The 72,089-nt window shown below is 34.8% G+C and overlaps 2 protein-coding genes across 2 annotated transcripts; one reads left to right on the forward strand and one right to left on the reverse strand.

Annotated features, from left to right (window-relative positions):
* Positions 1-10,713: 10,713 nt before the first annotated feature.
* LOC104889145 (uncharacterized) lies at positions 10,714-24,735 on the forward strand. Its single transcript, XM_010674297.4, has 14 exons — positions 10,714-11,057; positions 11,144-11,256; positions 11,359-11,455; positions 11,659-11,783; positions 12,996-13,536; positions 13,711-13,896; positions 16,450-16,743; positions 17,080-17,232; positions 17,315-17,469; positions 18,485-18,590; positions 18,689-19,585; positions 20,948-21,035; positions 23,303-23,662; positions 24,415-24,735. Exons 1-14 carry the CDS (start codon positions 10,953-10,955, stop codon positions 24,609-24,611), a joined length of 3,417 nt encoding a protein of 1,138 aa, XP_010672599.2. The 5' UTR covers positions 10,714-10,952; the 3' UTR covers positions 24,612-24,735.
* A 1,094-nt stretch (positions 24,736-25,829) lies between these two features.
* LOC104889146 (30S ribosomal protein S1, chloroplastic) lies at positions 25,830-32,376 on the reverse strand. Its single transcript, XM_010674298.4, has 7 exons — positions 31,948-32,376; positions 28,807-29,082; positions 28,438-28,518; positions 27,817-28,098; positions 27,628-27,738; positions 26,471-26,557; positions 25,830-26,281 (listed from the first exon to the last, which is right to left on the reverse strand). The coding sequence occupies exons 1-7, from the start codon at positions 32,245-32,247 to the stop codon at positions 26,177-26,179; spliced, it is 1,242 nt and encodes a 413-aa protein (XP_010672600.1). The 5' UTR covers positions 32,248-32,376; the 3' UTR covers positions 25,830-26,176.
* Positions 32,377-72,089: the final 39,713 nt, after the last annotated feature.

The raw sequence follows: 72,089 nt of genomic DNA on the forward strand, positions 1-72,089 counted from the left end.
CCTCAATCGGATCCCATTCAGCAGGCTCACGTTCATTAGGATCTCCCTCTTCCTCATTTCCTACGTCCAGTATAGGTGCAACTTGATTTTCCTCAATCACTATGATAAAGGTCCTATTATGCCCTTCATCATCGGAAATGTAGGTAACACTCCTACAATTTGACGCTACGTGGTAGTCATCAGGTATAAACTCATCCTCAAACGTTTGGTACCTTGCTCTTTTTACAGCTCTAGGTGGCGTTTGTGGCTTAGGCTTAACTCCTGGGTTCTCAAATCTTCCATCTAGAGCCCTAGCTCCCGAGCTTTCCCCCACATGATAGCTTCCTCAAACTAAAGGTGATGAGGTAGAAGGTTCACAACCTCTTTTCTAACGGACTTTCCACTCATTTTCACATTATGTGAGGTGGGTATTTAAATGCTCTACAATAGGAAGGTATTGGTTCCAGCAGGTATGTTTCTCCCAATTAAAGTTTTCTTCTTCTGACCACAAATCCCCATATCTACGATGTATGAAACGTAGGGTTCTATGTTAGGGACATAACGAAGAATGAAATGTATTTTCTCCAGTTAAGTCCTTAGCCTCGTATCTCCCTGCATAATCCTATAGTCCATAGCAGCTTTCATTTTATAAGCCCAAATGTCCCAATCTTCCGCTATTCGGTGTTTCATCAGGTATTCCTTAGAAACAATGTCGTACACCATCTGCGGAATTAAAGAAAGGAAATAGTCTAAGTTTTTGTGAATTAAAGGTTTTAAAACATATATTATATATATACATATATAAGAGATAAAACGATTGTTTTAAACTTTTGAACTCCTTGACCATGTTCAAAATAATTTCAACAATTAAATGATTATGTCCTAAAATATTTAAAATAAGGTTTTAATTCAACACCTTTTTGAAACATCTTTTGTACCAATTCGGAGTTAACTTAGTGATCCTAACCACTATACATGTACCTATCCTTGTACATCCTCCTAATATATTTATACTTCGAAGATTTCAAGAACCTTTCACAAATTTAATCAAGAAACACAAAAATTTCATTTCACAATACTTGCATACTTCCTACAAACATATCAGACATGCAACGCAAGAAAAGAGATCACAAATAAAATCATCCCTATGATTTAATGCACGTAAAAGTAAGCTATATGCTCTTATCCTATACTACCCATTTTAAATTTTTTTTAAGACATCTTTGAAAATAGGAACTTCTGGCTCTGCCAACCAATTTTGTAATACCCTCAAAATTCATGCACGTTTGAACTACGTCGCATCGATTTTGGGAGTTTTACCGCCACGGTGAAATGCAAGGCTTATTGAAATGAAAATATTAATCAACTAATTAAAACATTATTATGAAAACTAAACTGCAGCAGGAATAAAATGTTAACTACAACTCGGGAATCATCATTGGCCCTTTTTTATTCAAACCACTAACTAAGTAAATTATAATAATTCTATAAATTCAACCAAAACATTTAAAAGTTTATACCAGATAATATCCCCCATATTTCCATTCTCATGCAGCATCACCAGCATACATAATCTGCTCCCCATTGAAACATTAATGGTTCATCATAGGTCAACAAACAACACAAATAACAAACAATTAGCTATGCTGAGTACGTACATAAACAGTGAAATAATATACTAAGCATAATTAAACAATAAGAAGCATTCCTAGACATGATACTACGAGAGTATTAAATTTATTACTTTTATAATTTAATTGGCAACGAACGGGCACTGTCATCTTACTAGAATCATACGGGCTACTTAATCCTTAATAGACAATTTGGTCTATTAGATAGAATGTAAATACGATTTCGTTCCGTCCCACATCCATCACCTTAGTATGCATACCCCAAGATCGTATGGAACCTTCCACCTACTTGAGTTATCAAAATTTATAAGGACAATACTGTCATCACAATAGACCTGAGTAGGTGTGTAGAACAAGTCCCACACTCCCCCCATTGTTCATTACTTGTAGGGATTCCAACTACAAGTTTATCGCCAAATATCCTTCTTAGTGTTAATCCATTCATATAACATTAAACATGTAATCATTTAGTGTTCTGTCTTAGATACATACATTGCTTAAATCCTTAGTTTAGGCAATCTCTTGTAACATCCTTGCTACAACAATAAATCATAGGATTCCAATCCAATACGTTTTATGATTGTGATACGATAGAATTACGCATTCCAATAATAATGCAATCCAATTCACAAGTCATACAACTAGGAAATACATACATATTTCCAATTAATTTCATGCTACCAAGCAATCTCATCAATCATTATCATACAATTGTTCCCTATCATGATTCTAGGTTCCAATGAAAGAATTCATAACCTAAAATGATACTAACATATGTAACTGAACTAGTACGCGTAAGTACCTTGTAACGAAGAATCTTTGCTGATGACTACTTAAACACTTCGCTTAAGAAATTGGGACCTATTCGAATAATAAAACATTTCAGTGCTATGTCCTTGATATTATTAAAATAAAAATCAGCTTAACCTAACTATGTAAAACTTAGTGTTTCGAAATATAAAAATAACCAATCTTGATGTTTAAACTTCCTTTTCATAAACATTATTGAAACTAACATCTTTATGAACTAATAATAATATGTTTGCAAATCTGATTTTTGGTAGCTTATCGTATACATGGGTGTAATTAAAATCAGAATTGTGAATTAAAATCATTCAAAGAACTATTATTATAATCAAGAATTTGATTTGTTTAACTTTTACTATACTTCATTTACAAAATCACTTACCATTATTGATGAGTTTTAAAATATACCGCAAGTGCACGGTGTCCGTTTAGCAGAAACTGGCAAATACAGGTCGATCCACAGGGAGAGGAGTTCTATAGATTTATGTTCAATTATCTAACTACTTCCAGAGAGGAAATGATTGACTAATTAATAACTAAACTAGGCTAAACTAGAACGCTGAAAAATGGGAATTTATCAAATAATAAAAGTCTAGGGCAATCGATCGGTCCGCCATGCTTATACCAGTTTAATAATATAATGTAGTTCAACAACACTTGGATTGAGGTTCGAATAACTAAAGTATTTCGTTAATCCTTGGTCAGGCATTAACAACTCTTAGATTAACATATGCCAGTACGGTCGCTCAACATAATCAAATCTACCTATTGTAACAAGCCTCTAATGAATACGATATTTCGATTCTAATTCTTATTAGCTACATATAACTCATGATATTGCGCAATTACACGAATTAAACAAGCATAACAAATCAACAGGAATTATTCTAATTCAATCCAATTATTGAAGAACATCAAACCACAATAAAAAAGGTATAAACATGGCTTCCCTCTCTAAACCCTAGAAATAGACTACTCACTCATTATAATAAAGAACTCAATAAGCATGATCAAAGTAAAAAAATTCATTAAATTAAAGAAAGTAAAGAAGAATACCGAATGATTGAAGAACAATGAAAAAGGAAATCGACGATCTATATAATCTTCCAATGTAAAAGTTCAACAAAACTAGAGAGAATAAACTAAGTGTTTTGGCCCTAAAAACGTATATAATGAGATGGGTCTCTCGAAAATATAAAAAATTTATTTATACTTCTTTCAAAACCGGCTAAAAAAACCCGAAAAAACGCGTCCCGAGCAACCGCCCGGTCAGGCGACGGTGATCAGAAATCTACGACAAAGAACCAAATCCACCCGGTCGGGCGCGTAAGCAGAATTCTTCGTTTGGTCGCTCGGTTGACCGGGCGAAATGAAGGGTGGAAAACTGGAGTTTCTTGGTTCGCCCCGTCGGGCGCGTGAGCATTCCTTTGTTTGTTTTCTGCAGCAGCTAAGTCTGGGGGTTCACCCGGTCGGGCCACACCGCCCGGTCGACCGGGCGAATGTAGTTCCTTGCCTTTTCTTCGTGAAATCCAACCGAAATGCTCGTGCGGTCTTCCGGATACTCCTTGTACCTTGTGTGACTGCTGTACTTTCATGTCGTGACTTAGATAGAGGCAAAAAGTGCCTAATCCGCATCAAAACCTGCAAAACAGGACAGGAGCTCCAAACACATCAAATCCACAAGAAACGAGCTCAAAAGAGCCCAAATCGGCCATCAAAACTAAGGGGAATTGGAGTAAATAATCGATTAATAATGAACACATCAATTATGTACAAGACTTATAAAAATTCGATTTGAATAATAAAATTACGGTTATTTCACCAAATACCCCCGACAAATCAAGAAATTCACAATATACCCTCAATGTTTCAACAATTCACCATATACTCCTGACTTTTCATTTTTGTGCACCAAATACCCTTTTTTTAACTGTCGTTAACTCCCCGTTAACTTTATTTACCATTTTGCCACAACTAACTCCTAACCCTAAAATCTAAACCTAATCCCTAACCCTAATCTAATTACTAACCCTAAAATCTAAACCCTAACCCTTAATCCTAAGCCCAACCCAGCCCAACCCAGCCCCTCCCCCTCCACCATCCCTCCACTACCCCCCACCCACCCTCCCTCTGCCGCAACCTCCACCCCTCCCCCCGCCGCAGCCCCCAACCCCTCCCCTCCCTCCATTGCAATTCCCACCCCCTCCCCCTCCTCCCGTCGCAACCTCCCACCCCCTCCCCCTCCCTCTGCCGCAACCCCCACCCCCTCCCCCTCCCTCTGCCGCAACCCCCACCCTCCCCCTCCTTCTCCCGCAGCCCGCGAAGTGTTTTCGAACACCAAATCCCCACCCCTCCCCTCCCTCTCCTCCTCCCTCTGTCCTCTGTTTTCGAACACCAAACGCGACGAATTTCCAACGAAGTTTTCTCTCTCCTCTGCTTGCCGGAGCTGGCGTCGCAGTCGCGTTTTTCTCTCCCTCCTTCGTCGTGTTTTTCTCTCTGTCTCTCCGGTGTTCGAAGGGGAGGGGTGGGGGTTTGGTGTTCGAAAGGGAGGGTGAGGGGTGGTCGCTGTTCGAAGAGGAAGGGTGGGGGTTTGGTGTTCGAAAGGGAAGGTGAGGGGTGGTCGGCGAACGGACGAGTACGGGGTGGGGAGGCCGGCGGTGACGGAGGCGTAGGGAGTGGGGAAGGCCGACGGTGGGGGAGGGGGGGAAGGGTAGGGGCTGGGGAAGGCCGGCGGTGGGGGAGGGGGAAGGGTAGGGGTTGGGGTGGGGTGGGGTGGAAGGGAGGGGGTGGGGCTGCCAAAGAGTTAGGGTTAGGGTATGGGTTTAGAGGAAGGATTAGAGTAAGGATTAGGGTTGGATTAGGATTATGATTAGGTTAGATTAGGGTTAGGATTTAATGATGGCAAAATCGTAAATAAAGTTAATTGTGACTTAACGGAAGTTAGGAAAAGGGTATCTAGTGCACGTTTTCGAAAACTCAAGGGTATACGGTGCATTTCTGAAACATTGAGGGTATATAGTGAATTTCTTAATTTGTCGGGGGAATTTGGTGAAAAAATCGATAAAATTATCATAGGAACTACAGATATAATTATAAATATGATTTTCTTTACTTATTTTATAAGTTACTTATAATTACAAACTTAATCAAATTACAACATTAACAAAATTACAAACTTAATCAAATTATAACATTAACCAAATTACAAACTTAATCAAATTACATCAGAAATACAAAATCAGATAACATACATTAATTTAAAGAAGAAAAGAAGAATTTTATTTTCTTTATACCAAAGTGACTCATCTGAGACAATTACCGCGATGGAATTCCAGCAGCACACTAGCCACGCACCACCGTGCCACTCTCGCAAATTATAATGTTTTTTTAAAATTGCTTCTTTGGATGAACATAATACTATTTTAAAAAGAACATTTTTTAAGAAGTTAAAAGAACATTAAAGTTAGATCCCATAATTAAAAAATATATTGCTTTTAATATTATTTTGCGAAAATAATCTATTTACTGGATGAAGTAACATTATATTGAAATAATTTTTTTGAAAAACTAAAAAGAAACATTAGAATTGGGTAGAGTTGGCAAACGAGTCGGGTCATAATCAGGTCAACTTTGTGTTCGGGTTAAGGTCGGGCCGGTATCGTTCGGGTACATGTTCATATCAGGTCCATGAGGTTTCAGGTCATGTCGGGATAGATCGGGTCGGGTTAAACCGAGTCGGGTCAGATCGGGTCGGGTTAAACCGAGTCGGGTCAGCTCGGCTTTACAATCTCTCAAATAAATAAAACACATATAAGACAAATGAGAGCAAATTAAATAATTAATGGACAGTGGCTAAATCATATATTAGTATTTCATGATATATGTTCCTTAAATTTGTTTAAAAAATAACTAATATAATAACTTCTCGGGTTCGGGATGTGGTCATAATTATCGGGTCAATTCGGGTCGGGCAGATTCGGGTCATATTAATGTCTATTTTTATTCGGGTCGGGTTATTTCAGATTTTGGTTCTATTTCGGGTCGTTATTATCGGGTGAAAAAGGGTTTCAGGTGGGGTCAACAGGTACGTGTCTATTTTGCCAGCTATAGAATTGGGTCCCATTAGTAAAATTGAAGGCGCTCTTTTGATTTGACTCAATGTTCATTCTTATTGAACTAATAGTTTGTTTACTGTCAATCTTATAGCAGTGGTTTTATTCAACCCAATTACAACCCAAAACACAAACATGCACCATCTCCGCGTTGGTAACTTATTATTTTAATTCATCTGATCCTCTCCTCCCCCAGCTCTTCCTCATCCGCCTTCAGAAGCCTTTCTAGATTTTGTGTGTCTATGGAAGCTGACCTTAGAAAAGTTTCGATGGTGGATCCAATATCCTTCTTCATAGAGATAATTGGCTCACGATCAACCCATACCATCCATCTACTCTCTAAACACCCATCCTTTATGATTCTTAGAATGCCCTTCTCATTGTGAGAGAGCTTCTCTAAAACTGTCTTAGTATTGATCCTAGCAACTCACATCCCCTTTGTCCCTTTTAAGGACTATCTCTCTTGGAAACTCACTAAATTTGATTACTTCTTGTAGCTATTGGTACTTGTTGAACTCTCATATCGACCTAGTTATCCCATACCCTTTTGGAAACAAGTGATGGAAGATAAATTTGTTTCAAAAACAATAATTGTTGGAAACTTTTCAACAAAGACGTCCTTGCCTCAGACAACCTCATAAAGAGAAAGAAGTCCCCAATATCTGCTGGCTTTGCAACTCTTCTCCTAAAACTTTCAACCGTCTTTTTAGAGACTATCTAATCTCAAATAAAGTTTGGAGATCAAGCAATATTGGTCTTCGTGCTGGAACAACCTCTCATATTGATGTAAGCTCTTGGGCCAAGAACTTCATATCATACCTTCTCACCTAAGGAGAAAGCAACCTCTAAATTGATATTAGCTCTTGGGCCAAGTACAATTACCTTTGTTTCTAATCTCTAGGCTTTATAGCTACACAACAACAAAATCCTTTTCCAAAATGTCACTCCCAATCTCTGTTGTTTTCTCAAGTTAATTACAACAATTTCCTTTAAAATATGGACTAGTTCTCTTAAGACTAACCATTAATTGAGTTTTCCACCACTATCTACTTCCATCCAAAAGCCAACCCTATGGCATCATGTCCCCCTTCTACCCCCTTCGTGCACTTATAGCCTTATTAGATGGTGCTTGGAAACAACCCCCCCCCATCCCATATAAGAAAACATAATAAATAGGGTGTTGCTTAAGAATGTAGCACAAACTCTTTTAATGGCTCTCTGTTACAAACTGGTGCTCGACACATTCACCTCTTCCACTCTACAAAAAAAAGGTCACGGTCTCCTTAAACCTTTAACAGGAGCAGTTGATTTCTCACGACTTATCCTTTAGAATACAGACAACTTATGTACAATTCAATCGCTACTAAACCTCCACCTTTGTTAATCTTCTATCCATATATTTAAAACCAAAGAAAAACAAATGCCATGGTGCCACGTATACTCTCCCCTCCTACACACAATCAAATGAGACATCTATACAAATATATTAAAAGGCGTGCGTAACAACGTCGATACGCCACGTGGCACCCTCCTCCTGCCACCAGAATTTTGCCACGTGTCTGTTAACCAACAAAGTCAAGTGGTCATCATTTAAAAAATAAATATGCTGAAGGGTGGACTCGAACCCCTGATCTTATGTAAGGATTTTCAAAGAATCATCATCTCATCTAACACCTCTTAGTGATCTATGTTTCCACAAAATTACAGATATGTGTTGTAATTAGTTAATATTATTAAACATATCCCTTGCATCCTTAAAAATAAATAAATTTGCATGTTCATTAAAATTTATTATGTATGCATGATACCATTTGAAGAGCAGTGTTGACCATTACAGTACTACCCCTAGGGAGTTTTAGTTCATGTAATCTATGTACAATAATTTTTTTTTAGAAATTGCGTAGTATAGGGTTTGATCCCAAGACCTCAAGTACATATACTAAAGTCTTAACCACTAGGCTAAGTTGTATTTACTGTTATTATCATAAAGTATTATATTAATAAATGAAATTTTTTAGTTAAACCATAAAAATATGTGTTTCAAGACTCAAACACATGACCTCATTTGATATACTAATGCACTAACCAACTACACTACAATGCTCATATTTGTCTTTCTGTGGGAAAAAAATCATTTAAAGACGTATGTTTCTATTATTGAAGACTTCAAATGGACGTCATTAAATAACTCGGGCGTATACGCCCGGGAAATGCGTGCGTTGTGCTCCCGGGATCACAATGAGAATTGTGTTCCCACAATACAAAATAGAACATTCACTAGGGGAAAAAAAAGGAAGGACTGCGGAGGAAGGGCTGCGCTTTTTCTAAAAGCGCAGCCCTACTAGTGAAGGGCTGCGCTTTTGTACAAAAGCGCAGCCCTACACAACAGAAGGGCTGCTTTTTTTATAAAAGCGCAGCCCTTCACTCAGTAGGGCTGCGCTTTTAGAAAAAGCGCAGCCCTTCACTCAGTAGGGCTGCGCTTTTAGAAAAAGCGCAACCCTTCTTACTTCAGAAGGGCTGCGCTTTTATAAAAGGCGCAGCCCTTCTGACTAAGTAGGGCTGCGCTTTTGAAGAAAAGCGCAGCCCTTCTTTAAAAAATTTGAAAAATTCAAGTTCGCGGGCTTCAAATATTAAGCGGGATTCGTCAAATATATCCCTTATTCTTCTCTCTCCTCTCTCACGTCCCTCATTATTCCTTTTCCTCCTTCTCTCACATCCCTCCTCCCTCTCTCTAATCCTCTCAAAAACTCCCAGAAATGTTGCGACAAAAACGCTGAAATGATTTGCACGAATCATGCCGACGGAGTCCGATTGCCTATTGTGATACCTTTTCGGAAGCGGAACGAGCCAACGAGTCAAACTCACCGCTATGCTGTGACGTTTAGGCTTTTTAAGCCATCCAAGTTCGTTTAAGCCTCCAAATAGGCATTTTAAGTTTTTCCGATTTTTTTTTTCCCTTAAATTATGTATTAGGGTTTTGTTTTATGTATTTAAACATTATTAGGTTAATGTTTGGAGGTATTTCTTGTATTTTCAGATCTATAATGTTCTTGTATACTTCTCTTTGTTATATATTTTGATTAATGTTCTTGTATACTTCTCTTTGTTTTGATTAATGTTCTTGTATACTTCTCTTTGTTTTGATTAATGTTCTTGTATACTTCTCTTTGTTTATTTTGATTAATGTTCTTGTATACTTCTCTTTGTATATAATTTCTTGTATTTTCATCTTTGTTTTGATTAATGTTCTTGTATACTTCTTGTATACTTCTCTTTGTATATTAGTTTTTGTTCCTTTTTTTCATTTTCGTTTCATTCTTTTTTTTTTTTTGGGTTTAGTATTTTCGTTTCGTTTCTCTTCTCTTCTGTTTAATTTCAGAAAATGTGAGATTATGAGTAAAAAAATGTCAAAAATTTTTTTTTTTTCTTTTTTTTTTTTGGTAGGAAGGGCTGCAGTAGTTAGGAAAAAGCGCAGCCCTTCTAGGTCAGAAGGGCTGCACTTTTTCCTATCTAGCGCAGCCCTTCTAGCTTAGCGCAGCCCTACTTAAAAAGTGAAGGGCTGCTACTGAAAGGGCTGCTGTCAAAAAGCGCAGCCCTACAGGCCTTTTTCAGTGCAACCCTTCTTCATTTTTCCACTAGTGATTTGTGAATACGAAAACGAATATTTTACTATTGAAGTGGAACATTACAAAATTCACTTACGAAAACGAACATTTTATTGTTGAAATGGAACATTACAAGAATTCATTTAGGAAAAAAGAACATTTTATTGTTGAAGTGAAACATTACCAGAATCCAAAAAATGAACATTTTATTGTTGAAGTGGAACATTAATAGAATTCAATTACTTAAATAGAACATATGCTTATCAAATATAGAACATATAAGGGAAAATAGAATATATTATTTGGTGGAAAATAAGTTTTAAAAGAACATTTTTAAAATAGAACATACGCTTATCGAAAATAAAACAGACTCACGAAATATAGAATATAAATTTCCGCTGAAAAATAAGCTTAAAACGAACATTTGTTGAAATAGAACATTTGCTTATTGAAAATAGAACACTTTTTTACGAAAAATAGATTATACTTTTTTTGCTGAAAAATATGCTTATAATGAATTATTTACCAATCGAAAATCGAATAAATTTACTGAATGCATAGAATTTTCATTCTCGAAGTGTGAATATTAGTCAAGATTTGAAAAACTTTTTGTGCTCTCACCCCCACTAAAGAAAGAAAACCTATGCATACTCGCCGGTAAAAAGTTGGAAGAAAAGACCAGCTAGTGTAACAAACGACGCCATCAATATCATATTCATCACTAACTATTCCTTCCTTCCTTCATTTCTTCCATTGCCAATTTCGCAACACCAACCTAAAATCCAAGAATCAAAGACACCCAAAAACACAGCAAAATCATGGTGAAAGTACGAATGAACACGGCCGATGTGGCCGCAGAAGTGAAATGCCTTCGAAATTTGATCGGCATGCGATGCTCCAACGTCTACGACCTCTCTCCTAAGGTAACTATACTTCTCTCTCTCTCCCCTCCTTTTCTATCCAATTATGGTTAGTATTTTATCAATGATTGTTTGATTTTTGAGTGCAGACTTATATGTTCAAGCTAATGAATAGTAGTGGAGTTACAGAATCTGGGGAAAGTGAGAAGGTGTTGCTGTTGATGGAAAGTGGTGTTAGGTTGCATACAACCGCCTATGTAAGGTAGGAGAGAGAGAGAGAGAGAGAGAGAGAGAGGAGAGGTTCAATGAGGGTTTAATTTTCGTTTTTGATTGATGATATTTTGACCCAATTGAATTTTTGTAGAGACAAGAGTAATACGCCATCTGGGTTTACTCTAAAATTGCGGAAGCATATTCGTACGAAAAGGCTTGAAGATGTAAGGCAGCTCGGGTATGATAGGGTAAGGAGATTTTGAGTTTGAATATGTAGTTAATGTTGTTGAATTTGTAATTGGAAGTAGTTTAATGTGTCTTTCGTTTGTATTTGTTTATCGGATGATTATGAGACACTTAATTTTATGTGCAATCAAAGGGATTCAATATATTGTCGAAATTGTTGAGTATAGGTGGATGATGGTGTAACTTTTTTCTTTTGTGATTCCAGATTGTTCTTTTCCAGTTTGGGTTGGGTCCTCATGCACATTATGTCATATTGGAGCTCTATGCTCAAGGAAACATTATACTTACTGATTCTGAGTTTACTGTTTTAACTCTTCTTCGGTCTCATAGGTATGTCACTCTTGCTTTTCTGGTCTTGCATACTTTAGGAGCTTCTTTTGGAAAATAGAGATACGTTATCTATTAAAACAAATGGAGCACTTTCAGATGGATTTATATAGCAAAGCAAGCAAGCAATTTTGTCTAAGTTATCTGATTTAGCTAGATGCATATGTGTATGCTGTTTGTATGTTCTCAAATGCAGGACTTTTTCTTATTACCAAAGAATTACTATATTTGTTAGTATGTGTACGAATGATGAAGGAATATACTCATGTTTGAGGTGCCATATTAGGATCAGAAGGGTAAATCTGTTAGGTTTCTTATAACCTTCCATTGAGACAATGAGAGTACTATTTTCTATAATCTGTATCCTCAAGGAATTGTGTCAATTGCCTTAGTTGATGAAATGTTATGCTATTTCAGTTCCTTTACTTTTCCGCTCTTATTGTCCTCATGAATTGGTTTATTGAAGAAAAACATTGGTCTATTGAAGAAAGATGACTCCAGTCTACTAGGCACCAGTGTCTTAGCTGTAATGCGAAAACTATAGATCATGATATATGCATGGACTGACAGTGATAAGTAGCCTGCATGATGAACTTATTGGTTTAGTTATAACCGTATTGGTGATGCAATAACTTAAGTGGCTACCATAGAACTATTCTGAAATCAAACTATACACTTTTGTGCGGTTTTGCCGATTTTTGGTCTATGGTCATCATCCAATTGAAAAAGTTGAGGGAATACAAGAAAACTGCTTTCTAATCATGAGTTAGCTTGTTGGTTGAAATGATGTTCTTGTCTTGTTAGTGTCTTTTGCTCTCCTTTTCTTCTTCTTAATTATTTTGGGATATTTATGGTTAAAGATGGGACTGGGCTGGCCAGAGGCCTGACCAAGGCACCTCTTGGCAGAACATGCTGTTCATGCCCATCCCATGCCTGACTGCCAGACCTAAAACTAAAACCCATGGGGCCGCTGAGCCTTGCATAGGCTTAAAATTATTACGTTACTATGCTCTTTTGTGCTGAAATTGCCTTGCCTTCGCATCCAAAAGTGCGATCTTGCCTTCTCCCATTCTTCGGGCCAGTCTGTCCAGAGCCATCTTTATCTATGGTCCCTTTTCCCCTTCAAGATTGGCTGTGTTGTAATATGAGAGGAAGATATTTTGAACACTTCAATTTGCTCTCTGTTCGGCTACTGAGCTACTACTTATGTAACAGAGATGATGATAAAGGTTTTGCAATTATGTCCCGGCACCGTTACCCAATCGAATTTTGTCGAGTTTTTAAGCGTAGCACCAGCTCCAAGCTCAAGGAAGCTATTGCAGCTTCATACGAACAGGGAGAAGATGAGGAAGTTGAAGCTAAAGAAGATGGAAGCAATGTTTTGGACACATCAAAAACTAAGAAAAATGCTAAAAAGGGTGGAAAAATTCCCGATGCGAACAAGACAGGAAATGATGGTACTCGTTCAAAAAAATGCACATTAAAGATGGTCATTGGGGAGGGCTTAGGTTATGGTCCGCAGCTGTCTGAGCATATGATATTGGATGCGGGTTTGACACCAAGCATGAAAATTTCAAAAGATAACAAGCTGGATGAGGGTAAAGTTGAAGTTTTGGGCCAAGCTGTGGGCCGGTTTGAGGATTGGCTAGAGGATGTTATTCTTGGAAGTAAAGTTCCTGAAGGTTACATTTTAATGCAGACAAAGAAACCAGGAGGAAAGGACTCTGGTACCACAGTGCCAGACCATTCCAGCAAGGTTGTTATCCTTTAGTTTCTTCCATTTGAATGGTTTGCTGATGTCTTGGATTCTAGTATAGATATGAATAACTTATTAATCTTTATCTGTCATGTTAAGGATATCTATCATCTTGTTAGCTGTACAAACTATTTGGATGCTTCATTTACCTCCCTTTTGGTCTTATATTTGCAGATTTATGATGAATATTGTCCTATCTTACTGTATCAATTCAAATCAAGGGATTTGTTGAAGTTTGAAACATTTGATGCAGCTTTAGACGAATTCTACAGTAAGATTGAGAGTCAGAGAGTTGAGCAGCAGCAAAAAGCAAAAGAAGGATCTGCTATGCAAAAGCTTGACAAAATACGCATGGATCAGGTGTGTATCACTTTTGCTAAAAATGCTCTTTAATGTCTTAAGCTGGTAATCTTGGTTTCTGATATTTGGAGAGCCTTATTCTCTAGAAGCTTTTTCATGTCATGTGAAGGATATATTATTGCTGATATCACATGCTGAATTTCCAAGGAAAGTAAGCATAGGGGAGCATGTCCCTCTTTTTTTAATTTATTTTTTTTTGGGGGGGGGGGGGTTGTGGTAGTGATGGTGTTTGACTCTAGCATGTGAGAGGCAGAGGAAGGAGGGCTATTTTCAAGGTAATCATGTTGTTGAAAAATTTTGAATTGGAGGGAAGGTTCATTAAGACGGATATAATCAAATTATTAAAATAAATTTTTGGAAGTAAATATAGATGTAATTCTATGTTTAGTACCTTCATACACAAGAAATATGGTGCTATCATGGTCATGGATTTTGGGCCTATAAATCTACAAGTCTTGATACCAAAGTCGAAGTTTTGACCAAGTTCTCCGCTACTCGTTAAGGTCCTTATAGCAGATGGAGTAGTTGAACAAGAAGAGAGGTGAAAAGAGTGATCAAGGTTTAGAGTAATCTGTCATAGATTATGTTGCAGTTAAAATATTGACCATATTAATGGAGTGTGAGAAATTTTGTCTGAAAGGAGAAGGTGGATCAAAGGTTAGCATACTTAGCAATAGGCTGAAAGCTTTTGTTCGCACTAGTTTCGGAGAAATTCAGTTCAGGTAATGAACTTTTCCGGAGTAGATGAAGCCCTTTCTCTTTATATGACAATGGTGAGATTGAAAGTCATTCATATTGCGTTTTCTGTTTTCTACTTTTGATGAAACAAGTTTTATGGCAGTAAATGCAGTGGACGTATATGTCTATTATGATGATCCTACAAGTTTCATGAAACGGTTTTGTTAGACACTGAGGACACAGATTATGTTTGCTAAAGAGAGGTTGGCTAACAAAATAGATGATTTGAGTGGTTACAATATCAATTATGTCAATCGAAGTACTTATTTCAATCCTGAAAAGTCACAACACTTCCCTTTCAGTCTCCGTCGAACTCCTTTGACCATTCATATCTCGTACTGTGTATTGGTAGAAAATATGAAAGATTGATATTTTTAGATTTTGCAATGACACCAATCGAAGAAGGCCGCGACAATAGTTTTTCTTATGCATTGTAAAATTTTACGATCAAGTTTGTAAAGTTTGACCTTCAATTTTAAGTGTTACAATTATATAAGAATAGAGAAAGAATTAAAATTCTAGTACATGTTTGGAGTCAAGTCTCCTATTTCTTGAAATCAAAGATAATCTAGTAGCATATTACTTATGTAACAGAGATGGGTCAAGTTCTTTGCTTTTAATTACTTCCTCCGTTTTTTATTAGATGTTACACTTTTCAAATCACGGACTCCTAGGTAATTTTTAGAGAGGAAAGAGATAGAGAGAATGAAAAACAAAAGGGTCCCATACTCCCATGTGAACATGTGATAGGAGAGAGATAGAGAGAAGTTATTACCCAAAATAAAAGTGTAACATCTATTTTAAAACTTCCTAAAATAGAAAGTGTAACATCTAAAAAAAAAACAGAGGAAGTATATAAAATTTTCTCAGTTCGTTGTGCGAAGAATTTATAGGACTTCTCATGGTAGGGCTTAAAGCTTCTCACTCATTTAATGTATCGATGCTATTTTATGTGAGTAGAAGATGTATGGGTGGGGTCTTATGGTTTATGCTTTCTCTGAAGCCTAATAGACTATGTTACTCATACTCGAGTACTTTTGTTGGACACCGACATGCGTCCAAGTATCTCACTTGGCTATATTATGAAAATTTACATTTTTGTAGCCTAAGATAAAATGTTGAAGTTTCCAACTGTCCATATCCATGTTGGAGTCTTGAGATCCAACACGAATACTTAGAGGTTCTCAAACTCCTGATTTCATACTTGATCTTTTCAATCTTTGATGAATTAATATAATTTATTAAGGTGATGTGAAGTACCTTAAGATAAATAGAGATAATAGTCCCTGAATACCTCATATTCCCTCTGATTTTTATGAGTTTACTCATTTCTTTGAGCATAGAGTTTTAGGAGAAATAGATTTGTGGGTCATAGAAGGAAAGAGAAAGTATAAATTTATTGACATATTATATTGAAGTTAATGTTGTGGGTCATAGAAGGAAAGAGAAAGTATAAATTTATTGACATATTATATCGAAGTTAATGTTGTGGGCCAAGAAAAGTGTAAATATAATAATAAACAATTGGTGCGACCAATCCAAAAAAAAGGAAAAAAAAGAATGGGATAAACTAATAAGGAACAACCCAAAATGGAAAATGGGTAAACTAATAAAAATCAGAGGGAGTATTAGATACTTAATGGTGTTTGCATGTTTGTCGTCACAAGTCTTCATCAAAACTGTAAAATACTTTCTCCTTGCATTAATATGGTTCTTCTGTCTCATCAAAACTGATGTTTCACTCCTTCAGATTATGTTCCCCTTATTTTTCAATGGGTTTTGCTGGAGCTAAGAGCTGTTGGCTTACTTCTGTAGGAAAATCGTGTAGTTACTTTGAGAAAAGAAGTTGAGTATTCTGTCAAGATGGCAGAACTGATTGAATATAACTTGGAAGATGTTGATGCTGCTATATTGGCTGTACGTGTTGCTTTGGCAAATGGTATGAATTGGGAGGATCTTGCACGCATGGTGAAGCAAGAAAAAAAATCCGGAAATCCAGTGGCTGGTCTAATTGATAAGCTCTATTTGGAAAAGAACTGCATGACACTGCTATTGAGCAATAATCTTGATGACATGGATGATGATGAAAAGACACTTCCAGCAGATAAGGTTGTACAAGTTACTATGTGATTTAAGATTGTTTGCATAAAAGTTGTCTTAAACCTTGCCCCTACTACATCGCTTGATTTTAAGTCATCAACTCTATATCAGGCAAGATTGAATTGCTGTTTTCAAATGCTTGGATGATGGTTTTAATTCTTAAGATACCTAGAATAAATCCATGTCTTGTTTTGACATCTTTTCTGCTTCAACATAACTTTTAACCTTTGCTTCTGTCAGTATTTATCCTCCCATGTTTGTTAAGGTCAAGTTCGGGATACTTATACTGTTTGTAGTCTGAGTCTCTTCTTATTTTCTTTTATCTTTTATCCTTCTATTATGTAGGTAGAAGTTGATTTATCCCTCTCAGCGCATGGTAATGCTCGGCGGTGGTACGAAATGAAGAAAAAACAAGAGAGTAAACAGGAAAAGACTATTACAGCTCACGAGAAGGCTTTTAAAGCTGCTGAGAGAAAGACGCGTCTCCAGCTCTCACAGGTATCTGAGAAGTGTTTATTGTTGCAGTCCTACCTTGTCATATTGTTTATCAAGTATCTAATTTTTAATTCTTGATTTTCAGGAAAAAGCAGTCGCCACAATCTCTCATATGCGTAAAGTCCATTGGTTTGAGAAGTTTAATTGGTTCATCAGCAGTGAGAACTATTTGGTTATCAGTGGACGTGATGCTCAACAAAATGAGATAATTGTCAAGCGTTATATGTCAAAAGGGGATCTGTAAGTAGTCAATAATTAGTTGGTTGTGCTCCCAAGAAATAAACACATCTTTGGCTGTTGTTTCACTTTCTGGTTCCCTGAATGGTTGTTTTGGCTCTTATGCAGTTACATCAATGCTGTGAGTCTGTGACCATAAGAATCTTTGCTTCATTTTTCTGTCTTGCCTGTTTCGGGTAACAGGTGTAATTTGCTGTGGCCATTATTCTCACCTAAAATAGTGCTTCTGCAATTTACGAAGCTTATAATTAGTATTTGGGCCTGAATGCCTGACCTTGTTGCATGGAAAATTGTTTTTGGCCTGACAGGTTAAATGGTAAATCATAGCAATTATCTCCGGATCCTTACTTTATATTTATTTTGTTATCATAATTACGTTGCCATATAAGATTTTGAGAAGAGAATCACAAGATCTAATTAGATTGATGGACAAGTCTTTATGTTGATATTGAGGTCGTCAGATCAAGGCTTGCAATGACAATGACAGTATTTCTTTTCTTTAAAATGTATGAGAATGATTTTAGTAAGACTCACTGGATGAGGGAGAACACTACATGGTGGATAGATTCGTTTGACAACGCCTTAATGTATATGTGTAGATAGCATCATAAAATAATTATTGCATCTTATTGTGTCTGAATTCTCCCTTTATAAGCATGACGTTTGTGGCTTTTCTATCACTCTCTTTCGCATATTCTTTTCATGTCTTATGAAGTTCAATGATATACTTAACTTTCTTTGCTTGTGGTTCTCTCTACTCTCTCCTCATAACATTTATTTGTTTCCTCTCTCTCCCTCTTATCTCTCTCCTCATATTGGGTTTTATAATATCTGACTCTTCGTGCCTCCTGCCCATGTTGCATGTATTTGAGAAAGGAGGAAGTATTAACTTGTATCTTTTCTATTCCTAATCTCTCATTTTCTTGGTCTGGTTATGTGTGAGAAGGAAAAGTCGAAATTGTGTATTACTTTGCTGCATTGATACTTCTATTTAATTTGGCATTACATGTTGAAACAGGTATGTGCACGCTGAGCTGCATGGAGCTTCGAGTACTGTGATAAAGAACCACAAGCCTGAGCAGCCAGTCCCCCCTTTGACATTGAACCAAGCTGGATGTTATACTGTAAGTTGATTAGGCAGCTAAGCTTTTTCTTTTGCTTTTAGCCAATCATAATAGTATACTTGGATGTTGGATATCTTCTCATCTTTTTTTTTCCACAGGTTTGCCTTAGTAAAGCATGGGACTCAAAGATTGTTACTAGTGCTTGGTGGGTCTACCCTCACCAAGTAAGTAAATCGGCTCCAACAGGAGAATATCTTACAGTTGGAAGCTTCATGATACGTGGGAAGAAGAATTTTCTTCCTCCTCATCCTCTTATAATGGGGTTCGGTCTGTTATTTCGTGTGGACGAGAGTTCCTTGGGATTGCATCTTAATGAAAGACGAGTTAGAGGTGAAGATGAGGCATTAAATGTTCCAGAAAATGGGAACATGGAAATATCTGATTCTGATTCAGATAGTGAAGCCACAAAACAAACTATTGAAAAAGATAATTGTAGTGTACTTGCATCAACAGAAAATAATTCGGCACTGTTAGGAGGATCTTTGGTCCATGGTTCTGCTCAAGATGACTATATTTCCTATCCCAAAGCGAAAGACTTAGTAGGAACTGAAACTGAGAGTAACTTGGCTTCTAAAGTACATGATTCTGAAGGAAAGAACAGCACTTCTGCTTCAGTTGAACTGGAAGATCTCATTGATAAAGCTCTTGAACTTGGATCTGGAGCTGTTTCTGGTAGAAAATTTGAACAGACATCTAAACTCACTAAGTCTGAGGAATGTAAAACTCAAGAAAAAGTCTCTGTTAAAGATAAACCCCATGTCTCCAAAGCTGAGAGAAAGAAACTGAAAAAAGGCCAGAAAGCTGGTGATGGACAGCTTATTGATGAACAGGGAGAAGTAGATGGCCATTCTTCAACCATCCAATCTGACACAAAAACTTCATCCATGGGTGGTGGTAAAGTTGCTCGGGGTAAGAGGGGTAAGCTGAAAAAGATGAAGGAAAAATATGCTGATCAGGATGAGGAAGAAAGGAGCATTCGCATGGCTTTACTTGCGGTGAGTATTTTTTTGTGTGTGCTAAAGTGTGTGAAGTTGGAGCCATCATCTAAAAGAAGCTTGCCTGTTGAATAGCTTTTTGCTGAAGATGGTTTTTCTTTAATGGGAAAGCATTACATTGTATGAACATGTTAGTCATCTAATAGAAATTTTTTGCAGACCTGTGTGCGAGCTTATTGAGTTGTTGTCTATTCATGCTTTTTCATGTTGCTGATTGTTTAGTGCTCTATATGTTGCTTTTTTACATTAGGAGAACTGTAATATTCACTTTGGTGTTGATATATAATCATTTACGGTTCTTGATTTTTCATGCACTATCAATGGTCATGTTTTATAAATTTACTGATTGTATTTGTATCTGTTGTGCTGTCATTTCTACTTTGTTTTATTACATTTTGTGCACATACTTTGTCATGTACACTTATTGCTAACCTTAAAAACTCATTTTATTATTTACCATATTGAAGCTACCTCCTTTTGTTAGATGTTATCTGAATCTATTCAGGTGTCACAGTCTCATGAACACTGTTTTAGATTTTTCTTTCTGCTCCAGTATTTGTATGTCTCAGCTTCTGAAAATAAAAATATTTTTTAAGGTGCCGAAAATAAATTTGGATGGTAACGTCATAGGTAATATTGACAAATAATTCATCATTATTTACTAGAATATTGATTGTTAAAAGATTGGTCAGTTGCATGTGATAGGAAGTGGAATTTTATTATTATATTGCTCCAAAGGTCATTGTTTGTAGCAGTTTCTGAAGAAAGAAAGTCTTTAGTTATCTTATGCTACCAATCTTATAAGGGTTCTGACATAATGCTTTGATTTTAGAGTATTATTATCTAGTCAATACTCAAATTGTAAATATCTGCACGTGACACTAGGCTGAATGATATATTATATCCTGTCTTGCCGCATCGTTTATGTATGTTAATATTCTTTATTTAAGGTGAGAAGTGCTTCATTCAATTTCTTGTGCAAGAGAGAAACAATTGGAGGAAAACGAAAAGGGCCCTTGGAGTGTATCTATGCATCTGATTGTTCAACTATATAGTTATTTGTTTGGCCAAATTTTGAATCAGATAATTAGTTTTCTGTCGTCTTTTTTCGACCAGTAATAATTAGTTTGATTGAGATAGAAAGAGTTGGATTCGAATTATATGATTCTACTGTTAGAAGTGGTAGAAATTACACCGTTTTATCCAATATGTTTTAGCATCAAGTCTTTGCATACTTCATTCTATAAATTTCAAGTGAGAAAATGAAGAAATCCAGCGTGGCAATTATTCACGCAAGACAGTAGCTTTTCATATAGTCCGTGTTATAATTTTTTGTAATGTTTATTATTTTTGGATTTTCAGTCGGCTGGAAAGATACCAGATGATAAGAATGAGAATGATGCCCAAGATCACAACGTAGCAACAAGTACAAGAAGGGAACTTCAAAATGGTATGTTCTTACTAGTTTATATATATGAATATCAGATGTTTCCCATCCCAATGGTTCATGGTTAACTGTGAAAATTATATTACAGTAACTCAACCTCTTTCTTCTTTTCTTCGAGTGTTAGAATAGGAATATATGCATAAATATGTGGCAGAGGGTAGAATGGCAGGACTTGCTGTACATATTTAGAAGCATCTAGTGCAAATTAACCCAATTACTTTGAGATTTTGAATTTTCCCAATGGAGTAACTCTTGAAAGCCTCAGCTGCTTTAGCCAATTACAATAGATAACTTACCTCTTTCTTCTTTTCTTCGAGTGTTAGAATAGGAAAATATATGCATAAATATGTGGCAGAGGGTAGAATGGCAGGACTTGCTGTACATATTTAGAAGCATCTAGTGCAAATTAACCCATTTACTTTGAGATTTTGAATTTTCCCAGTGGAGTAACTCTTGAAAGCCTCAGCTGCTTTAGCCAATTACAACAGATAACTTACCTTATCCCGCAGCAGATTGCATATAAGGTGGCTCCTAGAAAGGTGCACGTATTCAGTTCCAACCGAATGCCATACTATTTCCATAAAGATGTTTATATCCGCCACAGCAACTTCTTGCTCACTCCATACCCACTGGCCACTGTTGTGCCACTAATGTAGAACAGAGAAAGGAAAGGGGGGGGGGGGTAGACTTACCAATCACCATGCAGGCATGCACAGAAATAGCCTCCTTTCGGAGATAGAGCCACATGATAGTGACAAAAGAGATGCAAGTAGGACTTGCTATTATTCTAACAAAGCATATAAAATACAGCTGTGGCAAGCGCTGGCCTTCTCTTTTGGAGCTTAAATTTCTAAAGTTATCTTACCAAATCCCAGTTTCCACACAAAAGCTTTTAAGAGGAACCTTAGCCTTTCAATGGTTGTTTTATTGACGAGGAAATTAGCAATGCAAAATACGCAAACATAAATTAGTCCTTACCCAATCATCTATCCACGCTTTGGGAACTTCCTCCATAGATGAGTGATCCAGTATTTTGAGCTTTTCAGTAAGATCCTTTATCTTTCTGTCATGGGAAGGCATCCATACGTGAAAATTCTGAGCATAATCAGTATGGGAAGCAGATGGACAAGCAGCAATGAAGCAAGTTAAACAAGTTATCTAAGATTACTGTTTGTAAACATGTGAAGGAGGTCAGAATTTGCAATTGCATATCTTGGGTTCAAGCTATAGTGTAGAGATCAAGAAAGTTTGTCAAGCTTTTTACTTCTGCAGAAAAGATTGTCGGGGATTTAGGACTCAGGTTAACTGATATAGCAGATGGATGGCAAGAATATTTGGGATACAAAGTAGTCTGCTTAGATATGATGGAAGGCTCTTCTATATGAGGGACCAAAAGGAAAAAATAGTAAATATTATGGTTGGATCTGATCATGCAATCAAACAAGTAGTTCGCTTCTCAGTATTCAGTAATTGAGGAGGCATATGGTTTGTATAAACAATTTATCGTCTTGAATATAAAATTGCTTTATGATTGTCTATCAAAAAAGAATACAACAGTTGGCAGTTTGGTTAATGTAGAAACTGAAAGGTAGTATGGTGTACGTCGTCCTTTTCTTTCTACCTTTTCTTTCTAACCACAACACTTTGACTTCCACGCTCTTTAATGCACAACTGTCACCATAAACATCTTCAATTGTCTAGTATTTTTTTTCTTTAAAAACCTGATATTTATAGACCTGAGACTAAATCAACACCATACGCTAATATTTGATTCATATCTTAATGAATAAGTTAGGTCAAAGTTAGTATATGAATAGTGTAAAAGTCAGAGTGTTGCAAGTAAAAAGAAACTAAGGAAGTAAGAGTGATAATTGAGACTTGAGGCATCTGATTTACTTGTGAATTTACTAATAAAATGTGGCAACTGGCTGGGCATTGTGGCTCAAACTGTGCTGCATGATCAAGGCATGATGATCCTCCCAAGAAACTGAAACATGCTAGGACATTGCCGAGCAATATGGCCATGACCTTGACACTTGAATATCTGCTTCACTTCGTAACAAGTTGTGCAGGAGTCAGATTGGAAGTTGAGTCTTTATAAAAGTATACTCATGAGAAGTCGAAGTGCCACTCTTCTTTATTGAGATCCACAACTTCATGACTTGTAGGGGAATCTGACTTGGGCACATAATTAGGAAAAAAAAGACTTACCCTTCGTGCGTACTTCATGTCTTGATAAAAAAAATGACCGACATTTCCTCATTTTACAGGTCCAGAAGATGCTGTGAAAATATGCTACAAGTGTAAGAAGCCAGGTCATCTTTCTCGTGAATGTCCAGAACATCCTGAAGAAAGCTCACTTGATCGTAGAAATGGCAAGCTTGAGAATCCTGATGGAAATTCCACTATTGCTGCTTCTGAGATGGAGCAGATGGCAATGGAGGAGGATGATATACATGAGATAGGCGAGGAAGAAAAAGAAAAGCTTAATGATGTGGATTACTTGACTGGTCTTCCACTACCCAATGATGTTCTTTTGTATGCTGTGCCTGTTTGTGGTCCATATACTGCACTACAAAATTACAAATACCGTGTGAAGATAGTTCCCGGCACGGCAAAGAAAGGAAAAGGTATTCATTAATTATTAATCATGTTGTCATTTTTAATTTTTGCTTACATAATTGGATATGCTGCTCATCTTGAAGCACACATTTGGCAGAAACCCAGTCCTTTCACCCCCATCATCAACCAAATGAAGGAGAGATTTTTTGTTTAAAAAACTTAATGACTGAATAATATAAATAAAAATGAAAGAGAGAAAGTGAGTTGCAAATTTTCAGGTAGATAGATAGGTTAACTGAAGGCGTAAAGAATTATGATATCGAATCCGTTTATTTTACAATTATTTCCACAGATCTTGTAATAAACAATGCTGTTCTTTATGGCCAATTCCATCGACTTTTATGTGGAACTTGAAAATTTTGGACTTTTCACAATAATCTTTGGAAGTTTTAGGATTAACTGCGCCGAACTGCCTTATGTCTATGCTATTTTAAGTGTCACCTCCAAAAATAATACTAACGTGTAGATTAAAAATGCTCTTCTAAGGGCCTCTTCTCTTCGGCGTAAAACAGCCGAGCTGAGCCGAACCGAACCGAACCGAACCGAAGTGATTCTTTTATTATTGTTTTTTTTTCTTTTGATTTGTAAATCTGGAAATGGTTATTATCCCAATATTATTAGTGGTATGGTAGCATTGAAAGCAAAAGTGACAAATTTTTTGGATGGTTTTATCTGATGATCTGAATTTGAAACATGCTCCAGTTTAATACTATGATTTAATCACGTTTGCAACTGATGTATATCTCTGTTGCTTGTTTAGCTGCAAAAACTGCCATGAATTTGTTTAATCACATGCCTGAAGCGAGCATCCGAGAAAAGGAACTCATGAAAGCATGTACTGATCCTGAATTGGTCGCGGCTATGATAGGAAACTCAAAGATTACAGCTGCAGGCTTAACACAATTGAAGCAGAAGCAAAAGAAAGGAAAGAAGGCTAGTAGCAAAGCTAGTAGCTAATTTTGTTGAGGCTATCTCCCAAAGGAACTTTGTTTTGTACAGGAAACTGCAATTAAGTTTGTTCCCATGACAATACCTTACAAATGCTATATATGATTAATCAACTTTTAAATTTTCCGAATCATTCCGTTTATGATGTGGATGAGCTGATCAGTTTGTTGGCTGGAGCCTCTTCTTTGGAGTTCAGAATGGACGCTTAACAATGGTGTGGCAATGTAACCCTATAAGGCTATAACACAAACCTTAAGCTTGTGTTGCTTTACCCATAAGCCTCTAACCAAGCAGGTATCTTCTCCAGACTTATTACATTAGGGTTACATGTTACCAAAACTTCACCATGGAAGGAAATCAAGATCTTGCATTATATTGGTAATATTAATATTGAAATTTGATCCCTTAAAAACCCTTGTCATGATTCATGACTATTGCCCACCATTACCATAAAAATTAAGAAAAATTAATGTGTAATCCAAAAAGGAGGGACTTGCTTCTAATTAGCTAATTGGTGAGACAGGGGCATACAAAGCCGATGATCAGTAGCTAATCTGAGAGATTTTAGTTAGAGCAAAACCAATGGTTAGATCAGTTTTAGGGGTCATTAATTATTTTATTAGTTACTCTTTCCTCCACTTCGTTTATGTCCAACTCACCCAAAAACCCTTACTTTTTATTACTCTCAATAGTTAGACTGGTTTGTAGGATCATTAAACTCTCTCTCTTATTTGCCATACCCCAAAACATCAAAACTAAATTAACTAACCCACTTTTCTCTTGCCATATGCCCACTATTATATAGCTTTGGCTGACAATTTTTTGGGATTGACGGTTCATCCTAATGCCCAGTTCATCTTCTTCTCTCTCCTCTTCGTATTCTCTCCTATCTTTTATTATTACTTTTTTCCTCTCTCATGAACTCCTCCAAAAATCCAACTGTTGTGTATGTTCTTATTTTTTTGAAATGATTTTCAACGCTTGATTTTTGGAATAGCTCCTTTTTTTTTACATACTTTTCTCAAACTAATCCTGAACATAGGACGTTCGAATTATTATAAAAAAGATTTATCAAAATTTGGAACTATTCTTAAATAATTAAAAGTTTGTGAAAATTGGGATTCCTACTCAAGTCACGAGGTACAAAGCCTATCAACTAGAATACTAGATCAAGCACCTTTGGTAATTGGTATTGTAATAGATAAAACACTTTATTCTTCTGTAAGCTACATTTGAATATTTTGGAGCTGTTATACATTATGTAACATCAAAGTCACAAGGTACAAATCCTATTATTTAGTTGGGATGCTGCTGCCCACGATGGATACAAGTAAATGAGATGATGCCAAGGCCCCATCTGATTCATAGTCTCTCTCTCTCAGATATAATCAGCAGCATTTATACTCTTTTATCTCAAACAAGAAGAATACTTGCACAACATTAAGACAAATTATCAGCTAGAAGAGAAGGTTGGACGGGTTCACATTACAGCCGGAAAGAATATGATGCCACAAATTATAATTACAACTAAAATACAGAATCAAAACTGACAGGTCGGAGTTGGACAACTATTTTCATGATTGTTCAGCAGCCGGAACAGCACTTAAATCTAGACCTTCTGGTGGCAAATCGGAAGTTACTGGTCCTAAGATTCCATCTGAGCTGAGAGTCAGACCACTCTGCACGTTCAAGATGTTCAAACGAAACACAAGGTCACCAAATATTCGAACAGGAAAGATATAAAAGCATTACAATACAAAATACCAGGATATGGTCACCGAAATGTAATCCAATATCTTATGTTAGATACAACTCTGAATAGAAATATTGCAAATGATGGTAAGCTAAAGAAAAAAATAAGCTAATACCTCAGGCTGGAATCTGAGCATGTCGGCACGAGCCATGGCTTCTGCCTGTGCAATCCTTTGTCTGAATGTTTGAGCCATTTCCTCAGCCTGTTACCAAGACATAAATGGTTGTAATTTCAATGTATTTAATAAATCTCATGTTAGTTCTTATTCAATAAACTTCTAGGAGGAAGAGAGACATATCATGTCTAGTTTTTTGTGATTCCCGTTTTAGCCTGAATAAATTGAAATTTTAATCACAAAACTCTAACAAGGAGTTGAAAGCCACATCAAGCAATAAGGCTCGGTTTGGTAGGGCGTAAAATATTTTCAATGTAAAATGATTTTCATGGAAAACAATTTACAATGGAAAACACAATTCCAAAATTAGTTTTCCGTTGTTTGGTTCGATGTAAGAAAAATGATGAAATGAAAGATAAATGGAAGGGAAAGTAAGGAGGTAGTGAGAGGAGTGTACAAGAGAGATAAGGAAAATAGTTTTCCCTTCATTTTGAAAGGAAAATGGTTTTCCATCATTGGGAGAGTAGTTTTATCCCAAGGGAAAATGGTTTTACACTCTTTTGCCAACCAAACAATGTAAAACTGAAAATAGAGGAAAACAATTTTCCGGGAAAACGTTTTACGCCCTACCAAACGGAGCCTAAGAGGTTCACCATCTCCCCCCCCAAAAAAAAAATATCTATCAGAGGGGATTTGTAAGTGAAAGGAGTTCAAAACTTTCCAGATTGGCATATAATAAAACCTTAATACTTAGTGACATAGGCATACACCGCAAATTATTGGATTAATGTGGGAGCACAAACTATAAGACGGTGTGGCAATAATCCAAATATAGATTTCTTCCCCTTGGAATGTTGCCATAGTGCCTAGGAGCATGTGCTCCCACAGTGCACCTAATATACTCTGCACTCTATTCCGTCGACTGTGGCAGTATAGAAGTGCCATAGCCTTTGCGCTTGGCACTGCATATGAGCATATCATACTACATTTTTTTTCTATGCATATTGTCAACTACATATAAAAAAAAGAAAAGAAATATTCCCTGATGACCAATATCTCTAGAAATTAAAAAGTTACAACAATAAGGAAACGTAAAGTGAGTAGTTTATAAAGTAAGAACCAGATGGTTCTTTAGGAGAGGGTAAGGGGGGAATTACCTTCTCAAAGACAAGCTTTGGGTTACGAATCATGTCACCAGGAGTAGGCTCCAACTTCTTTGTCGACAGACTCACTCTACCTCTTTCACGGTCATGGCTCAAAATCATGACCTAAAAATTTCAAGCATTTAATCATGTCTGCATTAAATGGCTAACTTCATTTCCCAGACAATTATATCAAAGTTATACCTTCAAAATGTCACCAGGTTGTAAGACAGTTGCAATGTCCGAAACACGGTCATGACTAATTTGACTAACATGAAGGAGCCCATTAATTCCACCAATATCAATGAAGGCACCATAAGGTTTGAGAGATTGGACAGATCCTGTAACAACTGATCCAATTCCAAGCTGTGCCTGGCTGTCAGCCATGGCTTTGCGGTTACTGAGTACCAACCTGGATTGTTCCTCATCAACCTCAACAAATTTTAAGGGGAGCTCTTTCTCAAGAAGTTCTTCCGCAGTAGATTTCTGACAGAGAAACATGACAACATATTATTGATCAAACAACCGACAATGTAAGAATAGCAAACAGGAAATGGATCTATATACTTATTTAAGAACAAAATTTCCATCTGAGGGGAAATCTTTTACATTTATTGAGCAACTTCTGGTGAAACTCATTCTTTGTTCATATTGAACATCTCTCCAATCTACTAGAGAAAGATGTGAAAATTACTCCAGCTTTTGGATCAGTGATACTCCATTACGAAAAATCATGCTCTGCTCTATAATGAAGAAGAGAGCTTACGACATATTAGAAGGGGGGGGGGGGGAGAGGGAGACGAAAACAGGCTGGAAGAAACTAACCGTTGATACTTGCGAAAAGGGAACAAAGCCACGGAGGCCCTCCACTAGAGCTACCACTCCACCTTTGTTTGCCCCAACAATCTGATACCAGCAAAGCAAAACAAGAGCAATCATGAAACAAGAAAAGTAACTATTATCTTCCAATATTCAACACATTAAGAACCTCAAGTATATGAAGCTTATTGTTTGGAGTAAAGAACCGTATCAATAATCAATCTATGACAATAACATGTGGAATGATGTGCTAGAAAAAATATCTGGCACAGAGAAGTGGAATGCACGCACTTCATATCATCCAATACAAACATAGTTGAATATCAAATAGATATAAAATGAGATGCAATCAAAAGTCAGAAAGATAATACCAACCTTCCCCTTAACAACAACATCTTCAGCTTGCAACTGCCTACACCTTTCCCATGCAAGCTCATACTGGATTGACCTTAAACTTAAGATTAAACTATCATCTGCTTCATTTTCACCAATGATTACAAATTCATCACGCAGACCTGGCACTATACCAGCTTCCTCGACATGTTTTATTCGGTGAATACAAGCTTCTTGGAGAGGCAAGTAAGCTGATGATTTTGCAGTTATGTCAACTAATGCTCCATTGTTATCTGTGCAGAATACTGTACCCTTGACCTGATGTAAAGTAAAGAAAGCAAATTACTTTGTTTCTACAGGGTCTTAGAAATTGAAACTGGCATATCACATATAAAATGACTTCTTTCCTACAGGGGCTTAGAAATTGAAAGTGACATCACATATAAAATGCCAAAAGAAGTAGATAAGCAGATTGAAGGAGGATTTTCATTATCTATTCTTATGGTTTACAAAAATTATGACATGGATTGGAAGTTTTGGGAAGTGAAAAAATGTGAAGTTGCTTGGTTAACAAATATATAGGTAGTTGGACTTTCTAGGAAATTCTACTTCCCACAATATGGAGGAAGTTGCTTAATTAGGTTTCCCTAAGTAAGTAGAACCTCCCATGGGAGGTTCTTCTTCCCATGATCAACCAAACACCATTTTCCACTTACTAGGAAATGAAACTACAAGCAGAAGACAACTTCCTAGGAATTGTTAATTCTTATGTTCAACCAAAAGACCACTTTATATGAGTCAAGTGACTAATACTATTAGTAATGAATTCAATTTAAAAGCAAAAGAAGGGATACAAAGCATGGGTAGAAGTCTGGAAAAGGGAACAAAAGAGAACCTGAATCTCACAATACAAAAAAATGGGACATGTAAGAGAAAGACCCATGAGTGCGAGCCCAAATAGGAGCTAAATACACCCCTTGATCCCATAAATTGACCAAAGAAGACTTCAGACCACAGATATTACAATCATTCCTCTCCAAACAACTATTTCTAATAATTTAAACTGCCTTATCAACTGATATCCTCTTAGATAACAGAAAAAGCTACGAACAACATGCTACATAGAGATTCAGTGGCACCATATGAATGTAGGTCATATTCAATTGCACCAGAAAGCACAATATTTAATGACTTGGAATAAGAAGATTAACAGTTTGTTTGGATAGCAAAATAGGAGGGAAAGGAGAGGAGGAAAAAGAAACGGTGGGGTAAGATGGAACTCCATTTTCTCTCCAAATCTGTCCAATTTTGGGGGGGGGGGGGAGATGTTCATTAAAGAGGTAGGGAGAGAACGGATCATTCCCTCTCCCTCCCCTTCCTTCCTCCAATCTCTTATCCAAACAAGAGAACTTGTTCCTCTCCCTTTCCTATCTGAGTTCCTTCCCTCTCTCGCCATTTCTTCATATCCAAACAAAGTGTAAAGGACCAACAACACCAACAAAGATAAAATAGAGAGGAGCAGTATTCTAAAAACAATTTTAGACATGGTCGTAAGACACAAGGACTACAGCCCATCTTTTTTCAGTCCACACCATCTATACTATCTCCAAACTGACCAATAAAATATGCTAACAGCATAACATAGACTAAAAACAAGGGGTATTTGGCAAAGCATGTCATTTTTCCATTAGGAAAGGCTGCATATGATAGAGAGCGCCTCTTCATTCTAAACTCGCATATTAACTTTGTAAGTAAGGTAGATATCAAAAGGCAACCCCTGCTTCCACTAGACAAAGAACCAAAAGAGCTACTAAATTACAAAACGAGTTTTCATAATTTTCGCAAATAATATTACTTCGAAAGTCAAATTATCACAAAAGTTCTTTAACCAGGCACTATAATAAGACTTGCATTTGTTAAGAAACAACGCACGGGACAGGCATTGTTTGAGCCCTTTTTGGTCCGTTCTAGTAACAGCATTCCTACTTTTATTATCACTTCCGGTACTGGCGGGGGCAATTACCATGTTATTAACCGATCGAAACTTTAATACAACCTTTTTTGATCCCGCTGGGGGGGGGGGGGGGGGACCCCGGGCAGTGAATGGAGAATATAGCCCTAATCTTCGGCCCGGGGAGCTTGAAATCTGGTAGTTCACTCATCCGCAATGATGGTTCATTAATGTCCATTGATTTCGGAGCCTTATGAGGTGAAAATCTCATGTAAGGTTCTGTAGAGTGGCAGTAAGGGTGACTTATGTGTCAACTTTTCCACTATCACCCCCCCCCAAAAAACCATACTCTCTAAGAGATCCATCCATTCATATTCTTTAGAACATAACAAATAATATAAGGTAAATGACATTTCAATCAATAAGAAGGTAAAATTAAGAATGCCTAGATAGTGCACATGCTTGTACGTAGAGCCTGATGCGCACATGTACATGGCTAAAAAGTCAAATGTACATGAATAATAAGTCAAATGAACACATGTACATGACTAACGATCCAAATGAACATATGTATATCTGTGTTAGTACATGTTCATTGATCTTTATGTTCATAATCTAGTGCTTGATGTTCATCGTGCATATGGTAGTCATCCTAGACGTGTGCATGTACTAATTTGGGTATAACTAAGTATCCAAAACTCATAACTAATATGAATAAGAAGTACAAATTAAAGTCAATACCTTCCTTAGAAAAATTCGATTTCCAACTCATATTAAGAAACAAAACAATCCACTTTGACCCCTCCTCTTCATTAAAGCTACATCACACTCCATCACGCAAAACCTAACCTTCCATTTCGATATTAAAGTCTTAAAACCTATGAAAATTCAATTCTTACCATATACACCTTTTGTCTGAAATTAGTTGTCACATTGTTCCAACCTCTCACATATCACAATTAAGGATACAACATAATAGTTCTGTTATCTAAATCCTCTCTATAATACCAATCAATTTAAATAATAACATTTACTACTGAAAACAAGAAGAATAAATGAAAAAAAACCCAAAATTAAGGAATTATCAATCTTAAAACATACTCTATACTCAAGCACATAATAATCAAAGCATGAAAATTTAGGAACTTCAAGAAATACCTATCAAATAAAATCAATAAATTGAACTAAAAATTTCATAAAACTTGGGAGTTTAAAAGAAAAAAGAAGAATACCCTGGTACCCAATTCAGAATTGAAGTCATACTTATCAAGAGCAGTATGAAAATCTTCAAGAGTAAAGGCAACACCTTGAGTAGGGGCAATACGACACCGTTCATAAGCATCTTCAAAGAGCTGCTTCAACTTTGCCCTTTCTCTTGTCTGAGCATTTGACACAGCAACTGCTGAAACAATTGGTGAAGCCCGAGGTTTAAGGGCGTGTTTGGATGAAAAGGGTTTTGAAAGGTGAGAATTTGAGAGTGGTGGGCATCTTAAACTTAAACCTCCTGCTAATTGTTGTGCCAAAGATGCCATTTTTATTACTTCTTTTCTGCTTCTTCTTCTTCTTCTTCTTCTTCTTCTTCTTCTTCTTCTTCTTCTTCGTTCTCACAACTGAATTTGGTGCTCTCCAGTGAAATCTTATGGATTTGTTTGGGTCATGATAAGGCAGTGGAGGGAGAAGGTGGGGCCTAGGGGTTGTTTGCTTGATGAATAAGTGGATTGGGCTGAGAATGAGATTATGGTTTGTGTGGGTAGTAGTAGAAATTTAGAGATCTTCTAACTTTAGCCTGGCCCAAGAAGAAAATTCCATATGTGAATTAGTTTTGGGACTGCATATGCTTGTACTTAATTATACACATGGGTATATATATTTTTGAATTAATAAGATGAATTTTCCTATTAGACTGGAATTTCACATATGTCCACCTGACCTGGATTAGTAGGCTCGACACTCTAAAAGTAAGGGGAGGGTAACGAAAATTCCTATCTTCAAAGTACCCCTGTGGGAATTGAGCCCCACAACCTCAAGGTTGGAAGGCACAATCCCTAACCACTAGACTAAACTTAGCTTGGTATATACACATGTAGGATAGGCATTATCCACCAAGTCATCTAACCCATGTATAAGAGATGAGTAGGAATTGAGGTTGGTTAAGTGGTGAGCTTTTCCATCTCCAATATCGAAGTCTATGATTCAATTCATATCGTTTAGTTGATGTTAAAAACATATAAAGAACAAAGTAAAGGCTAAAGTTCATATTTGTATGTTCTCAAGCTTATTTTCATTTCTCTTTAGCATTGTACAACCTTAAAATTGAATCATGATATAATAATACATACTACGACTATGTATACTTCCTAAAATGAATCCCATCCCTAAAGTGCCTTTAGTAGTGTTTGATCCCACAACCTTTGAAGTTGTGAGATATAAACCTTACCACTAGACCAATTACTACTTGGTATACTTCCTCCGTTCTAAAACTAATTAATGCAACACTTGCCTTTGGCATAGATATTTAGGAGGGAGTTGAAAGTGGTATATTTTTGTATCGTGTTAATATTTGTGTTAAATTAAGGAGAGAGAAAAGTTGTTTAATATCATACTCCCTTCGTTTCTTTTTAATCTACACACATTTTTTTTAGTCCGTTTCTTTTTAATCTACACACTGTTGCTTTTTCTATATTTAGTAACATGTCACATCTACTTTCTCCTCTTTTTCCACCCATATTATTCACTTTTTAATATTTTAACTCACTCTTTTGTTATTCTCTCTCATACTTTTGTACTTCCTCCTTGGTTCACCCCCAAAGTGAAGTGAGTAAATTAAAAAGAAACGGAGGGAGTATGTGGGTATTTTTTTCCATTTACAAAAGTGATGCATTAATCAAGGAACTATCGAAAAAGGGCATGTGTTGTAATAATTTTGGAGCTGAAAAAATACATATTAATGAACTTGGCAAAAGTTGGTAGAAGGGGGGGGGGGTGGGGGGTTAGGGAAATCACCATTCCAATAACACCTCTAGGTTTGATCTCGCACCCTCGATGTTGTGAAATGTATACAAACTGTATCATTATAGGTGGCAAACATATCATTTATTTTGGATCAGGTCACTTAACATTTTCCTTCTTTCGAGTTAGGTTTGAGTAAAATAGTTAAGTAAGATAAGATCAGATTAGCTAGGATCAAGTATGTTTTTAGGTTAGTTCAATATTTGAATTAAATATATAATCCAATCGAAAGTAATGACTACAATAATGAGATAATATTTAAGTTAATAGGTGATCATGAGTATTAACATAACAAAAGATTAATGTTTGGTTCGTTTTATTGTGGGGAATATATTTGATAGTTTAATTTGGCTAATCAAGTTCAAGTTTGTTTTATTGCGTCATATTATTTCATGTCTTAGGTCATCTTTTGATTACAATTTTCGAGTTTGATTAGGGTCCTGGGTTGAGTCAGGTCAATTATCCCAAGTCTACTTACTTTTAAATAAAGTTTTGTTCGATAACTTTCTCCTTTTGCATAAGTTAAATAATTCAAGAATGAAAATATGTATATGTCATTCTTATTCTCCTTTTAACATATCTATTTCAACATATTGTATAAGTACATGACTTGATTTAATTGATATGTCGACTAGTCGAGTTGCTTTTAAAGAAATAATAATTACACAATGATTTTGAATCATGTAATTATAATGGCTAACGATCATATACTACTATCATCTAAAAATCTTATACTATGATGGGTAATGCTTTTTGAAAATTTCGACTTTCTTTCCATGAGAATTTTGAAGGATATATTTCTAGAATAATTTGACAAAAAGTTAGGAGAAAAATGTTTTTCAAGACTTTGATCCTAAAACAAGTACCTTATAGTCTGAAACATAGTCATTGCATTTGAGAAATTAAACTGACTAATATGTTATTTGCCTTCTAAATACTACTAAATTTCAAAGCACATGTATGTATATTATAAAGTCCTTCATGTCAGAGGTGATTGTTCAGTGGAGTACCATCCCGAATTTCAGGGCATTGCCCAGGTTTCAAATCCTCATCCCAATAATATATTGATGCATTTACTTCAAAGTTATTTAGCCTTGTTCCCAGCCTATAAAATGGTAAGTCCTGCAAGCTAATAACTTAGTAGGGATTGATTGGTTTCCCGATCAATTACCTTTTCTAATAATTAAAAAAAATTCCTTCATGGCATATGAAATTCAGTCTTTCAACCACATAACTAGACTTCCAATTTTCTTAGAAAAGTACAACCATGAAGTCCAAAACAATCATTACAATTTCGTCTAATTTCAGTTAGACTTTTCTTAAACTTCTATTAACATATCAAAATTCTGCATCCTCTGTTGAAACAAGTAGTAGGTGAAAAAGAAAAAATTACTAAAAAAAGTAATGTTGAGATAGATGTAATGTCAAATATAATTAGGTTTTTGTGCAAGAAAGAAAATTTCATTGTAAGATAAAATATGCAAAATTAACAATCATTTGTTAGAAAGGAATTTTTTAGCTTCATCAATGCTTATTGAGCAGAACAATCGTACGTTGACCTCTCCCACAAAGGTTGAAAATGTTGAACTATGTCTTTGACTTGTATACTTAATCATATTATGTCTTTGACTTCCCTTCCTTTTATTTTTCAGTTTTTTGAGGGGGTCTGACTTCCGTACTTTAGTTTGTAATCTAATGGCTTTCACTTTTGTCTCTTTGAGCTGGAAGCCAATTAGGAAAATAAAATACAACTCAAATAGCCAAATGTGGCAAAGTCAAAACACATTGTGTAAATGTGTGGTGTGCTAGTAAATTAGAGCGCTTTCATAATACTCTTAAAATTCCCTTACAATTCCGTTATATTTTCTTGACGCCCAAGAAATGTGACATCCTCACATTGTTTTTAAGGAAAAAAATTATAATAACGAATTGTAATATTTTTTTTTTCTTGAAGTAAGTAAAACACATTTTTTAAAAGCTTACATATAGAAGAAAGAAGTGAAGTGTTTTACTTTTTTCAAAACAAAAGAAGTATATATGATTTATTTTGAATTAGTTGTCACATGTTTGCAATCATATTGTAAAAAAAAAAAACTAGCTGCATATCTCTCTCTTGAAAATCCTAGTACTTCTTTTACATGTTGGGATTGTCACCATCCTTTTTTATGGCGATAAGCCTCAATTTCTACTTTTAAGCATTTGTTTTCTAAATTTTGTTAATAATCCTCTTTCTTTGGAGAGCTTTTCAAGCCAATTATTGAGTCCTCTATCTCCAATAGTGAGAGTTTGGATTTTGATTAGTTAGTCTCCCCTTGTGTCATTTGGAGTTTATTTAAAATTTAGTTTTTGTGATTTATTGCAAAGATATAGTTCAATTTTCATTGATGGTTCGTGATACAAATTGACAATTAGTAGTGGATGTTCGTAAGCGATCTACACAATCCAATAAAGAGATTTCTTCTAAAAACTTTGTCAAAATGATTCACGCTCTCATATGTATAAGACTGCATAATTCAACTAACCAATAGGGGTTACACTCTATTGTTAGTTCCAGTTCATTATATATCATACAAGAACTCTATTTGATCAAGTTAGGTTGTGTGGCGTTTTCTATAATATATATATTATGTCGTATGGCTTTCAATTAAGGAAATTTATCTTTCTCCTAAAAAAGTTCACATATTCTCAGTCTGTTTTTATTATTATAAATACTCCCCCTCCCTTTCTTGTTAGTCTATAAACTTTCTTTTTTGGTTCCTTTTTTTAATTTACACAATGTTATTTTTTCTATTCTTGAAAACATGTTCTATCTACTTTCTCCCCTTCTTCTACCCTTGTAATTCACTTTTTAATGTTTTAACCCACTTTTTAGTTTTTCTCTCTCACTTTTTTTAATGCCTAATTAATTTTGTGCAGTTCTCTATGCACATCTTTGAGCATTACTATCTCTATATAAGTACTAGTATAAATTATGAAAAGTTGTTCTTCTTAAATTACACATCATGACAAATCTAACAAAATCATACATGACTATATATTATACATAATAATAATTAAACATGGCAAAAAAAATTCTAACTTTAAATAGAATATTCCAAGTGATGAAGATAAAAAAAGACATACGGAGTACCTTATAACATAAGAAAACTAGTTATTAGGCCCGGGCTATGCCCCGAGTAAGAAAAAATTTCATTTATTAATATAATACTTTATGGTAACAACACTAAATACAACTTAGTCTAGTGGTTAAGACTTTAATATATGAACTTGATTGAGGTCTCGGGATCAAATCCTATACTACGCAATTTCTAAATTTTTTTATTGTACATGGATTACATGAACTAAAACTCTTTAGGGAGAGGGCCACGTGGCACAGTTTATTGTTTATGCACGCCTTTTAATATATTTACTAGTTATTAGGCATGGGCTACACCCGGGTAAGAAAAAAATTCATTTATTAATATAATACTATATGATAATAACATTAAATACAACTTAGTCTAGTGGTTAAAACTTTAGTATATGTATTTGAGGTCTCGAAATCAAACCCTATATTATGCAATTTCTTAATTTTTTTTATTGTACATGGATTACATGAACTAAAACTCCCTAGGTAGAGCGCCACATGACACAATTTCTTGTTTTCGCACACCTTTTAATATATTTGTATAGATTATATAGATGTTATTATAATAAGTCACTACAATATACAAATCCAAAAACTAAAGCCCATTCGGTAACACTGTCAATGTTTTACTTTTGGGATTATTATTTTTGAATTCCTATAATATAAGTAGTGTAATAAACTTAAAATTAGTCAATTGATCATGTCAATTCTGAAAACTAACAACAAAAATAGGAAACTGCTTAAGTTAGGGCTCTTTCATTATCGTTTTCTGTTTTTTATATTTTTTAAAAATAAAAAACAAAGATATGAAAACCAGAAAAAGTACTTTACAATTTCCAGTTGCCAATACTCAAAATTGACATGTTTATTATAAGTATGACTAATTTTAAGTTTATTAGTTTTCAGTTGAACTGACAATAATACCAAACGGACCCTTAGTTTTTATATTTTGTTTTTAGTTTTCAAGAAAATTGAAAGATGAAAACATATACGATAACATAATACATTTTCAGCTACTAATTTTAATTTTTAACAAAACAAATAATAACTGTCAATAATAGTATTCAATTATATTTTCACTCTTCAAAATTAATTGAAAAATTGATAAGAATAATCCCACCTTTGATCGATCTCCTCAAAATAGTCATACCTTTTGAAGTTTTGAAAATATTCTCAAGTTTGGATTATATATGCTCAAAATGGGCTATTACCTGATGTTAACATGCAAATACAGGTTTAATAAGATAATTGCAGGATAAACAACTAATTTGATATCTTTTAAAATTAAAATTCTAATAATTAAACACCTAAATAAAACAATATAATTATCGTTTCACAAAAAAATCTAACACAATCGCTTCTCCTCCCTTTTCTACTAGCCCCCACCCCCACAACCCACCCCCTTCACCCAACTACCCCCACCCCACCAGGAAAACACCTAAATAAAACAATATAATGATCGATTTTGAGAAGACATATGTCAAAATTTAATTTGGATTATTTTTAGAATTTCAAAAGGTGAGACTAGTTTGAGTAAATCGGCCAAAAGTGGGATTATTCTTATCAATTTTTCTAAATTAATATAGTTATGATGAGTATATATGATTAACTTTCAATTCATTACACAACATAGACTTTCAGAATCTTACCATAGAAAATTGAAAATGTCGTTGGAATACCAAATGAACCCTGAATTCTTTGCTGTCGCTTAAGAAAATAGTGAAGTATTGTACTCCATCATAGTGTTATCATAAAATAAAATTTAAAACTTGATAAGATAGTATTATTTGAAAAAAATAAAATGAAATTCGCACGTGAGTGGTCTCATTTGGAGGAAGGCGATGGGGGAGAACGATGAACATATGAGCTAGTGAGCTATTCCGCCTTTATCAAATTGGTTTTACGTTGGACAAAGCCCTATTGGATTTGTATGTAATTATACTGATCTTCTCCAAGATGATATATATGTAGGCCCACGCTAAGGAGTTCTAAATTGCAGAAAAATAGACCCCTTTATAAAAAGAGTGTGAACAAAAACTCCACATGAAAATTCGAACATTTTTTCTTATAAATTTATAAACTAGAACAACATAGAAGGAGTACTATGAAATCCCCTATACATATGAAGATTTGGAACAACATAGAACAACAAATTTCCTTTCAAATTCTTTCTACCAAACAAGCTGTAAAACAGAAGGGAACCAAAAATAAAACTTGAATATTTATTTTAACTAGAAAGTAGTTTAAATTAAACCTCTATTGCTTTAGATACAATTGAATTGGATTTTGCATAGAACTAGCGGAGTATATAATTTGATCTTGGAATCAATTGAACGGAGTTGGATGAGGTCATTAGACTCGGAAGCAATAACTAGAATTACCCCCTTCAAACAAACCATAAAGTATGTGATTACAATTACATTCAAGTGGTGGTAGATTTTGCAAGACGAAACCAAATTCTAAAAATTGTAACATATTCAGCAATCTACATTGACTTTTGTTGTAAGTATATTGTATACATATATCTTTATTTTAGGGGCGGGGCAACAGCCTATCTTTTGACAGTTTGACCTAAAAACTTTATAAAATTCATACACTTAGGCCAATTGGCATAATACATAGAGAAGTAGGATAGATGATATCCTAAGGGACAAGGATAGATAGCTATTACAGAATTGTAAGATACAAAATCAGATTTTGTCACACTATATCAGCTTCATATACTAACCTAAGAACACCAATTTCATTCGTACAGATAAGAATAGCTGGAAAGGGAATTGGCACCAACAATTTGATCTATACCTTAATTATTATTATTTGTCCACATTCTTAACAGTTTACCAGACAAATTTAAAAAATTAACTTTGACTAAACCACTCAATTAATTCCAAAAAAACACTAAGATTAATTTTTGGAAAATAATTGAATATTCTCCACTAAACTATGAGGGTTAGCATGATACAAATTAATTAAGTTACAAAAAGCTACATTCTAGAAATTTTATAGCATAAACATTCTAGAAATTGAGAAAAGACAAATTTTTGATTTGACTTATTGCAATTTGCAAGTTTCTAATATAGAAAAAACAAGCGGCAAACAAAATGCTCAATTAGCCAAATCATTTACTTAATCTAAGCATTCTTTTGATAACAAATAAGGTTGATGGGCAAGCACATGAGTGGTCAAATAAGTTTTTAGTCTTTATTTGATCTTCGTAGGCTTAGGGTCCTTTTTTTATAGAGTTGGAGTGCAACTCTCAAAGCCACTAGTATTTAAGAATGTTTGGAGACAAAGCTTATCCAAAAATCAAACTGATAATGATAGAAATGGTTATTAATCTACCTAATTGCTATTCAAACGTTTCCATCTCTTAATTAACACAAGATATAAACATGCATTTTTTAATGGATAGGAGTTTTTTTTAGGGGGATCTTGATTCGTAGGGTTATGAACAATATGCTTGTTATTTGATTATCTAATGTGGTATATAAATATAAATTTAACTTTTTTACGGGAGCATGAGCACCAAATATGATACACTGTCTTACCTAAATATGGACTATAATTCACTTGTAGTGGTAACAATTTAATTTTGCCTACTGATCTAATTTTGTAGTCCATTCACATTAAAAGTATTAGTACTTGCTCATTTTTGAAATAGATGAAGCCTTTCTCTTTAGGAAAATTGGACAGGAATAATCCTACTTTTGGCAATCCGCCAAAAATAATCCCACATTTGAATTATTCTGGAATAATCCTACCTTTACTTACTAAATTGAGTTTTTGGTCATAAAAACATAGTGATCGGGTAACAACAAGTTACCAGCCCCCTTTCCCTGTTTCCCCACCCCACCCCACCCCCACCCCCACCCCCACCGCAATTCCTTGTTGCCCCACCCCTCCCCTCCCCCAGTCGAACCCCTCCCCCCTGTCACATCCCCCTCCCCTCCCCTCGTTGCAGCCCCCACCCCTTTCCCAGGCACCAGGTAGACCTGATCAAAAGCCGGGCCGGGCCGGGCCCAACCACCCAAAAACTGCCCATTATAGCGGGCCGGGACGGGTCGGGCCTGGCAGCGGGCCTGTTTACTCTGCACAAAGCCCGGCCCATGCGGGCTTTTTTCGGGCCATACGGGCTTTTTTTTTTGAGAAATTAAAATATAATATATATAAAAACTATAAAGTATAAACTATAAAACTATAAACAAAACCGAAAAATAAAAAAAATTCAGCAAAAAAAAAAAAAAAAAAAATTCAGCAACAAATAAAGTATAAACTATAAAACTATAAACAAAACCGAAAAAAAAAATCAGCAAGACAGCAACCAAAAAAACGAAAAATAAAAAAAATCAGCAAAAAAAAAATCGAGCAATTAAAATTGAACAAAAAAAAATAGCTGAAAATTGAGAAATTAAAATATAATATATATACATAAACATGTTATAACTCAAAAAGAATTAAAATTTAAATATTTAACATACTTAAATGAAGAATCAAGAGAAGAACTGAAGAAGACAATAGGATGAAGAAGGAGGAAAGGAAAACGGCTGACTCTTTTTTTTTTTGAAAATTTCAGATTTCTCTCTCCTAGGTTAGAGTTAGTCAGTTAGACAGGATTTCTTTTTAAAAAAATTCGGCCCAAAGCTCAATTAATGAATGCATGCGCCTAAGCCTAACGCAGCCTTCACACTTCCTAAATCAGCGCCTAAGCCTAACGCAGTAATTGATTTTTAGTTCCGGGCCGGGCCGGGCCAAAAAGCGGGCCTGTGAAATTGCCCAGACCCGGTCCGATTTCAGACGGGCCAAAAAAATCAGGCCCAAAGCCCAGTTTCGGGCCATATTTTCCTGCCCATACCCGGTAATTTTCCGGGTCGGGCCGGGCCAGCGGGCCGGGCCATGTCTGATCAGGTCTAGCACCAGGCCCCTCCAGAATGGCGATGGTGGTGGCTGGTGGCTGGTGGCTGGTGGCTGGGGAGGGGCCTAGTGGGTGGCTAGTGTGTGGTCCGGTGGCTGGGGCGGGGTCTAGGGGGGAAAACTAACTCGGAGTTACCGGTTTGCCAAGTTACAGGTTCTTGGGAGCAAAAAATCGATTTAGTAAGAAAATGTAGGATTATTCCAAAATAATCCAAAGGTGGGATTATTTTTGACGGATCTGCCAAAGGTGGGATTATCCTGTCCAATTTTCCTTCTCTTTATTATATGAGAATTTTTTGAGAAATTTTTTTTTATTTATTTCAGAATAGAGGAAATAGAAGATTCAACACAGAATAGATTATTTAATTCCTCATAAAACTAGCACAAAAGACAAGACTTTTTTTGTTCATGAGTATACAAATTAGGTGTCTTCTTTTCAACTTATTTATGCAAAGTTTAACAAAACTGATATGAACTTATATAATTGAATTCTAATTATCTGAACTTTTTAGTCCTTATTAGACCTTATATGAACTCATGTAAATGTATTCTGTAACTGCATCATAATTTTTTTTGTTGAACTAAAATTATTAGACCATATTGGTCCTTATTATTAGACCTTATTTAATCTTTTCTTTAATTAATATGGACTATCTTAATTTATTAGAACTTATCTGAATAGGATAGATGTAGTTAGATTGTAACAAGACTTGCTAGCCTTGTTTGGTCCAAAATCCTTCCTAAAGGGTTTGTTATTGGAGCCATAACTTTAGATGGTAAAAACGTACCTCCATATTTTAGCTTTTTTTTCTTTCAAGTTTTACTCTTGAACTTTTTATTTTTCTATTTGATATCCCTCCATTTAGTGAATACTATTTCTTTCTTATATTTTCTTATGTCCAGTTCTTTAAACTTATATTAGGAGGAAAACTTTCCCACATAAACTTTACCATACTTCTCTAGTTTGTTCAATCCTTTTAAAACCGAATAATTTATCTCACCTCCAATAAATTATAGAGGTGTTTAGTTGAGAGATGTTTGAGGGTATAAAACGAGAGGCTTGACATAAAAATAGAGGTTTGATTAGTCCAAACCAATAAACAGAAGTGTTTGGTTGAAAGAGAACTAAAAGAGAGGATTGAGCCCAAAAGGCTAATTTTGAAAAGCTACTAGTAGAAGCTTTTTAGAAGACAAATTTGCGAATTTAATCTTTTAAACAAGATAAGTTGTGGGTTCGTTGGGTGCATGCATACTATATTAAAAGAGGTAACATTGATACGATTACTTTTAGCAGTAACACCTCTTGGCTGTTGAGAAAAATTCTGGTGTCTAGGGAGTTGTTGGTGAGAATTGGGGGTTGGGAGAATGTGAGTATCACTCATGATTTCAGCATCAAGAAAGCTTACAAGCTCCTGCAAGAGTCTTTTGATAGAGTAAGTTGGAAAAGACTAATATGTAATAACAAAGCAACTCCTAAAAATAAGTTCATCTTATGGTTGACTTTGTTAAACAAACTGGCTACTATAGACAGAATTAGTAAGTGGAACAAGGATTGCAACCTCATGTGTAAACTGTGTGAAGTGAAAGAGGAAGATGTGCATCACTTATCCTTGGAGTATGATTATAGTATGACTATTTGGAAGGCAAGTCTACAGTGCATTGGCCTAGATCCTATCAATAATGCTTCTGGTGAACTGATAAGAGGTATCCAGAAAGCTAGGACTAAGAGAAGTAAGGACAGGTTGTATGTGATGTTATTTACTGAGAGCTTATATGCCATTTGGCTTCAACGTAAAAGTAAGTGTTTTAGGGACACTTTTCTAAGCCCCCATGCTATAGTAAAGGAGATCGATCATATTCAAAGTAGCTTGCAATTGTAATGAGCATGAAAGAATTAGGCTTATATTGAATTAGTAGGATGTGTGCTTTGGGTGTGTAAGGGGCAGCGTGTTGCTCTTCTCATCCTTAGGTTATACCCATTTTTTTTTTGGCTATCAATAACAACTTTGAATTGCCAAAAAAAAAAGTTTGCGAATTTAGTTGTGTAATGACTAATATATCCTAAAGTTGGTCAAATTTAGTACCTTTTAGAAAAACCTCACCAATGAATTACTCCGACATCCTTATTGGTCATTTCAGCAAATAAAATACCAATTAGCTAACAGACATCTACCAAACATTTTCACACAAACAACTAATTCAAAAAACTAGTCAAAACAACTAATACAACCATCTAATGCAAACAGTTAAACCCTAATTGCCAAAGCAGGGCCTATAATGTTTCTAGGCAAAATATCGGTTATAATTTTTCATATATGTCAATCTAATATCTTTCACCAGAAATATCCAAATAATCAGTAAAAGCAAGGGGAAACAACCGATAAAGTAGTATCATTGAATTGATTAATGTTCCTTTGATATAAGAACAAGTAAATATTGTTTTTTTAACTTATCATATATTTTTGGAAATTTTGTTTTAAATAAGTCAACTTTTGGACAGTCTTTCCATTTTAAGTCTGTCTTTTGATTATTCATGCTTGACTTAAACTTGTAGGCTATTCTAATGAGTCAAAATACTTACAACTGGAACAATAGATTTTTTTATTATTATTTTACGTTTTAATTTATTTTTTTACTTCTTGTTTCCTTTTTCAATTCTCACGCACCACCTCCCTCCAACTACTAACACCCAACCCACTAGCATTACCACCCATAAACCACCAATCGAAACCCCCCACCATAACTACCCAGTTCACCCACCACCCAACCCACGACCTTAAACCTAACTCTAACAATCCAACCCACCACCTTAAATCCTAACAGTTTAGCTAACAACAAGGCTCAAAAGTCCGCTTCTAAGCCCAATCCCAACAATCGCCATTAGAGACAACCTTTTGCTTTTGAACGACTCAAGGGGGGTATCCATAAAGCTCTTTATTCTCCTTAAACACTGAAACAACGTTGCATTAAAGTGAGACAATTGATCGGGGATGTGTCCTATAAGGAGGTTGATGACGTTGAGGAGAGAGATGGTGAGAGGCGGACATGGGAGTGGAGAAGAGTGCTGAGGAGAGAGGTGGCCTAGAGGAGGAGAGAGAAAGATTAGGGGAGGAGGATTTTCTTTAATATTTATGCAAAAACCAGAATTAAAATTAAGGATATGAAAAAATCACAAAAAAGCGAACCAATCACATTGTAACACACATCACATGTAACCTACTAAACAGGTCACAAACAGGTTAAACTCAACATAATAAAACAACCATACAAGCTTAACTTAGTGAGGAATATCTCAAAGTTTGACTTATTTTGGAAAGACCGCGCAAAGGTTGGCTTATTAAAAATATTTTCTCCTATATTTTCTTTGGTAGTTATCAGCTATATTCTTCAATACTATGCGAAATGAATATGACATAATTACCATTCATATTTAAATAATACTATAATTATACTCCCTCCATCCCATAATATAAGTCTTGTTTCCTTATAAAGTATCCCAAAATATACATCCTTTTTTTTTTTTCATTTTCAATCAATAACTATGCCAAAAATACCCTCATGAAAACAATTTAGTTCCTAAAATGTCTTCATAATTTCATCTCCCGATGCACCATTATTGATGACAAAATGAAATCTTACCATTGAACTTCTCTATACATTAAACCGTGCAACATTACATGTTTATTTTTTTTGTTAAAAAAATAATAATCTAAATTTTTTTTCTCAATAAATGAATCTATTTATCCAAATAAAACAATATTCCACTTACCTTAATTTCCATGTAAAAATAGAATCGAGACTTATATTATGGGACGCAGGGAGTATCAAAAGGTATTTGGCAAATGAAGATAATTTATTGGAAAATTTCCTCAAGTGTACCAGGAGGTTTAACGTAATTCTCAAATTTCCACTCACATTTAGGAAATACCTCAAATACCCTTGAACTCTGGCTTTGTGCTCGAAATCCTTACTGCTAATGGAACCCTAATGCATTTGTTTTTTCTCTCTTTCTCTTCAAGTTTCTCTTTTCCTCCCACCATCCTCAATTAGTGAATATCTAAAGCTACAAGCTTTTTCTCTCCTCCCACCTCCATGAATTTCTCTCCCCTCCTAAAGATTTTACAAAACCCAAACTAAAAACTCCACGACACTTTTATTTTCTATAAGCTTAAGTCTTGAATCTAGTACTATTTACAACAATTTTTTCCAGATTGTTTTAAGCGGGTACATTTCATGGAAGATTGTTGATCAACCACAAATTTATTGCTAAAAAAAGAGCTATTTTGTGGGTTGGGAACGCTAAATCCACTCCAATATTCATTTGAGTATCTCACATTTTTGTGCGATTTCACAGATTTTGTGCAGATTTATGGTTTGATCTCCTGAATTTGAGAAGGATAATTTGTAATTTTTGATGTTTTAGATGGTAATGGTGGCTGCCATTTCCATAATTGTTCAAGACCCGTCAAAAGGTTCATCTCAACAAGAAAGTGGAGCTCATAGTAAGCCGACATTATTGCCATCCGAGAGAGAAAATGGACCTTATGGAGTGAGAAAATAGGAGAAGAGGAGAGAGAAAGAAGAGATAGAAAATGAAGATGAAGATTGGAAGGAGAGAGAAAGGCATGGAGGTAGGAAGAGAAAGAAATCTTGGAGGTTTAGATAGTCATCAATGGAGGTTGGTGGGAGGAGAGAGAGAAAACTGAGGAGTAAGAGAGAAAAAATAACAACGTTTGGGTTCTGTTAGCAATAAGGGCATTTTGAGTACAAAGTTAAAATTCAGGGATATTTGAGAAATTCCCCAAATGTGAGTGGCAATTTGAGAATTACCTCAAACTCAGGGGTACCTGAGGAAATTTTCCTAATTTATTTTAAGACCATATAATGTTTTAAGAAAAAATCAATTATTTAAACTATTTAATTGCCATACTAATATTTGTTTTTATTATTTATATCTATGCAATTACTAAAATTTAGGCGAAATGATAGAAATAGTATAAATCGTGCATAAATGCTATTTTAACTTCTAAATCTGTTTCCATAGATATCTACCACTCAAATTTAGTAATGTTGGATATTTAGCAAATCAGAAACTTCAGGAGAACAACTAGGTAAGTACTCTAAATGACTATGTTCATTAAACTTTTAAAATTATTGTTCAATAATGGAATTAGAAAAAAGTATATTATCTTGATTATGAATTTTAAGTATTAATTTGGGATATATTGTTTTCATATTATGACGAATATTATATTCTAACCTTTCAATCATGAACATCAAATGAACAAAATATGTCAAGTAACTTTGTAACATAATTTCTCAATCTGATTCCTTAATTGTATATATATCAAAGTCAATTAATGTTAGATATTTGGTAACAATTAAGCTCAAAGAAAACAATTAGGTATATTATTTAAATGATTGTGTTCATTAAATTTTAAAATTATCATTAAATATTGGAATCACAAGAAAATCTTGATTATGAAATGTTAGTTTTATTTGGGTATTTTTTTTTTTGAGGGAAAAATTATTTACATTAGACTAAGGCCATGTTCATTTGGACTTAACTAAAATTGACTACAATAAACTTATTAATTTATTTGAACTGAATTGAACTTATATTTCATGGTTGAGTAATATTAATAATAAAAAGTAAAATAATAATATTATTAATAATGATAATTTATAATATAAATATATAATAATAGTGTCTTTATTATGTCAATAATAATAATTATATTAATGATAATATTCTTAATAATATGTATAGCAATATTGTTAATAACGTATATAATAATAATATTCTTACTGCATATCTTATGTTGAATGTGCATTTGCGTAGTTAAAGAAAAAGTGGAAGGTGATTTATAATATGCCACAAATGTCAAAATAGTGTCGAATGTCTTAAGAACAATAATAAGGATGATAATAAAAGTGTTGATCATAATAATATACTGAAGTGAACTTAACTCAACTGAATTTGTATTAACTGAGTTGATATGAATTTCTATTAATGCAGTCCAAAATAATAGAGCCTAATTATATAATTTAACAAAACCATTTAAGTCTGACAATAATTTCATATAATAGTAAATAAATACTTGATTGTTTATAACTATTATAATACATGTAATATCTTTTATGATATGGTCTAGGTAATTGTAGCCATGATTGATGATCTTTTATGATCATTATGGCTCCTTGTATCTTATAAATATGGCTCACAAATTAATAAAATCAACAACCCAAAATGTAAATATCTTTTACTCATAGCATGTTGTAATAGTTACACATATATTGATTGATTTAATAATTGATGTTAAACTATTGTGGAAATTTGTATTCATTGTGTCGTAAAGGCAACAAAAATCACTCAAAAATAATTTTTTTAACTCATAACAAAAAATTAAAAAGAATGTAGTAAAGACAAGTTAAGGGTCGATCCATAGAAAAATTGAGAGTAATTGAAGTCTAAACAAGCTTAAATTGCCTATTTGAACGGTATTTAAGGGTTTTTAATGGTTTGCTAACAACTATGCTATCGAACTGCGAATAACACAAAATCAAACACAAAATGGATATAAAGATCAATAAAAAAATACTAGGTTCAAGGCATCTAGCAATGAATCAAATGGGAAGAATGATTATCAATGCCATGTGGATTTATAATAGATAACTATGCAAGGTTTAGCTCTCTTGAAAAATATTCAATTTCCCTCTAGAATGATTCTCAAGATACATTGCTTAATTAATTAACTAAATGCTTTATCGAGGGGTCTTTAGTTAATCGATTAGGAAATCATATAAGCACGTAAAACCACTGATAGATAATCGGATCCCCTTAATTTCTACCTAATATCTTGCCCTAGAAATTAAGTTGATTTGTGGGGGTGAGATTTGGGTTCAAAATTCCATTAAGAACGTTTGTAGCCAAATACCAAAGATGTGATCAATATTTGTTTTAAGGCCTCAAAACACCCAAATTAATGCATAATCATCATTAATAAACCACAACTACATAGACAAATTGTAACAGCCCGCTCTTCCGATCTGCTAGCGAAACACACTCGACAACCATAAACTAGATTCACTCTTAAATAAATTAACTCGCAGCGGAAAAAATATCCTTAAATACTCCAATGATTGAACTAAATTCCCAAAACTGATATACAATGAAATATTGAAAAGTAATCTCTAATCAGCTATCTAAAATACAAACTCAATCTTTAATAAAACAGAATCCTATTCTTGCTCCACTTCCATTCCCGAGCTCTTGACATCAAACCTGCAAATTCAGGGAAAAAAAATACAAAACAAACACAATTCCAAAATGATTGAAAACCTCGTAACCTTTACTTTAGTCCGTTATAAATATTTTATTTATCAAACCATTTTCATCTCGTTACAACGCTGGATAGCTCACTCTCTTAAACAAATCAGTGGCAAGTACATGCTTTGGACAAATGCTGCCTGCAAGGTTTGTTATGGAGCCCAGCAATACTACCCCCAAGGTTTGTTATGGAGCGTAGCCGACCGTATCAGGTCAAAAGAGTAACCTTCCTCCACCCATACCTTGTCCACTTTCTATTTTCAGTTCATAAACTAAGCCAGCAAAACAGTTGCATATTCATAATCAATCAATGACATTGCATCATCACATTCGTATCTATGGCCATAGTACGAACTTAATTATCAAATCACACATAGAAAGGCCATGAGTAAATGATTTTACTAAATATAAAAGTTACCTCATACACAATCCAAGTCCAACAACACAATCAACTTCATAACCCGGCTGATTCTTCACTCTAAAATCATCCTTCAAAAATGACCTCACAATTATAACGATAATCAATAATCAATCTTAACTAATCTAAGAAAATGGAACCATAACCAATTCCTAATTTAGAAATTATCAACCTTTAGCATCCCCATTCCATAATCCTCAAATCATAATCAACTATAAATTCAATAACAACACTAGCTACATCACACGACTAGCATCCTCAATTCATAATCATAATTCTAGATTATATAGCTGAACTAACTAAACTTAACTCACATACTTTTACTAAACAAAGAACAACAACATAACAACAAGAACCCCAACCATAAATCGACAGTGTTCCGGCGAGCAAGAACTGACGATGACAACACCGCCGACCTATAACCACCGGCGCGGACGCGCGAGAAGAGAGAGAAGAGGGAGATAAGGGGTTTTGGATGTTGGGGGTTTTCTTTGGGGATTCTTCGAGTGTGATAAATAGTATGAGAGAGAAAGAGTGGGGGTTTGATTTAGGTGAGAAATGCCGACAAAATAATTGGGGGGGGGGGAGGGTATATTACCTCATTAACCGACAATGTAACAGAAGGAAGGGAACCCGACTTTAGTTTCTGAATCAGGTAACTACAAAATAACAAATTGCTCATCAAACGCGAAATATAAAATAATATAATAATAACCTCATAAAATTAATAGAACAATATATTACAAGAATGACAAATAAAATTCATACTCCATAACTCAAATAAAATAATATTTTCAGAACATAATTAATTTTGTTGTATTCCATGTTTTGATTGGTTTTGATGATGCCAAATACTTAGGTTACTTTTACTATATAGTTTTATTTTGCGAAAAATATAAAATACCAAAAAATAATGTAATGTTCAAATTTGCATTTATATCTTATGGAGAAAGATTAATTATTTAATCTAAGTCAAGATATTTAATTTCACTTTGAATTTTTATCATATGGTATGTTTGATATTCTAGTAACTTAGAATCTTGGGATGAAAGATTCTTTAAGTTATTAGATATTTGTTGCTGTTGGAATTGTTTGAATAACAGATGGAAAATAGCGTGGAGGAAAGTGTGGAGATGATCCTTAAATATATCCAACAAACTCCATCTACCTGCGTGTTACTTGCTGGAAAGCAGTTGGAATAAGCGTGGCTGAAATTGTGGAGCTAAATCCGTAAAGCTGTCCAACTAACTCCTCCACCTGCGCATTACTTGTTGGAAGATTAGACCACTAACGGATAGTAGTGGGAAGTTTATTTCCGTTGCAAGAAGTGTGGAGGAAGTGCAGCGAAATCAAGCCATGATCTCCATTACTCCACTTGCGCAATTTGAGGAGAACATGGAGCACAACATGACCAGTAGAAGAAGATTTGCAGCAGCTATATAAGAAGAAATTATTTGAATAAAAACTTGAGAACTTTCAAGCGAAAAAAGTCTATCATTACTTGGAAAGTTTTTCCTGTAATTTCTTCTTTATTCAACATACTCATTATTATAATATTCATAGTGCGAGGGTGAGAGAAAATTAAGAGAATATCCTTGTATTCAAGATAAAGAGAAAGAGAATATAGTAGACTTCGAGGGAAGTCAAGAGAGAAAAATCACGTGTTCAGGGGGGAACAAGGTGACTGGGGAACAAGTTCATAGAGGAACAGAGAAGGTCCAATATTAGTTTGTACAAAGGAGAGTCTTTTGGCCTATTATATTAAAGAGAGTTTGAGTCAAAATCCCTCGTGGTCAAGGTTTTTCTTCCTATTGGGGGTAGGAAGTTTTCCTTGTAAAAATCTCGTGTGTTTGTCTCTTTCTAATTTCGAGGTTGCTTTAATTCCGCATTACAAATTGAAAATTTCTCCTCAAATACAATTTACCCCCCTCTTGTAGTTGGTTTAGTGTTCTTTTTTTAGAATTGACAATATGTGATATTGAAAAGGAAACTCAAACGAGATCCAAAGTGAAGAATTTTTGTGCTTTTCACGCTTTCCTGTCTATCACAGAAGCTAAGTACTATATGGAAGCACTCAAGGAGGCCAATTGGATCAACGCTATACAAGAGGATCTAAATGAGGTCCAAAGGAACAAGGTTAGATGAAGATTCAAATGGTAAGTGTGTAAACAAGAAGCAATATCGAGGTATGCTTGGTTCATTACTATAATTAACTGCAAGTAGCCTGATGTTTCTTTTAGTGTGGGTTTATGTGCTCGATTCCAATCAAATTCCAAAGAATCTCACTTAACAGCAGTTAAGAGAATTCTGAGGAATATGAAAGGAAGCGATGACTTATGTTTGTTCTATTCTGGAAGTAATGTGTTTGACCTGTAAGCAATTCGGATGCGGATTATGTTGGTGACATGGTTAACCGCAAGAGCACTTCAGGCATTGTCCAGTACCTAGGATCAAGCTTGGTGTCATGGAGCTCAAAGAAGCAAAATATTGTAGCCTTATTCACAGCAGAGGCAGAGTATGTGACTGCTGCTGCATGCTGTTCCCAGATCCTTTTGGATCAAGCAACAAGTAAGAGATTTTGGCATTAAGTTTAAGTGTGTTCCTATCTACTGTGTTAATACTAGTGCTATTTGTATCTTTAAGGATCTAGTTCATCATTCATGGGTCAAGCATATTCTCATTGGATATCATTTCCTTAAGGATAATGTAGAAATAGGTCTTGTCAAACTTGAATTTTGTCCAACATAAAATCAAATAGCTGACATTTTGACTAAACAACTTCCTAGAGAAAAATTCGAGAAAATTTGCTTAGAGCCATGAATGATTAGAATTCATTGAGTGTGCTACTTCTTATAAAACCCTTAGTTACAAGATGACACTAAGTGGCCAGCAACATTTTGTGATTTTCATCACTCATTGTACATTCTTTGTAAAGGACTTACACTAGTCTTCATAATACTCCCCTTATTGTCCATACATATACTTAAGTAAATATAGAAAGGTTGTTGTACATATAGATTGAACATGTTACATGCATGAGTTCACACTTTCTACTCCTTTCTTTCTCTTCACGTAAATATTTTTTTTTTCTTTTTCCATTTATTATCATCTTTCATTCATCCCCCGTATTTTTTTTTGCAACGTTTCACCAGCGTTCATGTACAAACTTAAAACTAAAATCATTCACCAGATTTGACGAATTAAGGAAGGGAAAAGCCACATTTAATTCCTCCTCACAATTCCCATAAATTTGACCCCAAAATAAAAACGCATCAAAACAAACCAAAATATAAACGACATTTAATAGCTGAAAAAGCTTCACCCCTAGTGGATTATAACGAAAGTGAGAATGAATCTTCCAACTCAAATGAAGATTCTCTGGGTTCTCAAGCAAATTCGACTGAAAATGAAGTGCTTTCTCCAAAGAAAGAAGAAGATCTAGATGATGTTGAAACAAAGCAAGAAAAAGAAATCTTGGTACGGGTAAGAAATCAAAATCCTCTAAGTATATCATTGGGTTTTGTGTCGATTTCACCTGGTGCAAGAAAATTAAGTGGAATAAGTTTCTTGATCTTGTTAAGTTTAAAAAATGGGTCAAAGTTTTGAGTTTTGATGAAGGTCCTTATGAAAGTGAAATGAGTGAGTTTGTTGCTAAGTTTGAAAATACCGAGGGTTTATTCATAAGTGTTGTCGCTAAAAAATTGGTTAAGTTCAATGCAAAGTCCTTAGGGGAATGGTTTGATGTACCTAATGAGGGGTACAAGGAATATGTGAAGGGTCGGGCTAAGTTAAATGTGAATGGGGCTTCAAACGCTACCATTTTGAGTCACTTTGAGGGTAAGGAGTCTGACCAGTCCCTAGATCAGAAAGATCTCTCTCCTTTTCACAAATTTTTGTTTCACTTAGTTTGGCGCTTTATTCTGCCAAGGACTTCCAAGAGGACTGAAGTGAGCCTCATGGATCTTTCCTTGATGTTTTGCCTTGCTAAGAACATAAAAATAAACTTTCCTGCTTTAATGATTTCTCACCTTTCCTACTGTATCTCCCACAACACCAAGGTGGGGTATGCTAATCCTCAAGAAGAATCACATAAAACTCCCTTGCAGTACCTCTTTTGATCTGGAACCTGATAACTATTTGACCCAGGAGAGCTTATCCATGCTGTCTCTCAAGGTAGAGGGTGGGATCTTAGACTTTGAGGTCGCAAAAACTAAAGGAAAGATTGAAACTGGGGTAAAGCGGAAGTTAGAGGACGAGGTCAGTGCTGAAGGACCTAGGTTTGTGCGTAAGAGTCAGAGAATTGCTGAGACCAAGGCCCCCAAGGAACAGGGTCCGGGGGTAGTTCATATTGATCTTGAGGAGGATCAAGCTCCTTCAAGATAGAGTACAGTAGATTTTACTCTTCTGTCCACCACTGGTCTTCATGGTATATTGCATACAATTCAGGAGTCTCTGTCTCTCCTTTATACCAGAGTCCAGGGTCTTGAAGCAAGAGTTGCCCGTGTTGATCTTCAGCAGGAGCTGATCCTCACACGTGTGCAGAAGGGAGAATCAGCTATTCGGGAGAAGATTGATTATATGGTTGATGCTTTTCTTGTTCGTCCCAAGCCTTCTAAGCCCTCCAATCCCTAATCCCCTTCCCTTATTAATCTGATGAAACAATTTCTTTTGGTTGCTTTGTACTAAAACAATGGTGACTAGTTGTGACTGTCTTTTATCACCCATCCTTTTTGGTGATAACATGTTTTGGTTTATTTTTTTTTTCTCTTCCTTTTCTTTCTTTGTACTCTTTTCTCTTTTTCTTATTTTCATCTTGAACTCAGTTTGTGCTTTAATCGTATCTTAATATGCTCATGATAATGTTGGGATGGCTAGTATGATTAGATGAGTGTTCGAGCTACTACACATTGACTTTGTTGTACATGAGGCACTCTTACAGTACTGCTGGGTCCTTATTGTGTTTGATGATGACAAAAGGGGGAAGAAGTAGCGTGGCACATAAAAAAAACTTCTAGTTCTCTTCGGTTCTAAGTGATGATTTTTGGATCTTTCTTTTTCAAAACTGATTAGTTTTTTGTTAGTTTTGTTTTAAAGACTTTAGCTCTTGATTCTTTTGCTTTAGTTTTTTACTGTTTTTATATGCCTTACATTTGCCATCATCAAAAAGGGGGATCTTGATGTATTCCATGTTTTGATTGGTTTTGATGATGCCAAATACTTAGGTTAATTTTACTATATAGTTTTGTTTTACAAAAAATATAAAATACCAAAAATAATGTAATGTTCAAATTTGCATTTATATCTTGTGGAGAAAGATTAATTATTTAATCTAAGTCAAGATATTTAATTTCACTTTGAATTTTTATCATATGGTATGTTTAATATTCTAGTAACTTAGAATCTTGGGATAAAAGATTCTTTAAATTATTAGATATTTTGTGCTGTTGGAATTGTTTGAAAAACAGATGGAAAATAGCGTGGAGGAAAGTGTGGAGATGATCCTTAACTATCTCCAACAAACTCCATCTACCTGCGTGTTGTTTGCTGGAAAGCAGTTGGAATAAGCGTGGCTGAAATTGTGGAGCTAAATCCTTAAAGCTCTCCAACTAACTCCTCCACCTGCGCATTACTTACTGGAAGATTAGAATACTAACGGATAGTAGTGGAAAGTTTATTTTCGTTACAAGAAGAGTGGAGGAAGTGCAGCGAAATCAAGCCATGATCTCCATTACTCCACTTGCTCAATTTGAGGAGAACATGGAGCACAACATGACCAGTAGAAGAAGATTTGCAGCAGCTATATAAGAAGAACTTATTTGAAGAAAAACTTGAGAACTTTCAAGCGAAAAAAGTCTATCATTACTTAGAAAGTTTTTCCTGTAATTTTTTCTTCATTCAACATACTCATTATTGTAATATTCGTAGTGTGAGGGTGAGAGAAAATTAAGAGAATATCATTGTATTCAAGATAAAGAGAAAGAGAATATAGAAGACTTCGAGTGAAGTCAAGAGAGAAAAATCACGTGTTCAGGGGGGAACAAGGTGACTGGGGAACAAGTTCATAGAGGAACAGAGAAGGTCCAATATTAGGTTGTACAAAGGAGAGTCTTTTGGCCTATTATATTAAAGAGAGTTTGAGTCAAAATCCCTCGTAGTCAAGATTTTTCTTCCTATTGGGCCAAGGAAGTTTTCCTTGTAAAAATCTCGTGTGCTTGTCTCTTTCTAATTTCGAGTTTGTTTTAATTTCGCATTACAAATTGAAAATTTCTCCTTAACTAAAATTCATCCCCCTCTTGTAGTTGGTATAGTGTTCATACTAGAATATCAAATTTAATAAATATAATCAACATTTCAGAAACACTTAAAAATAGGGCTATTACACAAATAAAAGAAAAATCATAATTCATGCTTTCACCCAAATCCTAGATAGAATACTTTGCACTAATCATGGAATCTAAGCAATAAAATCTAGAATTAAAGACTAATCTAGGATTAAACATAATTAATAAAGGATTAAAGCAATAAAAATAAATAATTGTGAAATTCTGATGAATATATCTACTATGCATCAAAGAAGATAATAACAATGAAGAAATGGAATAAAAACTAAAAAATTGTGACTTAAGATTAATCAAAAGCACCTCAAAGTTTGAGAATTCGATAATTCATCAATCTAGAAATCAAAGATCTAAAAATGTTAAGTGTGTGTTTTTCCTCTAAGAATAACCCTAAAAATACTCTTAAGTGCTAATGGGATAAAACATAAGTCAAAAATAACATAAGCTATTGATGTGAGATCACATCATTTCTATGTTTAATTTGCTTTTTTAGGATGGTTGCATGGTATAACTTTACTTTTAAAATGAAGGTTTTACATGTAATCAAAAGTATGTCTTTTATTGTTATTATTAGTTAAGTTAGTTAATTAAAGTAGTTTATTTTAACTAAGGGCCGAAAAATTTAGTTTTAATTCATTTACTTAAGCTCCAAGTAGATGAGTTGTCATGAGTTATAATAGGGAAAACTCAGACGTGTGGTTTTGTATGATTTATGGAAAGTTTTGCAAAGCTTTCCTAAATCAAGTGTTTCCTTAAGTTCCAACTAGATAATAGGCTTTAATTTAGGGGAAACTTTCCTTATTTCTTACTTAGGAAATCCGGTCATGGGATGTAATTGGAGAGCAAGGTTTTCTTGCCTCTTCTACTATAAATAAAAGGCGCCTATCCTCCTAAGGAGGTAGATTGATTTCGAGAAAAACTGATGTGCATGTTTTGCATATGTTGAGCGAAAGCTAACACTAGGTTTCCTAGTAGTAAACTTAAGCATACAACCGAGACTTATTTGTCCATACTCATAACTCGACTTAAAAGTAATATCCCTTTAGTGTCATTGTTTCTCGTCCAAAAAAATTATAAAACACAAAAGAGTCCGAAAATAGTCACGAAAATTACATCAAGCGGTATAACAGCAAGGCGACTGTAAAGGTACGTGAGGGCTCTCAAATGATGATTTCTTTGTCCCCTTCGAAATCTAACATATATGCCTACATCGTGTAAACATTTCAGATCAATCCGAATAGTAATGAAGCCACAATGATCAAAACATTCATAGAGAATTTTCTAGTGTTTCTTGAGTGTTTGGGCAATTGGTTCTCCTAGCATACAACAAACTTTTGAGTGTTTCTTGGATTCAAACTGGACTTACTTTTGTGTACTTTAATACTTAAAGTTTCATAATTTTTGAAGAAATTTTCTATTTAGTCGAACACGTTGAAGATAATTGATCAAAACCGAACTATTCTAGACCAATTTTGAAATTAAATAAACTGCGAACTACTGGTTTTAAATTTTTGCATGAAAATTTGGTCGAATTTTTAATACATATAGGGATAGTTCCTGTAGAAATTCATGTGGTTTGAAGACATAACGACTTCACAGCGAGCAATAATTTTCGATGCACAATTCTGACAATTTTCTGTCAGTTTGAAATCTATGAGTTCAAGTGGATGGAGACAAGAGTTGCAACAGGTTTGTGAAAGACTTAAAATAAAATTACAAGATCTTAGATGTCCACCAACACTTGAAGAATGATTAGCACGAATTCAAAGGAGTTGCGCGAAGCTTCAAGAGTTGGTTTAACAACTAAGCGAGGAAAAGCATGAAGAAAAAGCTAATAATCTACTCTATGTTGATGAATTTGTGGAAGAACATTCATAAGCACTTCTTGTTGTTGGGGATGAATAAAATATCGAAACTTTTTCTTGTTCAAAGGATGAAGATTTGATTTTTACAGTTCCTCGTGATGAAGAGAAGAAGCTATCTTTGGATGATTTCGGTGCTATAGTACATTCGTTGGATCAAGATGACTTCAAGATTGCATCTTTAGCTAGTAACCCTACCAAAGGTCCGATCTTTTCTGTTCCGTGTGCGAAGAGAGTTTCTAAGCAGTGTTGGGTACAACATTATGAAGTATCTTCTACTGATTTTTGCTGTCATGATGTAGTTCTCTATCATACCCGTCCACAAGCATCGTGGAATCCACATCTGTTTCGGATCTATAAACTTGCTCTTATGGTTCATGGTTATCATGCATGGATGATTGCTTGGTCGCATCAACACTTGAGGACAAGTTTTTCTTTCAAGAAGGGGGAAATGATGTGAGATCAAGCATCATTTCTATATATGTTTAATTTTCTTTCTTAGGTTGTTGCATGGTTTTACTTTACTCTTAAAGTGAAGGTTTTACATGTAATCAAAAACATGTCTTTTATTGTTATTATTAGTTAAGTTAGTTAGTTAAAGTAGTTCATTTTAACTAAGGGCCGAAATATTCAGTTGTAATTCATTTACTTAAGCTCCAAGTAGATGAGTTATCATGAGCTCTAATAAGGAAGGATTTAGGCGTGTGGTTTTGTAAGATTTATGGAAAGTGTTGCAAAGCTTTCCTAAATAAAATGTTTCCTTAAGTTCCAGCTAGATTATAGGCTTTAATTTAGGGGAAACTTTCCTTATTTCTTACTTAGAATTAAAATCCGGTCATGTGATGTAATTGGAGACCAAGGTTTTATTGCCTCTTCTACTATAAATAAAGGGCGCCTATCCTCCTAAAGAGGTAAATTGATTTTGAGAAAAACTGATATGCATGTTTTGCATATGTTGAGCGAAATCTAACACTAGGTTTCCGAGTAGTAAACCTAAACAAACAGCCGAGGCTTGTTTTTCCATACTCTTAACCGCGACTTAGAAGTAATATCCTTTTAGTGTCATTGTTATTCGTCCAAAAAAATTATAAAACACAAAAGGGTACGAAAATAGCCAACAAATCACATCAGCTATTTTGTTAAATTGGCACAAGGTCTCCTTACAAAAAGCTTTGGAATTTGATAGGTGTGTGCGCACCTGTCCTTCCGTTTTTAGCAATGATCAACAAGTTATAAGTCGTAGTAGTTTTGGTCTGTCCAAGCAATCTGTTGTTATCTATTTGGTGTGGGTGCACCATAGCTCAACGAGGCTCTATTTTCTCATGCTTCTTTGTCGTTTGTTCTAAATTTCAACCATTTATATGTCCCCACCTACAACCAAAGCACGGAAAAATAGGGTGAAAAAAGTGTGCTAAAAATCAATAAAGTAGCAAAATGTCACTATGAACAATAATAATCAAGTGAATGAAACAGAAAGGAGAAGGGAACAAAAAGGGAAGAAAAAGGAAGAAAGGGGATTAAAAAAAGCCAAGAAGGGCACAATAGGTACGTTAAAAATAAGCTTATCAAACTTACCTAAAAAAACTAATGGTGGACTCAACTAGTTATTTATTTCTATCTCTACTGGGTAGATTACCCGGTGGGTGGACAAAGTTTTTTCCATTTACAACTAAAGATTCTTCAATGTGAAAAAAACCACCTTGAACTCTATCATTCAACATGTCAATAAGAGATGATTTACAAAGTATAACCGTTCATTATTAGCTCTAGATATCTTCTTAGGTAAAACAACAAAAAGTCTTATTGAAATTTTCTCATATATAAACATTCTCTTCGTAAAAGAGTACTCAACCCTAGCCGTTTTCTCTCAACAAAAAACCCTAGCCCAGCGAATCCTTAAGAGAAGAACCCCAAGGGTTCGCCGACCGTCTGAGCCACTTGGGCATGGTGGTCATAAAGCCCCTCACCTTCCCCTTCGCGTGTTAGTTTTATGGTTATCGAGTTCTTTTAGTTGTTTTCTTCATTGAAGTTCTCCCGATCATCGTATCTACCTAGTGCACGTGATGTTTTCCGCTGCTAGCAAGATTGTTCCACCTTCCCTCGGCGTATTTGTCAAGATTTACTTCCCCCTCTCCTGATTTTTTCGTCGGCCTTCCTCTCCTCTTCCCATGTTTTGTTCGTCAGGCTTCCCCTCCCCTCCCATGTTTTCGCTCGTTGGGCTTCCCCTTCCCTTCCCTATTCGCGTTATATTCTATTGAGTCCACTTCCCCCCTTTATTGGCCGCGTTTTAGTTTTCGGGCATCCCCTTCCCTTCCCCCTGGTTGTTGGGCTCCTCTCCTTAGCTATGTTAGATATAAGTATGCTGGTTTTTTCTTAGTATGTGTAGTAGGTCGTCAAATAGTTGACGTAAGTTGTTTCTTTCGAGTTGCTAAGGCTGTTGTTCGTTGTTGGTTATGGTAATTAAAAAATGGTTTTCTTACTATATACCCGTGATAATTTTTTTTGCACCATATACCCTTTCAATTTTTGAAATTCACGACATACCACCACCAACTGTACAATTATCAGGGGTATATGGTGTAAAAAAAATTGCCAGGGGTATATCGTGAATTTCAAAAGTTGAAAGGATATATGGTGCAAAAAAAATTGTCAGAGGTATATGGTGAAAAAACTGATTAAAAATGTTTGCCAGTTGGATGAGGGATGATATTTTAATGTTGTAGTAGTAGAATATGGACTTTTTTTTGGAATCTTTGATGAAAGAACAAGTGACTCAAGAGGATGATAAGTGTGAGCATGGTCGAGGAGATGAATGACATTCATGGTTGGTACACGTGTTTTTCGGTTTCACAAGCCGGAGGTGTGTTCAAGAGCTCAAAATGTTTAGCTCTCTTTTTTAGTTGCCATTGATCTTAATGGTCCTTGCCTTGAAAATTCAAATCTGAAAGCGGCACTCCAGTTGCATATGGTGGATTTCAACAGGTCCCGTTTCTCCTATCTAACGAACGAAACCTGAAATACTCTCGGTAAAGAGTCATGAATCACCCAAGAAGGTAGCTATACAACATATCACGAGCCAAGAATCCTAAGCGATAAAAAATCGTTAGAATTGCTCATTCGACGAGATGTGAAGCTCGCCATTGATTGTTCGTTGTCTGGATCGTGAATGACATTCGCTTTTCCTACCACTTCCATTAGCCATCAGAGTTTTGACTCCACCACCACAATCACTAGTGACCAGCGACACCCTCCTTAACATGTGACTCTCTATCGGTTTTAATTGTTTGTGTTTTTATGGCATGTAAAAGCTAATAAAGCTCCTGTAGGTTTTACTTTGTTTTATGTTTGGCTGTATTCACATTAGCCTATATTTCGTTGTTTAATTAATGCAAATTTTATTGTTGTTAAAAAAAGAAATTCTCATATACATGCTTAAGTGGGTGTTCTATAGTAGCAATTTTGTAATTACATATTCTAGCCATGGTAGAACCATATGCAAATTTTTGGAACTTGAATCCTCTGCAGTTCTTGATCCATCAAAAGAGTTTGTGGAAATATGATAAGTCTATCATAGACTTATTAAGTTATTTTAGATCCCTTTTTCCCTTTTTATTTCCTCCTTTTATCTCGTATTCTTCCATTTTTCTCCTCTCGTACTTATTATGATCTTTCTTGTTAATCTATAGATTTTTGACGCATTTTTAGGTGCTTTTAGGTGCGTTTGAAATTCTTACATACTCCCACTTATCATTTGTGAAGGAAATATATGTAGCTTTGGTGGCCTATTTGTTTCACCTAAGCAGTAGAAAAGGAGTAGCAAGCATATGGAACACATGCAGTAACATAAGGAGAACTTCAAATGGACATATCTCCCAAACCACTTATCATATGAAAGTAATTGAATTTGGATCGGTGAAAGATCATTTCGATAGCTTTTCAATGCTGGTCATAAGCTTGATGTGGATCTAAAATGAAGGACATATTTCACGTTTTGCAGATTATGTGGTGCCCTCGCACCTATTTGATTGGTGCGCCAACACCACTTCATGGATAGAGCTTTTCATTGGATTAAAAGATAGGAGTGCCCACACCACTTTTTGTGGTACGCCTGCATATCGATTTTCTGGGATTTTTGCAAGGAGTTTTGCTATTTTAGAATAGTAGTTATGACTCTTTTTTCGACTTATGCTTTCATAGATGAGATTATAGGATATTATAAGGGTTTGTACTAGATAGAAAACTCATTGATTCTCCTTGTTTTTAAGCTTTTCGATTGAGATTAGTGTGATTTCAACAACATTGAGGAACTTTTGATTAATATACTTTACAAGTTTCAATTTATTTCTTCTATTTTTATTTTTCTTTTCTACTTTATTTATAGTTAGATTATACTAATTACATTTTTATAATTAGTTATTTTTATTCCCTTAATCCTTCTTTAATGATCTGTAGTCTTATATTAGTTTAAAATTTCAAATCTTTACGGTAAGAATCCATGATTATTGAGTAGTTTTCTATATGTGTTTGGATGAAAGTATGAAAATTATGGCTTTTCTTTAGCTATTAATGTAATTATGGATTATTAACGAAGATTATGCATTGATCATGTGGTGTTTTGGGGCCAAAGGGTAGATATTGATCACATTTAAACTTTGATATTTTGGTTAATTAGACTATTTTAAATCGAATTTTGAAGCTAATTTTCATTCCTATAAATCAACTTAATTTCTAGGCTAATATATTAGGTATAAGTTAAGGGGATCCTTTTAGGACTTTTTAATATTTGATTTGATCTCTTAACCAACTAAATAAAGACCATTTGAGAGAGGATTTAATTAGTTGATTGAAAGTTTAATCTCGAGTAACATTCGAAACAGGACTTGAGGGATTTTGAAGAAAACTAATCCTGGCATGATCATTGCTTTTATTCCCCATTACATTGATAACTGTCTTAGCCATATGATTCATACTAATTGCCTTATGTTATTGATTGTTGGTCTTAATTTTAGTTTAATTCATAATTTATCCCAACCATTTACAAATCCCCCCAATACCCTTCAACTAGGTAATTAAACTTCTCTATTAATCGACCCTTGATTTTCCTTTACTTCATTTATAGTAATTGCGGGTCTAGGAGTTAAGAATATAGTTTGAAAAACGATTTTTGATACCTTTACAATACACTGAAATCTCTGTTATCAGAATCTTCATGCACAATTCTAATCCAAAATCCTCATGTTGAGTTCTAATCCCCAACTAACTCTTTACCCGAGTACGATATCTCTTACTGCATTAGCACTAAAAAAGAAAATGCTTCGGTCTTTCCAGCTCAAATCCACAAAGAAAACAATTATTGCTCCTAGTTTGACCATATTGATAATTCTAGCAATGATTTACAGCCTAGCTAGCTCTCATGACTAACAAATTGATGAAGTTGGGTTTAGGCAAACTTAGCATGTTCAAGACATGATTACCCCAGGGTACATTCTCACTTTGTGCAACCAGAGCATGATACACATTTTTAAACCGAGGAAGAGGTCGTCTGAGTGATATCATAACATAAGAAAAAACTCCTTCATATTCTCCTTAACTCCACAAATCTTCTTATAATATTACCAGTTGCAACTCTCTGAACATTGTTCTGTGTAGGCGTGTTGTTGTATAATATGAGCACTATAAGAGGGGGGGGGGTGAATTATAGTGAGAGAATAAGCACTACTTTTTGCGGAATTAAAAGTAAACTTGGGAACAAACAATGGGAACACGAGAGATTTTACGAGGAAAAACTTCCTAGGCCTAGTAGGAAGAAACAACCTCGACCACAAGGGATTTTAAACAACTTTCCACTATAATAGGCCAAAACAACTCTGATTACAACCTATTACTTTTCTCTCGATTCTCAACTTAAGTCACTCAACTCAAGTTCCCAACGACAGTTCCCAACAACTGACGTTTTCTCTCAAACTTCACTCGAAGTTCCTTTCTCTTTCTCTTTCTCTTTCTCTTGCTTCACTCAAAGCTTTCTCACACTTACAAGAGTTCACTCAAACCCTTTTTCTCAAAAATACACTTTGTAAAACAATGGAAGAGTAATGAAAACTCGATTAATGTAAGTATGAATTCTCTTAAGGAAAGGCACTGACACTTTAGATAACTTAAGACAAATTAACTAAGTCAGACACATTTGGTGTGACTAATAAAAGTCAGACACAATTTTTCTCAAGTGAATTAGGCGCTATTTATAGACCTTTAAGACAAGACATGATTTCCACTAACTTAGACCATTATCACATGTTCTCCATGATTTCTAATTAATTAATTAAATTAAATTATTTATTCTAAGTCATGTACATCATCCACTAACCCATTACTTCATTCTATAGAAGCAGTAACAAAGTACGTGGTTTTGCAAACTTGGAGAATAATTAATCTTATTTAATTTAATTAAATACTTGGAGGATAATTAACTTAAGCCACTAAATCCACTAACTCCATAAACTTGAAGCAGTAAATCACTTAGGCGTGTAAGCTAGAATTTAGGAAATAAATAAATAAAAATCCTTTAGCTAGTTTTTAGGAAAAAATTATTTTTCAAAATCTTTTAAAAAACCGGAAAACAGTTTTTTATTTCAAAAATCCGAAACTTTAAAAACCGGAAAATAATATTTTTAGAAAACTAAATCTTTTAAATAAAATATAAAAGATAAAATATATATTTTAAAAAGATAAGATTTGAAAATCAGATTTTAAAATCAGAAAATCTATTTAAAATCTTTTCCTAACAAACTTAAACTAACTTCCTAAAATTATGGATCTTAGTCAAATTATCCCTAAAAACTCTAACAACTATATTGGGCACACAAATACTTAGGCGCACAATATTAGTCACTTAGAGTTCCTAAATTAGTTTTAAAGTCTTGTTCCCTAATTATTAAGTCTTGTTCCTAAGCCTTGTTCCTATAGTGCCAGGTCTGTTCCTTTCATGGGAACAGAACCAAGTTCCTTTGAGAATTCACCACGAACTTAATAAAGCTATTACTCAACCTTAACAAGAAGATTAATAAATACCCTAATGTATTCTAATCTTCATTCCATGCTTGATTCTTCATTTCTCGAACATCTTTACTTCGATCTTGATTAATTCTCCGCTTTAATCTTCAATCAAGTATTCTCTTAGCTCGAGCATGAATTACCTTGCAACAACATAAATAAAATATACTATGTCTTTTGTGGTTAGGTCATCTTCAAAACTCAAGGGTCAACAATTTCCCCCTTTTTGAAGATGGCAACAAAAGGCATATACTAAAAATAATAATATATAAGTCATATAAATAATTTTAACAAAGTATGTAACCAAGTTAAATTAATATTATAGACTCGTTATTTTATTTTGTAAAGTCGAAATATGAGAACATAATTCATGACAAAAAAAATTTACTCTGATTTGCCTTATCTTTCCCCCTTTGGCATCTTCAAAAACATAGTCCACGATTTCAAAAGATGAATATATTCACTAAACACATCACACCACCAAACTTGTAAGAAATAAGTTGGTTAGTATAAGCAAATAAAGCATTCAACTCTCAAAAACCGCAATCCAAGAATATTAGCCATTCATTTAGACGCACACATGCAAAAAGATCAAACTTAGAATTAAGCAAACCAAGAAGTTCCATTGTAGCATGATTAAAGGAGAAGGATAGAAAAGACAAATATTAAACAAAGTTCATGTTCCCACACAAAATAAAACAAGCTAAATGAGAAAAGTTTATGTTTAGGAGAGGGAGGTTGTTCTACTTCTTCCACCACATCATGAAGCTTTGCCATCACTTCTTGATGATTTTCGGCCATTGTATCATTCCCTTGAGCACAATTCTTCCAACTTCAACAATCTGAGTTCATAGCTTGAATGAGGAAGAAAGTTCACCAAGCCGAGCCATTATTCTTGTTGTCCATCCAAGGCTTTGTCAACTTTGCTCATAACCCCTTTTACCAACCCATTTAAATCCTTAGCTTCCGTAGCAAACTCCATCATTGCTTCCGAATGACCCATAACCAAGGAAAACAAAGAATCCAACCTTCTAGCATGAGCTAGAGTATATGTAGAACCAATGGTAGGATTTTGAGAAGTCGAGGGAGCTTGAGAAGGCTTGGGGTTTGCGGTTTGTTCCTTAGGTTTGGGAACAGCAGGTTGTTCCTCTAGAATGGGAACACCAACTGTTTCCTTAGCTTTAGGAACAGAACAGGAGGGTTTTGAGGTAGAGGGAGGGATAGATCATCTTGTGGTGCTAGGGTAGAGGGTGAGGCAGATTTTTGTGGAGATGGAGGAAAAGGAGGATTGGTTTCCATGGGAACAGGAGTCGGTTCCCTAGAAGGAGGTAGGTTAGATTCATAATCTTCCCTATCAATCACCTTTACTTCATCTTCCTCACAACTTTCTTCGGCATCAGAATAGGAAAATTAAGCACTTTCATATTTTGAACCCTTTGACTAGCTCTAGTGCTTTCATAACCGGTTTACACCTCATCAACCACCTTCTTCCCTTTCTTTTAGTTTCTTCTTTTTCTTTTTCAATTTTCTTTTCTTTTTGATTTTTCTTTTCTTTTTCTTTTTCATTTTTCTTCTCTTCAACTTCTTTTTCTTCTTCTTCTTCCACTTCATCATCCACATCATCATCATCCTCATCATCATCAAGATTAGCACGTCCCTTAATAACTTCTCCATTCACAACACAAACATTTAAGTTATTCAAGGCACGCACATTCAACATATTTCCCGTGGACACACTTATGGACTGAGTTCCCGAAATTTTCACTTTAAACTTAAGTAGAATTTCGGTTACTAAGGCTCCATAGCCAACAACAAATCCATTTTCAATGCAATGACTCAAATGTTGAATCATTAACGAAGGAAAGTTTATGTGTTTGTGAGAAGCAAGACAATGAATGTAAATTAAATCCAACATGCTAACTTGAGCACGTTTGGAAAGCGAGGCAATAAAGCTTTCTTGAGGATGTGAAACAAAATTTTGTGATAAGGGGAAAGAAGATTATGTCAAGAAATGTTTTTCCTTTTGACCCCATACTTAACAATCAATTGATCAAAGGAAATGTCCGAAAATGGATAGGAACCACGTTGTTTCTTGAAATACAACATCTGTTCCTCTCACGGGAACACCAAGCAGTTTACCCAAATTTTAGCATTAAAATCAATTTGAGTTCCTTTCACCAATGTGGAACAATTTCCTTCTTCATCCATGGAAAAGTTTTCACAAAATTCATCCATCAACTTTGGAATCAAACTATTTCCATAACATTTCACAAAAAGATTTTCCCAACCTTGAAACTTAATCATATTAAGTAATTGACGAAAGTTTACTCTTTTGCACCAAGAAACATCAATAAAAAGTCCATGCACATACCTAGTTGCCGTGGAATTTTTTCGAACAACCCGAGTTGTTCCTCTCTCGGGAACATCTGATTCCCCCTCACATTGTTGCATGAGCTTCTTCAACCTCCATTTCAACCGATTCTTCTTGTTTCTTTTTTCCTTAGAATTCTTGATGAAGAATTGGAGAGAATATCCATGGGTGTTGGTGATTCAATTTTAGAGGATGAAGGAGAGGGTTTTTCGGCTTTGTGGGAGGAGAGAGAGTGATGAGTGTTTTTGGTAGTCATATTTTGTGGAGTAATTTTCGGTTTTATGAGAAGGAAGGAAAAAAAATTTGTTTTGATTTAAGGAAAGAATAACATAAAACCGTGTATTAACACGTGTTTAAGAAAAAAAATCTTAAAAAAATATCTTCAACTAACTTGAGAGATATAAGGAAAAATCAGATTTTTTAGGAAATAAAATCTGAACAAATATTTTTGGTTTTTCGAATTTTGAAAAGAAAAAAATCTAACTCTAATACGCTGGGAATTGGGAACAGCGTTTGGGAACAGTGAATGGGAACAATGAAATTTTGCTACTTTGGAACTCCATTAATTCTTTTAATCCTTTGTTATCACTTAAGGCATAGAATTGTCCTATGAACAATAAGGGGAATATTATTGGACATTGGTGAGCAGTTTTCAGACATTTTTACTTATACATATGAAATAATCATATAAGAATTGTGATGTATTTAGGCAAATAAAAACATCAAAAATGCACATCAAGACATAATGCCAAAGAATTAACACAAAGGGGAATAATGTAGCAATCATTTACAGCGTCAACAATAAACTCAAATAATTTTTCTTTACTTAAAGAATTAAGACGAGTTTTGATGGTGTCTAGACTTGCCTCAAGAGATTCAATCTCTTCATCAGATTCGGAATTGTCAAGAGCCATAAGACAGAAGTTTGCAGTCTCCTCATTTTGTTGAGGATCATCTTCTTCCTCAGAGTCAGAGTCTCCCCATGCAGCAACCATAGCTTTCTTCATGTCAGATCGAGTATAGGAGTTTTTGTATTCTTTGTTCCTATCTCTGCTCTGTTCCCTTCCTTTGCCTTTTTCTTGTTCCCATTGGGGACAATCCTTGATGAAGTGCTCAGAACTGCCACACTTATGACAAACAAGTTTGTTAGAATATTTCTTATTCTTACCTTTGTAGTCACCTTTCTTCATGTTCCTAAACATTCTTTTGAATTTTCGGACCATGAGAGCAGATTCTTCTTCATCTGTTTCTGAGCCTTCACTTTCATCAGCTTTTAAGGCAATCGACTTTTGCTTGGACATATCTCCATTCTCATTGTCCAATTGCAACTCATGAGTCATGAGGGAACCAGCAAGTTGTTCCAAATTGAACTTTGTAAAGTCCTTAGTTTCCTGCAAGGCAGTTACCTTAGCCATCCAACGATCCCTAGGAAGGCTCCTTAGGACCTTTCGTACCTGTTCCTCAGATGTAATCACTTTACCAAGAGATGTTAGCTCATTAATTATATTAGTAAAGCGTGTAAACATATCTTGGATAGACTCTTTTGATTTCATTTGAAAAAGTTCATATTGGTTCATCAAAAGATCTATTTTTGATCTCTTAACTTCACTCGTACCTTCATGAGTGACTTCAAGAAGATCCCAAATTTGTTTTGCGGTTTTACATCCCATGACATGATTGTGTTCATGAGGACCAAGACCACAATGAAGCAATTTTATAGCAAGAGCATTAATTTCCATCTTTTCGAAATCAGCTTTATCAAAATCAGATATAGATTTAGGAATTACCTCATTCTTGTCATTAGTGGTAGTGACTTCAAAATCACCTACCTCTATGACTCTCCATACCTGGGAGTTGTCGGCTTTGATAAAGATCTCCATTCTGTTCTTCCAGTAAGTGTAAAACTTACCATTGAACATTGGTGGCCTCTGCGTAGAGTACCCTTCTTCCAGTTTCTCTCTAGTATTCATATTTTTCAAGATCTTGAACTCAACAGGGTTTCCTGAATATTAGAGTTCCTGCTCTGATACCAATTGTTGTATAATATGAGCACTATAAGAGGGGGGTGAATTATAGTGAGAGAATAAGCACTACTTTTTGCGGAATTAAAAGTAAACTTGGGAACAAACAATGGGAACACGAGAGATTTTACGAGGAAAAACTTCCTAGGCCTAGTAGGAAGAAACAACCTCGACCACAAGGGATTTTAAACAACTTTCCACTATAATAGGCCAAAACAACTCTGATTACAACCTATTACTTTTCTCTCGATTCTCAACTTAAGTCACTCAACTCAAGTTCCCAACGACAGTTCCCAACAACTGACGTTTTCTCTCAAACTTCACTCGAAGTTCCTTTCTCTTTCTCTTTCTCTTTCTCTTGCTTCACTCAAAGCTTTCTCACACTTACAAGAGTTCACTCAAACCCTTTTTCTCAAAAATACACTTTGTAAAACAATGGAAGAGTAATGAAAACTCGATTAATGTAAGTATGAATTCTCTTAAGGAAAGGCACTGACACTTTAGATAACTTAAGACAAATTAACTAAGTCAGACACCCATTTGGTGTGACTAATAAAAGTCAGACACAATTTTTCTCAAGTGAATTAGGCGTCTATTTATAGACCTTTAAGACAAGACATGATTTCCACTAACTTAGACCATTATCACATGTTCTCCATGATTTCTAATTAATTTAATTAAATTAAATTATTTATTCTAAGTCATGTACATCATCCACTAACCCATTACTTCATTTCATAGAAGCAGTAACAAAGTACGTGGTTTTGCAAACTTGGAGAATAATTAATCTTATTTAATTTAATTAAAATAATTGGAGGATAATTAACTTAAGCCACTAAATCCACTAACTCCATAAACTTGAAGCAGTAAATCACTTAGGCGTGTAAGCTAGAATTTAGGAAATAAATAAATAAAAATCCTTTAGCTAGTTTTTAGGAAAAATATCTTTTTCAAAATCTTTTACAAAAATCGGAAAACAGTTTTGTATTTCAAAAAATCCGAAGCTCTTAAAAACCGGAAATAATATTTTTTTCAAAAACTAAATCTTTTAAATAAAATATAAAAGATAAAATATATATTTTAAAAAGATAAGATTTGAAAATCAGAGATTTTAAAATCAGAAAATCTATTTAAAATCTTTTCCTAACAAACTTAAACTAACTTCCTAAAATTATGGATCTTAGTCAAATTATCCCTAAAAACTCTAACAACTATATTGGGCACACAAATACCTTAGGTGCACAATATTAGTTACTTAGTAGTTCCTAAATTAGTTTTAAAATCTTATTCCCTAATTATTAAGTCTTGTTCCTAAGCCTTGTTCCTATAGTGCCAGGTCTGTTCCTTTCATGGGAACAGAACCAAGTTCCTTTGAGAATTCACCACGAACTTAATAAAGCTATTACTCAACCTTAACAAGAAGATTAATAAATACCCTAATGTATTCTAATCTTCATTCCATGCTTGATTCTTCATCTCTCGAACATCTTTACTTCGATCTTGATTAATTCTCCGCTTTAATCTTCAATCAAGTATTCTCTTAGCTCGAGCATGAATTACCTTGCAACAACATAAATAAAATATACTATGTCTTTTGTGGTTAGGTCATCTTCAAAACTCAAGGGTCAACACGTGTAAATATCATGTTTTATTCTAACATAAATTTAAAGTTTTCTTTGTTCGAAAAATCATCCTATCAATTTTTAGGAAAAGTAATGAAACCAAATAATAAGATATTTATGCAATGGAATATTAAAATGCATGTACATAGATTGATATGGGTTGGTCTAATACCACGTAAGATCTAAGTTTGATGATCACTTAATTAAACATAAGATTATGGTATCTATATTAGTTGGCCTAATTATCTTCTTAGGCATCATTTAACTAATTTGCACCACTGATTTTGCAAATGAAAAGGTATAAAAATTATTCAAGAAATTCGAGGTAGTCAAACAATTACGAGAAGGAGATTTGAAAGAATATAAAAATATGCAATATGTTTTTATGAAATTAATTATTACATTGGGAAAATGTAATTAGTAGTAAAAAAAGAAATTAAATTGGAACTAACCATCAGGATTTATGACTTTTTCGCCTAGGTATGATTGTATAGGTGTTGAACGAATCAATCTCTAGCCTTAAAAAGGTGATGAATTTGTATAAAGATTCAAGAAGAGGAAAAAATGAATATTCTTGGTTAAAGATGGTTTAGATATGGTTCAATGTAGTTGCATGTTTATTTTTGAGAGAGCTTTGAGTGTTTAGATTTTAAAAATAATATGTAAAGTCTGTGTCATTTTAACATACAAGTGAAAACGATCCTATTTATAGGAGAAATACGATTAGGGTTTGGAAAACAAACACCGCAAGAAAAAGATTAACCTACGCCTGATGCAAGTCTTATGCGCCCAACACACCACAATCAACATTACATGCAAACTTTTGGCGAGCGGAGCATAACATATGAATGTAGTCATTTAGCGCACACATTGGGTCTAATGAGATGAGATAACATGTGCGCACACATTGGGCCAGCGTAGTATTTTATTTTAAGCAGTTCTGATTTTTTTATTGAATCTTAACAACCATTTTAAATTATCTTTTTTCAACAGTTTTCAAAGAATAACAGATTTGAATCATAAAATTTGACTTATAAATATAACTTCATAAATAATTTATTTGGAAATTTAATTAATTATCTTGAATAATTAATTGGGATTCAAATCGTTTTTCATTTTAAGTGGGCGTCAAAATATATTTATTTACACTAAAAAAGATTTAGGGTAAGGCATTGGGTTGTTTCTCTTCGATGCGGTTCAAGTATGACGACGATTATATATTTCATGCATCGTTAGGTGCTCAAAGGGGAGATAAATTTATGAGTCTACATCTTACTTAGTAGCCAAATCCCAAATATACTTCTCAATACTAACC

This window comes from Beta vulgaris, chromosome 3, assembly GCF_026745355.1.
Source record: "Beta vulgaris subsp. vulgaris cultivar EL10 chromosome 3, EL10.2, whole genome shotgun sequence".
NCBI lineage: Eukaryota > Viridiplantae > Streptophyta > Magnoliopsida > Caryophyllales > Amaranthaceae > Beta > Beta vulgaris.

Excerpts from the sequence above, each read along its gene's own strand:
- LOC104889145 (XM_010674297.4), top strand. The coding sequence starts at position 10,953 with ATGGTGAAAGTACGAATGAACACGGCCGATGTGGCCGCAGAAGTGAAA. Across the intron at positions 11,456-11,658 it reads GGCAGCTCGGGTATGATAGG|ATTGTTCTTTTCCAGTTTGG; the intron begins GTAAGGAGATTT and ends TTGTGATTCCAG. Across the intron at positions 23,663-24,414 it reads CACGGCAAAGAAAGGAAAAG|CTGCAAAAACTGCCATGAAT; the intron begins GTATTCATTAAT and ends TTGCTTGTTTAG.
- LOC104889146 (XM_010674298.4), bottom strand. The coding sequence starts at position 32,247 with ATGGCATCTTTGGCACAACAATTAGCAGGAGGTTTAAGTTTAAGATGC. Across the intron at positions 28,099-28,437 it reads CCTTTTCGCAAGTATCAACG|AAATCTACTGCGGAAGAACT; the intron begins GTTAGTTTCTTC and ends TTTCTCTGTCAG. Across the intron at positions 26,558-27,627 it reads CAAAGCTTGTCTTTGAGAAG|GCTGAGGAAATGGCTCAAAC; the intron begins GTAATTCCCCCC and ends TCTTGGTAACAG.